Source organism: Gordionus sp. m RMFG-2023, chromosome 1 (genome assembly GCF_954871325.1).
Source record: "Gordionus sp. m RMFG-2023 chromosome 1, tfGorSpeb1-WG-v2, whole genome shotgun sequence".
NCBI classification, from domain to species: Eukaryota; Metazoa; Nematomorpha; class Gordioida; order Chordodea; family Parachordodidae; genus Gordionus; species Gordionus sp. m RMFG-2023.
In genome coordinates, this window is record NC_088775.1 from 93,362,513 (window position 1) to 93,434,601 (window position 72,089).

At 27.8% G+C, this 72,089-nt stretch overlaps 1 protein-coding gene across 1 annotated transcript; it reads left to right on the forward strand.

Moving 5' to 3' along the window:
* Positions 1 to 7,519: 7,519 nt before the first annotated feature.
* Positions 7,520 to 44,498, forward strand: LOC135931148 (Golgi phosphoprotein 3-like). Its single transcript, XM_065468052.1, has 4 exons — positions 7,520 to 7,769; positions 34,096 to 34,342; positions 35,936 to 36,181; positions 43,090 to 44,498. Exons 1-4 carry the CDS (start codon positions 7,584 to 7,586, stop codon positions 43,419 to 43,421), a joined length of 1,011 nt encoding a protein of 336 aa, XP_065324124.1. The 5' UTR covers positions 7,520 to 7,583; the 3' UTR covers positions 43,422 to 44,498.
* Positions 44,499 to 72,089: the final 27,591 nt, after the last annotated feature.

Below are 72,089 nucleotides of genomic sequence, written 5' to 3' on the forward strand. Positions count from 1 at the left end.
ACTAATTGCCAATTTATATTACATTATGTACAATTATCCAAACAAGATGGGGAACATCAATAATATGTAAGGAGCAGATATCTATCTGTAAGAAATCTCTGAAGCCATCTGTTGAAGAAGTTGAATATTTGTCCGAAAGAAATTACCAAATATATTAAATGAAGAAATATTTTGGAAATCTTCCAATTAATGAAGGGGAGAATATATTGTAATATATTATTTATACATTATGAATTTTTCTAATTGTCAATTAGATATGGTTATATTGATTATATATATTTATGATTAACATAATATTGGGTGAAGGTTAACAATACCTAACACACATAGCATCGATTACATAAAATAATTATGGTTTTACTCTCATGGTTGAATAAATAAATTACATGTGTTTGCATATATATTCTAATTATTATATATACAAGTAATAATTGTAAAAATTCATATTAAGTGTAAATCTAATATATGCAATATATATTTATATTCTTTGTTCCTAATAATATATACCTTTATTTTAGGAAAATTCGCGCCATCACTGGTGACCCACAGGAAGGCTTCTATCTCAGACAGCGCATATCTATTGATATATGCAGATCTAACTGCATTGCCATCCACGGCTCCCTTTCTTGACCTCCTCCCATCCAACATACAATTTATTATACTAATTTTTTTTTATTATACAGTTTTTTATATAGTTTTTAATTTACAAATAGTTTACATGATATTTTTGATATATATTTTTAAATTACGTATATATGTTTTACTTTTAACGTTCAATGTATTATTTTAAAATTGTGATTTAGTTTTATATAAATCTATGATGAAAAAAAAAATTTTATATGAAAAAAAATTCTTAAAATATCACACCAAAAATGAATACCAATTAAATAATAAATAAAATTAAAGATAATGATATTTGGTTCAAATTTAATATCATTATTGACGAAAACAAGAAAAATATTGATGTGCAATGTGGTGCAATGCATAAATTGTTCAAATATATTATCTTATAATTGTAATCATCGTTGAAATCATAAATGTGATGGTAAATCCTTGAAAATTGATAAAAAAATTTTACACCTGAGAAACAGACATTTAAATGTAAAAATTTTAAAGAAAAATTTATAGATCATTTCCATAACTCTTTGCACATAAGATATTAGGCCCTTTGAAATGATAGTTGACAATGTACTTCTTGAATTCAGCCAGACTCTAGTCGATGTTGGAGCAAAATATGCTACAATTAGTATTGTTAAAAATCCCGATTTGGGTCCATTTAAAAAAACGGCCCTAATAAGATTATAACCAAAATAACTTTATGTAAGCCCTGGTGATTTAGCTGGATAATAGAAATGCTTGGACATTCATTTGCTAAATCTTGATGCTTACATAATATTATTTTAGCTAAAGTCTATATCGGGCCGTTTTAATCGACTCAAATTGGGCTTTTTAGCAACTCTAGGTAAAATAGATGCCAAATCATTGATTTCACATCTTACCATATCACGCCACCATAAGGAAAATGTAAAATGTAATAAAATAAGAAATATTTTGGTTGACACTATTGCCCCAGTAATCAAGAATCAACTTATGGATACTTCCACTGATATATGGTGTGATGACCATAAAAAGAACTTTTTAAAACAATTAACATGCACTATATATCAGATGATAGGAAGCTAGTGAAGAGTAATCTATTTACTGCTAAATTTAAAAAGGTGTCAAAGACTAGTAAAGTAGTCAGGATGAATTACTAAAGAATTTCCACAATTTTAATTTTGACACATTTATAAATATGATATTTATTACAGACCAAGGTAAAAATAAAAGCATTGGAATTAAATGAAAGATTAAATTGTTGTCATTTATTAAACACAGTTATAAGAAATTCATTTAACGATAAATATTTTGATAGTAATGCCCAATTAAAATCAACAATAGATATTACTAAAGTATTAGTGGGGCATTTAAAATAGAGCCCTTTATCAAGATGTGGAAGTTGATAAAATTCTAAATACAATATGCTCAATAGTGTTTCACAAAATGAAGAAATTATAAAGTTCCTCAAAAACATGGTGGATCGGAAAAATATTATATTATAGAGTTTCCAATTCTTGAGGTTCTTATCAATATTCTTGGAAATTTTCACAGACTCTTATTGAGTTTATTATTGAGTTATAGTCGGACTCTTGCACTCTTTTTAAAGTGGAAATTTGGTATTATGAACTTCTTGAAGTTTGTAATACCTATCAAAACGATAAAAGAGAGATAAAATTGATTCTACGTAATATACAGCATTTTTAAATTGAAAAATTTGTTTTACATACGGGGAGTGGAAGGGGTCAAATTAGTAAACCAATATAGCTTTTTTTTCGTAATTATACTCTTGACTTAGAAATATATAAGAAAGGTATAACTTACACTATATTAAATGGAATAATATAATTATATTATATTTTAATTTAATTATTATATTACCACAGGCTAGTCATATATTACTTTTACTAATCATTGTTATTTAATATAAATGTTAAACAAAAATAAATAAAATTAAGAACCTTTTAAAACTGTTTTGATTATCAAAAAAAAATGTGTTAGAAATTTCTCAATTTCCATATATCAAGTCTGACATCAATATTTCTTAAAGAGTCTCTTCATTGAGTACCATACCAGGTGCGCGAAGGTCGTATCCAGTCTATCTCTCCACCAGCCTCCTATCTTTCACCATATTGACAAGCGGGGAAGGTCCTGCCCTGAGAATTGTTATGGTCTCTCTATTAGTCGATATTGGGGGGAATTAGCCTGTAGAATGGGGATTAGTCTGTATAGAAAATTCACTCGCCTCAAGAAGATCACAATAATATTGATATGCAATGAATATATTATAAAACTAAAAATAATATGATTTTTCCCTATTAAGATTAAAACTTGAAAAACTATCATCTCTTTACAAGATATTTATATATACATATATCGGTATTAATTTACCGCCTCAAGTAAACATTTTGTAAAAAGTAACATAAATTGATTCGGTAAATACAAGTAATAATAAAAAGAAGAGGTAATATAATACGTAAATTGATTAAGTAAGCACAATTTGTTACTAATATATAACCAATGACATATATATATGTCATTGTATATAACACATTTTATCTCTCTTTTTCTCTGTCCCAAATAGGCAATTACGTATGTTGTATGCATAGGCGTAGCCAGGATTTTCACAAGGGGGGGGAATCAAAAAAGTACTGGAAGCTTCGCCCCCAGACCCCCTTTTGGGTGGGCCTTCGGCCCGCTTTTCTCCGGCCTTCGGCCGGGTTACTTTAACCTATATATAGTCATAAAATATTTTTACAAATTTTAATAAAAAAAATAAGCCTGGAACAAATATGAAATAATTTTTATTAGTTTATATAAAATAAAAATATAATAAATTACTTGTATTGTATATACCTTAATATAAAAGCATGGTAATAATTTATTCCAAACAATTATAAGAAATTTATTTATAATAAGTAAGTAGACATATAGTTGATTTTACCCTATTATATAGAATTAGTTATAAAATACTAGGTAAAATTCCAATTTTACAGACATATTTGACAGTTAGAGAATATATTACAGTTAATAATCTGACAAAATTTACTAATCAATGCTCTTAATATTAAATATAGCAACAATATGCATACAATTATTTAACGCCATCTATTTTATTTAAGTATATATAAATTTAATCTTCATATTATTTATCCCACAATGTCTTTAAAAGATATTTTCTGATGTCCTTATCAATATTTTATAGTTTTCTGTAAAATATATAATTCGCTATATTGGTAAAAATACTTGATTGTCATTTGATAATTAGATATATTGTAAATCGACGACATATAATATTCCACTGTTTATATTGTGCTTTAATATTTTTTTAATTTATGATTTAATTTTATCAATAGTTTTATAATTATATTTTACTTTTATTGAGATAAATAAATAAAAATTACTCACTTTATAAAAAATTATATTTGATATATTATATTATTTAGTAATTTTATAGATCTATTATTAATAATTATAATACATTTCACTTCTGTCTTAAGACTTATCCTTGGCCTATATTCCATTTATTAAAAAACATTTTTGGTTCATTTTATATATTTATAAATTTATTTTCTCAAAAATCTATAAATTATGATGAATAGTTTTATAAAAAAATATCAACTTTTACATTCTTTCTTTTAAATTATTATTTAAGATATATGCATACATATATGAGGGTCAGGGAGTGGGGAGAGGACTAAGGGGGATATTTTTTATTAGCTATAAATGATATTTACAAAAAGTGATAAATTTCTGAAGGGAGGGGAAATTTCCCCTGTTTGGTTTCACCTTTTTTTATATATAAACCTCTTTTTAAAAAATATGAATTATAGTTAACAGTTTTAGTATAAAACATTATTATAACTTTCACATTCTATCTTTCAAATTATTGTTTAAGATATGTGCATACATTTTTGGGGGACAATGGTGAAGAGAGAACTAAGGAAGAAATTATTTAATAGTTTAAAATGATATTTACAAAAAGTGACATATTTCTGAAGGGGGGGGGGAATTTACCCTTGCCCTCCCCCCCCTGGCTACGCCTATGGTTGTATGGGACAGATTGCAAGATGAAGGAAACCTATATAAAAGACTATATTATTACAGGAAGCTCAGGAATTTATTAAATTATTTTCCACCAGTCGAATTACAACTGTTGTTAAACAAACTCAATCTTATTATGACAAATGGGACAATGGTAATTCGTTAATAAATCAATATCCTATGATAAATTTACCCAAATGTAAAAATATGAAACATTTAAGGTGGATAATTTGTTAGAGTGGTGGGCGGCTCATCAAAGCCAATTACCAATTTTGGAAAAACGGGTGTTGGCAATTACTACTTAAACCCAAGCTGTGTCCACTACTGGAATAATTCTTAAAGAAAGAAGAAGTAATCTTCAACCAAGGTAGATATGCTTCTTTCTTCATGATAATTTATAAATTTTTTATATCTTTCTTGAGAATACGGCTTCTTCATTCTGACAAATATTTATTGCATTTGTTAAATTTTACTTTCAGTCCTGAAGGTTACATTTTTAATATTTTTTTTTACATATTATAAAATAAATTATATCATATTGTGCAAATAGATGATATTCTCAAAACAAATTACTATTTACATGCATGGTTTTTTTAAGCGATTTATTTTTATTTTATAAATATGCAATTTATTATACTTCTCATAAATTATTTACTTCCATTTTAATAAATTTCAGCTTTATTTTTTTTATAAATGCAATATAATATGGTATATTATTAAAATATTAGCTCTACCATGCATTTTTTAAATATTTATTAAAATATTAGCTCTACCATGCATTTTTTAAATATTTATCATAAACACACAATATATTATATTCTCAAAATATACTTTATACAAATTTTTTATAGTATCAATTTGTAATATATTAAATATCTGTTTAGAATAAAAAAGATAAAATGGTAATATGCTTATTAAATGTTAATAATCGCTGAAAAATAGGGTAAAATACAGAATAGGTGTATTTTGTATAAGCGAGGATTTTCACTGGATGCAAACCCCCTTCAAAAACCTTTGCCTACCCCCCTAAAAAATTCCCACCTACTTCGGCGGCGGTCTCTTTATTATTATTTTCACCTTTATAATTATATTAATACTCTTTTCAGAGCATTTATAAGGATAACTTAAATTAATCTATCTATCTCTACTACCAACTATTGATATTTTGTGAATATAAAGAATTTATTTTTTAGATAATAAATTCAATTAAAACCTCCATTATTTAAAATGAAGTAATTATTATGGCATTATGAGCTTGCTGATATATCTAAACCTTTTAAATTAAAAAGGATAGCAGAAAGTTTTATTTGGAAAACAATGTGTATGATTGTTTGCAATATATAGATTTGGTCGATAATTGTATTATTATATTTCTATAATAAAACTATTAATTTTTATAGCAATAAATTTTGTCCTATTTTATCTCAAAATTTAATAGATAACCCCCCAAAAAATTTATCCTACCCCAAATAAATTAGCCTACCCCCTCAAAAAAAATAGGATGCAAACTGTTCCTAACCCCTCCTGCTCATGTAGACGCTGTACATCAAGCTATAATTACATGTTTTTCACTTAGTAAATCCTTAATTTAATATCTCCACGATATGCCTTACTTATGAGTGCAATATATTATTTTATATAATTATATATTCTAGTTATTTTTGATTAATGTAATAGGCTTGGTAAGGATTTAAGTAGGAGGAGGGAGAATTGAAACCCTTCTAGGTTATTTTTTTCCTTTAAAATTTATTGCAGGCCTTTAGGTTCACTTATTGTAGGTTTTTGGATTAGATTTTTGTGAGAATAATTTTTGGGCTTCATTTTATTTTTATATAAAAATGTTTTTTTCCTGAATATTTAGAATTATAGTCATTATTTTAAAAAATTACTAAATTTTTTTTAATCTTTCTTTATAATGATATATTGTAAAACAATTTAAGAAGGGGAAGGAGGTAGAAGGTGTGTAGGGGGGCATTTTTTAATAGCTTAAAATAATATTCACACGTCACATTTCAGAAAGGAGGGAAAACCCCTTGTCTCCTTCTTTAGCTTTACCTATGCTTTATTTAATATATAAATAAAACTACATTTTTTAATTGACAATTTAATTTGGTTTTTATAAATTTGAGATACACCATGTAAGTATTTACCAATATTATAAGGTGATGATTAAATAAACCCAGGAAATTATCCTTAAAAAATCTAACATCTTGTTCCTCGTTTAAAGAATTTAAATAGATCCGCCAATACTTAGCGTTTCTAATATATACACACCTTATAATTGCTAAACAACTGGTTTAAAGTAAACTTTTTTTGGATGTTAATTTCATAATATATATTTTATTCTCATGGTGGGTCGTGTTGATATAATGAGTTAGGACTGATTCATAGCCCTAAGTTCCTAATATTATGTTTATATATTTAGAAGTCAAGTTTTAAGTGGAAATGATAAAAATATAAAAGTTTCGTCTCTATACATATATATAGAATTCATAATAATATAACAAATTTAAAAAAAGTTGAAGGTCAAATAGTTTGGAAAATAAAATTTTTTTAAAAAATAATTTTAAATAAATAAGCAAAACAGAATTAGGCAGTAAAATTAGTAGAGTTCTGGAATCTAACCAGTGAGTCTAATTTATATTATATATTGATAAATAATCTGAAGATGAAATTTTGGAGCATTAGACAATTACCAATATGTGCAAGACACTATATTTAATTTAATGCAAAAGAAATAAATGTTTAGACTAAAAGATAAGCATTATATATCAATATAATTTATATTATATGCATACTTCTTCATATTGATGTTAAATAAAATATAATTTATTATGTTAAATATATTTAGCCGAGTTTTTTTAAAAACATATGTGTATTTTTTTCGAATATTTAATGCTAATCCTAATAAAAAATTGTATTATAATAAACATTATTGAAAAATGACAGCACTGCAAGAAAGGAATTCTGGCCTCATTCAAAGAAAAAATATACCAACCCAGAATGGAAACGATAGTATTTATAAAACAGAGAAAATATATAACGATTACATTCATGATGATGATTCCAAAGAAACAAGATTCACTATTATGGAAGAAATATTATTACTAGGACTCAAAGATAAAGAAGTATTAAATAATAATTGATTTTTGTTTTAACGTTTTATAAATGCCTTCTATTTTTTAATGATGACATTTAAAACTTTTTAAAAAAATTAATAACTTGGATCTTCTTTTTTTTTATAGAAATAGATATACTTAATATTTATATATTTTTTATTAGAAAACCTACAATTACTAATCTATATTTTTTAAACAAATTTATTGATAAATGTTTGATTAAGGGTTTATTTAAAAATTTACATATCATCTTTAGCTTCATGCCAACCCTCATGAACATCTCATATATAATTTAAATAATAGTATCATATTTTAAATGAATTATTTAATCTATAAAAATTATAACAAAAATTGAAAGTGGAATATAAAATATAAGCTTATAATTATAATATGCTCACTAGGATGTGAGCTCTTATAAAAACCCTATTAATAAATATTGAGCTATATATTAAATTTTTTTATTCTACAATTGAGAATGACAATAAATTTTATAATATTCTATATACATATATATATATCATAAATTTAAATAACTTTTATCATCCTTTGCTATAATGAAAGTAAATAATATTTTAAAATGACGAGTTTAAATATACGATTTGTCTTTGTCTTTGTTATTGTTTTTACCTTCTTTCAAAATATATCAGCTTCTAATTTAAGATTATTTCAGATGCTTGAAACCACTGAATTCTTATCCCTCTCCTAAGCCATAACATAATTTAAAAAATATTTAAAATTGTTGTTCACTTCTACAAGCAATTATGTCCCTTAATTTTTTTTCTTTTTTTAATTTTTTTATAACTATATTATAATCATATATTTATTATTTTAATTATTAGAATTGATTTTTAAATTTTTTAATCACATTGTTCCTTTCAATCTAGTTAACCTCATTAAGAGGCCATTATATATTTAATTCACTATCTGTTGGAAAGAGACTTTTTAACTAAAAAATACTATATATAAAAATACAATATGTAAAATAAAAAGTCATTTTTAAACTTACATTTTACTTATGTTCATTCATTATTGTATTAATAAATAAATAATTAAGTTTAAATAACTTGAACAAATTATTCATCATTTTGGGAATTATCTGTGTTTAATATGTTTTGCTTAATACTCTTTTAGAGCTAAAAATTTAACACATTTTAAAATTTATTTATAAGTTATAAACGTTTTATTTAGGGAAAAAATCTTTTTTTTCTCCATTTTTTTATTACTACTATAATCTTATGGAAAATATGATATCTAAATGCTGTTAAAAAATTTTATTATCACGATTATTATAAATTGAAAAAAAATACCTTGCTATTATTTTTATAAGAAAATTAATATAATAAAATAAATTATGATGTGTGTGTCCTAGTTATAATTATCACTGAACAGCTGACTGGCTCTTGGACTAAACACCTAACCAAAGTAAGAGAACACCACCAAACACCTAAAACAAACCAAAATATGGTGATCTCCTAATTCACAAGCTGTTTAGTCTAGATTAGAATTAAAAATAAATGGGATCAGGACACACACACCCTAAGACTTTAATTTAAAATTTTGCGAAAATATTTTTAAGCGTTTTTTTTAAGTCTCATTTTTCCCGTTTTTTATATTTGAAAAATACAATTTTTTTAAAAAAAATGTTTTTTTGCGTGTTTTTTTAAATCCACGAACATCTATTTGTATTATATATGCAATACATCCTCTTATCAAAAAATCTTTGAGGTTCAATGCTAGCTCTCACTTCCATTCGCTATTATCTAAGCCAGTCAAATAACCACTGAAAGCAGGATTCGAAATATAATTATGCTCCCGTATTCGATGAAAATGATAGGGAACTAGGAGTTTTCAGTTTTTTCTAAAGTTTAGAATTAAATTATATATAGTTTTTCACATGTTCAAGATTTTTAACACCCTCATTTTCTATGCCTCGTAATATATCTAAATTGAAGTCGTATTTATTTTCGATGGCCAGATTGGCTCAGAGATTCTAACCTGTTTCATCGTTTTTCTATCTGCTCACATCGCACTAACATCTTCTAGGTTAATAAACGATATATCATTTTTTAAAGTTAAACTTTAAACAAAAATGAATCCTTCACTCTATGTATAATTATTGTGATGATCTGATGCAATCTTAACTGTTATTAACAAACCTATCTACCATCTATTATGAGAAAAATTTCCAGGATTGGCTAAAATCCTCATTTCGCCAAAATTATCTAAATCATGTCGTTTAACAACACTCCATTTTGATTTTTAATAACAATATTTTAGCCAGAAAAATATGACTGAGCCTTGGAGATCGCGCTAACAGATGTCCAATCCAAACCTTTGTTCCAACAATGAGCATAATCTTCAGGTCAGGCTTGCTTAATATTATTTCTAGACAAAACATTGAGTTTACCGTTTTAAGCGCAAATTGAGTCCCTTAACAATACTATAAATGCGAATTATAAAAATATTAAACGTATAAAACCCAGCGGCTTATGAAAAACTATAAAATAAGTTAATTATAAAATATATGGATATAACCAGCATATGATGAGTAACTATAAAATAAATGACCCAAAATAGAAATTTGAATTTTTTTTCAGTATTTAAAATTTTTATATAAAAAATGTTTAAAAAAATTTAAATGTTGAAAATGTAAATTAATGCACAAAATTTTTCTTAAGAATAATTGTATTTTGTGCGTATAATAATATGATTAATATAGTCCCAAAAAATGCTATGGATGCTTTGCATCATTTCAAACATCTTTTAGACTATTTTTCCAATATATTAAAATTATTATATATATTAATAACTCTTCCCATTAGTACTAAAATTAATGAGAGAACATTCTCAAGAATAAAAACATACCTAATACAATTTCTGAAAGTTAATTGAATGGGTCGGCCATTTTGAATATGCATAGGCATTTGATGCCAATAACGGATGATACAATTGAAAAATTAGCTCAATCCCAGCGAAGATTGGATTTTACATGATAAATTTATTAAATGTTTCTTGATTATAATTTCGATGCAATTTTATTTTTTAATGCATTATACATGATGTCTCAATCGACGCGGAGGTATTTTTAATTTTTTTTATTAGCGTTCGGCACCTCGCCGATTTCGCCTCCGCCTACTAAATTGGCCGCGGCGCGATATTTATTTAAAAATTTTTTTTTTAAAAATGTATTAATATTCCAAATCAGTTTCTCGATATCTGAGGGCTGAAATAATTTCTCTAATTTTTTAAAAGAGAATATCAATTCTGGCAACTTTATGCCATCAACTGTAACCAAATTTGCTCTAAGCATAAATGATGCTCATAATCCCCCCAAATCTGACGCTTCTTTTGGCAGGCCCCAGCATCAGTTACCATTTGTAATTATTTTGACCTTTAAATGCAGAACTCTTCTTCATTACTATCAATCTCAGATAATATAGTTTCCCCAGTATGCTTTCATGTCACATTTCTAGTTGCAAATATTTTTAAATCAAAATTTTCATCTAAATGATGCACACTAAATGTGATAGAATTTCGACGCTTGAAATGATTGGTCCATAAATCAACAGTGATGGGAACAGAATTTTGGTGCAGAATCAATCAGATTTAAAACACGCGCCTTTATAGATAAATAAACATCATCTAGTGCACCCCGACTAATGGTTGTCCTAATTAGGCAATTCTGACCATGATTCAATTGTCTTGCATTTTTATTTTTCAAGCTATTTTTATTTTATTAATTTTAAACCTGTAGAAAATCTGTCTTTCCTTTATTGTTGATAGAATCAAATGGTATTAAATCCAAACAGCTCATCAAAACATAATTTCTTCCTATTAGATTTCACATTTATTTTATATATTTAAAAAAAATTTTAAAAAACATCAAAATAACTAGAGTCGGAATGAAACAAATAAAAAAATTTGGTTTAGTTTTAAACTTTCAAAAATAAAGTTTTACATAATTAATTTAATAAATTATATATATTAAGTTTATACATTAAAAAAAAATCTCAAAATAAAGCTGGCAATAAACAAGCTAAAAATTGAAGTTGTTTTGAACTTTCAAAATAATGTTTAACAAAATTAATTTAACAAACCAAAGTTAAAAATTTAAAATGAATAATGATAAAACTGTTGTAATAATTAGAATGTTACTATTTGTATTCGTATTTAATTAAATAGTGGTTTATATAAATTTGAATAGTTACGGAAAATAATTTTTTTATATATAAAGTTAAATTATAAAATTTGAATATGAATATGACGAGATTATATGATGTAAATTTTAGTAGTCTAAATATAGCGATAAAAAAAATGTAATATGAATAAGAAATTTTTATAAATTTTAGTAGACTTTAATTTTTATTTATGTTAATTTATAATTTATTTAATTACGATTAATATTATTTAATAAAGTAATTAGTATTTAATTTATTTTTCTATGTTATTTTGTATTCTTGATTCTCATATTTAATAAAAACAATAATACCAATCTAAAAGCCATTTGTTTGCTTTAAATACATTTTTAGACTTTGAATGGATTTATATATTATTAATTTTTTTCTGATATTTTACGAACATTAACTAAGTGCCGAGAAAGGTTACTTTTACTTGTACTTCAATTTTTTACTAAAACATTTCATTTCTTAACTAAAATATAAAAAGTCTAAAATTATAGTAAATTTCTGTGAAAATGGATTATGTTTATCCGAATCTTCCTCATCTTTTCCTCCCAATTTTAAGCAAGGTTCACAATAAATGTAATCGGGCCACATTATTATGCTTTTCTTATTCTCTGTAGAAGTAATCTCTGCAGATTGGTAAGTTCTGCTAGATGAATTAAAACCCTTTCATATCATTCGGGGTATAAATGTATCGGTTCCATGCCAATTCAGCGAAACTTTTACCGCAAATGGATTTTATAGCGAAACTGGCAAATCAATAATCGCGCACGAAAATTTTATAGAGAAGTCATTACAGCGAAACCCAAATCGCGAAGGCAATATTGCGAAAACTCTCTCGCGGAACAAATATCGCGAATATATTATTACAGCGAATTTAATATCACGAGGTTAATATTGCGATAATTGCCAATAGCGACGATTTTATTTTGAATTATTTATTTTTATGATCATAATGTTTGATTCAATGGAGTTTTTTATTTTCTTTTACCCTTAAAAAATTTATGTAATATGATAGATGAGCTATTTGGTTTATAAAATTTATCATAGAAATAAAAATAATTATTGCTATCCTGCCCTATGTGCTCTTCCTCGAAGTCTTATCTTATTAGAATCGCGCACGAGTAAACTAGGATTTATTAATATATTAAATCATTGAGTTCATTGGTTAAAATCCTTATTGGCTAAATCGATATATTGGTTACGCCAATATTTATTGTTTAAAGTACTTAATATTTATAAATTCATTCAATCAGTTTTGCCAGTCACTAATCAAAAACGCAGTTATAATCTATTAGATTGTCTTTGTGATTCAAAAATAAATTACATCTAAGAATAAGGGATTTCTCTAATTTAAAATAATTTCAATCTTATGATTTATGATTTTTTTTATCTCTTAATATTAGTTCAAAAATTTGATAGGAATTTGAAATATTAAGGTGTAGCCTTTAAGCATGAAGTTCTATAATGTAATTTTTGCTGGTTTTAATACTGAAATGATCCTAAGCTTTAATTACCTCTTTGATGTGACAGTTTCTTCGGCTTCTGTAGTATATTTCAGCTCGATACCAAAAATGACGATTGTATAATCAAAGCTAAAGAGATGAAATTAAGAAAAGAGTAAGTCAGGACCCAAGACATAGCAGTCTATAAATAATTTGAAATTCTATTGACACAAACCCATGCTATACTGCCGTTATATAATATAGTTAACTCGCCTCAAAAATACAGCTGTAATTTAAAGTAGAGGTTATTTAATTAACTTGGCTAAATTGCCTATAAAAACCATTCCAAGAAGGATTGGATTCTTAGCTATCTCTAAGAATGTTTTTTAATCGAGGTAAAACTTCTCATTGGAATATGTGACATGTGACTGTAATGTTACAGTCCTTGTTCCCGAAGATTGGCAAATGTTTTGATGACCGTGTGGTGAAATTCTTGGCATTAAAACATTGAGGCTTTGTCCGTTGTTAAAAAAACTATCATCATCCCCTTATTTTGTTCAATAAATTTTTAAAAATTATAAATTGGTTAAATATCCATTATCACAAGCCTTTAAATTATAATATATTGATTAAATTCAGTTGTTATTATTACTCAATATTATTGCAAGCAAGGGATTCAATTATTTTGAGCGTTGTAGATTTAGCTATTTTTTAAAAAATTTCTTAAGAAGAATAAGAAAACCCAAAGGACACTAATTTCTAATTAAAGGGCTAGTTTAGAGCAGATTTTTAAAAACGACTAACACAATATTTCATCTAGAATAATATTACGCAAGCCTGAAGATTTTGTTTGTAGGAGGGACAAAGGATTGGACAACTGTAGGCGAAATCTTGAGACTTTGGCAATATTTTCTGGCTAAAATACTGAGTTAGCCGTTTTTAAAGATCGGCTCAATTCTTTTTTATTTTAATCCTTTTTTATTTATTTTTATTTTGTAATCTTCAATTCTTATATTTCTTTTTCTCTTTTCTTTTTTATCCTTATACCGAAGCAAATCGATGTATATTTTTCTAAAATTAGATTTTTAAAAGACAAAAATGGCCGTATAATTTTTGATTACATTTTTTTTTTTAAAAGCAAAAGGTGAAAGATCCAAGTTTTTTTTAATGATTATTTTTGTTATTATGTAAAAATAAAAAACGTAAAATATGCTATGTATAAGTGAAAATATCTTGATTACTTTTGTCTCCTTTATTTTTAATAAACTATGAAAAATATTTATTTTGTTTTTGAATTTAAAGATAAAATTTTGGTCTGACTGAAGTTTTATTTTTTATTAAAGTTACAATCTTTGATAACTTATCACACTTGCTATATCCTTTCCGTAAGAAGTTGGAATAATCTAGAAACTTGATGTAAATTGAAATGCTATGCTATAGTGGTAACTAACATGGTGGTTGGAAATAAATAGTTAAATTAACATTTTATGCAAAATAATTTTAGGTATTTCGCTAATATATGTCCAAACTTTCTGCTTATCTACGAATTAAATATCCAGGCTTGCGTAACATTATTTTGGTTAAAATCTTGCGTTCCCCGTGAAATAAAAATAAATGATAATTATTAAGATGATTTATTATTACTTAATTTATTTTAAACCCACCTATTGAGTAATTATGTAAAATGAAGCGAAATTTTTTTTATAGGACCGAGCTGGGTCATGACTGGGTTTTTTTTAAAAAAAATCACGTGACTACGGTCTACCAATCAAAAGAAAATATGGTTAATTTTTCAGTTTTTTTAACTATATTTAATTAGTAATAATTAAAACTAAGTACAATTTAGTTAAATATGGCTGATTAGGGTTACCAATGATTTGCATGTCAGCCATCTGCGCTGATAATTCCTCTGTAAATTTTGGCAAAAACCAAAGTTACCGAATTGGGGCAGCACAATAATGAATTAATACCAATTGGCGGTATATGCCATATACTACATAATCCTTGCAAGAAGGCAATGAATATACTATCCGAGGATGTCGAAATAATTGTGATGAAATGTTTTAACGAATTTAATTTATCAACTAGAGTTTATGATTTAAAAACTTGGAATGGTGTGAGTTGCGATATATACCTACCAGGTGGTTGTCATTAATACCTGCCATGTTTTCATTTAGAAAATTTTAATTTTGGAATAATCTAAGCTTTTCTCCTTTTTACTGTATAAGCGTTTTGATTAAATTTAGTAAATAAAATGATATTAAAAAAAAAATTGGGCGATTTAAATCGTGATTAAAATCAAATAGATTTTTTTTAGGCTTCCCGGGATGATTTTTAAATTTTTTTTGAGCTCGAACTCCGCCAGGGTTCACATTTGGATTGCCTTTTATATAATTAATTTTTTGGGCTAAAATAAATTATTACCTGTCAAAGATGAACTGATACAACATTTAACTGTTTTTTTCGCCAATATAACCCGATACTTCCAGCCATCGGACCGATACATCTGGCGCAGATACATGTATTTTAAAGAAATAACGAAAACTTAGACAATAACAGACAACTTTTAGACAGAGCGTTTTTTTAAAATGTTCTAACAAAAGACAAGACAGCTTTATAGATATTTTGCTTAAATACGCGATTGTTTATTTCATGTTTTTTTAATAGCATTATTTTTTGATTTTTTTTAACATTTAAAAAATGGCCACTATCGATGTTGAATCGATAATATTATTTTTTTTTATAGCTTTAATTTTATTTATTGCTATTATCAACTAGAAGATGATGAAGATTGATATTTTATTTGTAAATATTATTATCTTTCAACCTTATGAATAAGTATCTATCCAATTCATTATTTTAAGTTGTATGTATACCTTAGATAATTTTTAATAATAATATTATAATCTAAAATAGTGTTGTTTAATATAACTAGATATGTTTTAGCGAATAAAAATAACTCTTCTCGTCTATTCCTGTGAAAGTTACCTCACAAAAAAATAAACGCGTTTAAAATAATATATTATAAGATAAATAAGCTTTTTTTGTAATAAATTTATTTATTTATTTTTAAAACAACAATTTATTTTCAAAATTTGATCAGATAAACAAAAACAAGCGTTTAGTGTTTAAACACAGCTTTCGGCTGTGCCAAACACATGTTCAATTGGCGCGGGAAATGGGAGAGATTTAGCGTTTGACTAAATTTAATCGATTAAATTAAGATTTTACCCAAAATAGTGTTATGCAAGTTTCGAGATTTCGTTAATAGATGTCTAAACCTTTCTGCCATTATGAGCAAAATCTCCAGGATTGTGTTGGGATCTTGGGAATCACAAAAATCTTCAAACAGATTCTCGTTGAATTTATTTATCTGGTATATATTATCTTATTTGTCAAGATCTTTTCTTAAACTGATCTGAAAACAAGAGCATACCCATCCATGCTTCAATACCTATTTTAAAAATGGGGCTTTTTTATTGATTGTATTTCGAATAAATCGTTGTGCCATTAAACCGAATTTCTGGTTTTTGTTATGAATTGAAAACTCGGCTAAATTATTTATATTAAATTAAATAAATATTATAGGGAGGGGATCAGAAAGTTTTTCTTAGGTAAATATTCAAAATTGCCTTTTTTTTAGCTAATATTTTCAAAATTATCTTTTTTTGAATATAAAAAAAATTTGAAAATAAAAAATATTAAAGCATTATCTTTACTCAAAAAGGATTCTTAACTTTAGTAACGGATGGCGTTACTTTTCTTCAAAAAATAATAATAAAGTTACTTTATAGAAACGATTATACATGATCATTATCTCTAATAACCCATGATTTCCCACAAAGTCATCTTTTATTAAATTAATGACGCATTTACATAAGGCACTCTTGTAGAACGTTTCTTTATTCTATAGCAGAATTTATTATGCTCAAATTTTTATGTATAATTTTCTATCCACTTTTTTTTCGATAAATCAATCCTTCAATACTGCATTCTTTCTTATCACCTCACCAATAAAAATATTAAAATATAATTTATAATAATCCTTTGTTTGCCTTGTTATTGTGGGATATCATCCCATCTGAAATACGGAAAATATTTGTATAGAAATGCTCATTTAAAAAAAATTTGAAAAATTTATAGAACAATATAATACTCAGCCGACGATATAAAAGGCGTAAAGGTGACTCAAATAGAGATTAAGTTAATAATAAGGATATAATTGGATGACCTGTATTACTAGCCTTTGACGAAAGGATAACCATTATTTCAGGGCATTAACCTATTTATTAGGTCCTAGACCTGAGGTACAAATGTTTCTTGTGGTCATAATAATAGAAATTATGTTAAAGTGTTTTACACATTTCGATCTTTCTATAACTATTAGTTTAAATTGATGGAACAGTGGGAGCCGATGTGAGACAAGTAAGAACTTGTCATCTTCCCCAGGATGATCGAATGACTCCTTTAGGTCTTATGCTTATGTACATCTTAATTGGAGAAGATGGTTAACTATTTAAATTCTATTTTATTTATATTAGATTTAAATAAATATTTACCACTCTCGTCCCGAAAAAAATTCACTAAGCGCTGAGGTTGGTTTTTCTTCATAATTCAGCTATATTTATAGAGCTAAAAGTTTTAGCTAAAAATAGAGCTAATACCCAACTATAATTTCAATGTTACATTTATCACTTATCTTTTATAAAGATTAAGGAAAAATTATATGCAAGTTGACAGTTTACGATACATTTACTACATATACTTTAAAAGTAACGGAAGACCTTCAAATATCGAAATAATTAGTTGGACAATATGAGAAATACTGCCTAAAAAATGATTTTATATAAAACCTCCATAATCTGATTTCCTCGGAGGTAGTCCTAATTATTGTCTAGATAGAGTGATGACAGTAACCTGCTCTAAGAATTTTTAAATGAGTTTTGATAGGTATGGACTTAGAGGTGGTTACATTTACATTTCAAATAGACATCGAAATATCAAATTTTTGAAATTATGGAACATTTCATATTTCAAAATAATTGTTATATAAAAATTATCAAATCAAATGGAAAATAAATAGCAAGCTAAATAATAAAATAATCAAAAAAAGTAATTTTAATCTCTTTTTTTTTCCATTTGCCTTGGGGATATATTGTCCTTTATATAATATGCTTGTGTCATCGTATCATAAAATCTTTTATTGTAACACGATAATGTGCGTTTTAAAAAAATATAAGTGAATCTTGACAACTTACTTAATATTTTTGATATCTCATAAGAAAATATCTCCATTAACCCCGGATCATATAACTCTCTTATCTTGCACAATCCCTCAAATTTTTTTACGACCCTAGCCCGGATAAAAGATATTATATGGTCTAAGCTCGACCCGTGGTTCGAACCGACTTCCGGGGATCTAGTGTGAATCGAGGGTCAAAAAGACCGTAATTTTAGAATAATTTTATTTAAAAATATAAAATTTGCCTAGTGATTCTTAATTTTTTTTGTATCTCATTAAGTCAAATTTTATTCAAAGCATAATCTTCCTCTAAAAAAATATAAATTTCAATTCATTTTCTAATTTGTTTTTACATAAATATAAAATATTAATTTTTATTTAATAATAATTAAAAATGCTTAGTAAATTATGTTAACATTGTATTCAAGAAAAGTTAAAAAATGGCGCGCTAAATTTTCGCCCATTCTTAGGGACACAGCGTGATTTAAAATTTTATCGCGATCCAAGTCCCCCCCCCCCTATGAATTATAAAATCAAGGTTCAAACTCGATACAGTTCGATAAAATTTCTGAATCCGACCCGACCCATGTTTGGTTAGACTCTGATGGGCCCGAGCATGGCTCTAAAATAGAGCGATTGTTAGTCTAAAGGAGCTTTAGCTACATATAAGATTAAAATAATTGAGATTCGAACAGTAATCCTTTGCCAGACTTATCAGATGAGTTAGTTCAAGCATTCCTCCCCTAATTGATCTTTACCAAAAAATGGAAACAAATTTGATTCATTTTTAAAAAATACCTGTTTTTTAAATCAGGGTCGGGAATGATCAGAATAATAAAAAATTATTAATTTTTTTTGTTTGTTTTTGTTTGTATTTTTCGTAGTAATTTATTGTCCTCCTTCTTCTCTTGCTCACTACCTAGCATCTTTATTTATATTTATTTAAAATTACCTAACAAACCCGGTAAATAAATCGTGATGTGATGACCTAATACAGTCAGTCTTATAAAATAAAATAAAACAAAACTAGATGCTTGCTTGCTTCCTTCCTTGTACAAATTATTTAATTTAATTTATTTTAAATTTAAATTTAGTTTACAATTGTAGGATCATTCATTAAACAAATATTGAATTGAAATAAGGCGCTAGTAAAAAATAAATAAATAAAATATTATATTTTTTTTATTTTAAATGCGTGAATGATTTTTTTTATTCCGGTTATTGCTACCTCTCGATAAGACAGACCTTAACAAAAATATTAATCGAACCCGTTACAGTTACTTGTTATATTATTGGTATTTCTTCATACGTATTCGATACTTAAAAAAAAACTTTTTCAATTATCTGCAAATCTATTTGGAATATGAAGAGTATAATATTTAAGTATATTATTTAAATTTTTCTTTTTATATGATGGTACCTTTTATTGTACATAATAATGATCGATTTCCTTTTATAATTACTATTTATAAAAATATTAAATAATTATATATACAAGCATCGAGGGCTCTAAAAAGAGCTTAATACAGTAGTGAGTGCGTTCCTAAGAAACAGGTATAATTAGGTTTTAAGAGTTTCGAGTTGAAGTTTGAGAAATAATAGATTCGCGGTATTCGTTTGTTATTTTAAATATTTTCCGCGGTAAAATTTTTTTAAAAAAGGTATGTTGACTGGGAAAAATTGTCGTTAATTGATATGACTAATGGCTGAGAGTTTTGAATATTTATTAATTTTTTGTTTACCCCGCTGGTTAGAGGGTTAGAATTATTTGAGGACTGAAAGGAAGAGACGCAAGTTGCGTCCCAAATAAGGGGTCTGCCATTGGACTAGGGGCTTCAGGTTAAACCGTAGGGTCTTTGGCCATCCTATAATGAGAGGTTGGTTGGTTCGATGATGTTGTGGATGCCTTATTACATTGGTAGCATGTGTGGTTGTGTAAGTGAGCACCCAAGTCTAAATCCTATATTAACTCTCAATTGTTCGTTGTTTAAGAGATTATCATTGGCTTGGAATAGACATTCGTGCCCTCCGTATTTACCGTTGGATTGTAATAATTGATGTCGTTAATATCAGTTGGATTAAGGCTATTTTGTAGGTTCTAATAGATTTGTTGGATATATCGCGAAATGTAAAACCGGAGTAGGTTGATTCCAACGTTCGATTGCTGCTGTTAAAAGTTCATCACTGGGAGGTATGAATGATGAGTTCGCTGAATTGGGGGATAGGCGATTTGAGCTAAATAAAGATAGGGATAATAGTTTTAAAGAAATCATGTCGATATCACCTAGTTTAGCAGGTAAATGGGCAAGGTGCCAATTAAAGTCCGATAATGAAAGGTTGAGGATTCTTTCTATAAAGGTTTTTAAGCGAATATTGTGTTGATTGAATAATTTTGAGGCGGTGAATGAGGAGTATGAGTGGAAAAGATGCCAGATTTTAGGTAGATTAAACATTTTTTAATAAATAAAAAGGTTGGTGCTATGGAATGTGGTTCATAACTTTTCCAAGTATTGCATCTTAGAAAAAGTTTTATCTATAATTTTTTAAGATATATTTTTATTAATTAATTTATTCTTTTTCGATAATAGTGTAATTTTTGCATTCTCTTTCTAGGTGGTTAAAGGCTTTTCTAATTTGATGTGGATTACCGCAAAGGGTATCAAGGTACCATAGGTTAAGGTCTAGGTCAAAATCAAATTTAAGATCTTTCATCATATTGTGAATAGCGAAGCAGAAAAGAATAGGGCCGAGGGGGGTCGCCCTGTTGTACTCCCTCTTCGGAATATATAACGCTACCATGAAAAATGGGGGGAGTGGTATTGTCGATGTCTACGAAGCGCGAATATTGGGGAAAATTATTAAAAAGATTCGAGTGCAGAGGAACGCCAAAATGTATTGGCATTCTCGAAATGGATCATGATGAAAGATCTTAAATTAGATTTCGACCTCGACCTTAGCCTATGGTAGCTAGATGATGGCACACCCATCGATTCACTCTAGATGGCAAAGCCCTTAGCAACCTCGAAGCTGAATGCTTTAAAATCGGTTCAAAATTGAACAAAGCCTAAAAAGAAATATTTCCTCAACCCGGAGATACCCTCTCATTTTTTAAATTAAATATTTAATTAAAATGATTATCTCACATCTAGGATATAATAATACCATACCAACTATTAGTGCTCGTTTTGAGCCCATTTTTATAATGGCTAACTCAATACTTCATCCAGCAAAATAGATTTTGTTTATAGAAGGAACAAAGCCAGCCTGAAGATTTTGTTTATAGAAGGAACAAGCCAGCCTGAAGATTTTGTTTATAGAAGGAATAAAGCTAGCCTGAAGATGTTGTTTATAGAAGGAACAAAGCCAGCCTGAAGATTTTGTACATAGAAGGAACAAAGGACACTATACATATTATCTAAATCTCAAGGCTTAGGCAATATTTTTCTGGCTAACATATTGAGTTAGCCGTTTAACAACACTACCAACTATAAAGGAACACTCAATTTTCTCCACGCCACGATAATGAGGCACTGAATAAAGAAGCGTAAAGATTACGCGGCCATATTGGATAGGTTAAATAAAGCGACCTTTCGTGTTTGTCATAACAAAAGGGTTACCATTTCGTTTTTTTTAAAAATTAAGATGCATTTTGTTTTTCTAAAAGTTTTGCATATTTTCGTCGAGTCAACAATTTAATTTAACCGCCCAAAACATCCAAAAATTTTAAAAAGCTTTTTACAAAAAACATGTGATAACTGATTGACAGGCTTTTAAACCTCTTCTTTAAGTTCTTTTCATATGTTTTGTACATTTTTTTGGAGAGAAGGAGGGGGGGGGGGTTATAAATATAAAAATATTTTATAAACAAAACTAATTAAAAAATTAAAAATTTAGAACCCTTTATTGTTTTAGAAAAATAAAAATTTGTTAGATAATTAAATTTTTTTTCCCCCGTTTTATGAATTAAAATGATTAAAGTTTATAAAAGAGTTCCATTATGTAAATTCAACTTGCAAAATAGGGGAATGGGATGCAGAATCCTGGTCTCTATATTCCATTTTTTTAATTTTTTTTTTTAAAAGTCGATTTAATTTTTTAATCGCAAAATTTAAAGGCATAAATATAGCTTTATTTAAATTTAAGATTTAAATCAGCTGTGTTTCGTAACAAATGGTGTTTGAGATATGCAAATAAGCTAGGCAAGATCTGAATGCAATTTTTTTTATTCACGTTTAATAAGAGACAGCTGGCTGGACTAGTGGAAGGAAGCAAGGTGATAGCTTAGAGATTAAGATTTGTAAGTGGGTATTAAGAAATGTTATGGTGGTCGCAATCCAGCTGATTAGACTAAGATGGTAAATGGGCGGACGGCCATTTTAATCCTCTAGCTCAAATATATCCCTAGTTATGAGCCTTCAAAGTTCGATGAGTGACTTTTCCTCTTTTAACCAATCTCAAAATATTCTAAATATTTTTTGGTCTAAACATATTTTACATTTTTTAGCCCTTAAAATTCTCCAAAATGCAAAAATCATTTAAAAAGTGACCATTTTAAGACGAAGAAACTCGTGAAATATGTTTATTACCATTAAATATTTAAGTAAGAATATTAATGTAGAAAATTGGATAAATTTTAATTAGTTTGTTTTTAAAATTTTAGGAATAAATAAGTCAATTATAGATGAGGCTATTTTTAACGATAATTATTGTAATGTATTCTTTAAAATAAAAATGGACATTTTATATTATAAATTAAATAACCATTAGTATTTGTATAAAATTACATAACAGTGAAACGATAAGATTTTAAAATTAAATATGGGCAAGCAATTAATTAAGATTAATCGTCATGTTTAAATAATACAAAATTATTTTGTAAATGTAGAAACTAATTTGTGGTAAAAATTTTTTTTTGATCTTTATATTTCATCTAAAATTCTAAATCATTTTTTGCAAAAAGTCTTTTTTAATATTTTAAAATATTTTATAATTTCTTTAATGTAATCTATTTCGTAATTTTGTATCAATTTATTTCGTTAAACTTTTATAATACCTTCGATAAAATACTTAATACATCAAAAATATAATTAAATTTTATCAAATCATTCCATTGTTACACTAATTTGATGATGGTAACATTTTTAGAAATAAAAAGTGTTGATATTATAATTATTAATAAAAATCAATTATAAGTATAACCTAATATATCAGTTGTCCGCGATAAGGCAACTCCAAATATGATTTGCATGTGATTGTAGAAGTTTATAAAATCACAAGAAATAAATCCAAATTTCATCTCTTGAATTAGGGCGGGGATTGATTGCTCGATATTTATTTTTAAAAACTCCAAAAAATTTTAATATGGTGGTAGGTATTCGATCCTACCTTTATAAGCATCGATAAGATGGCTTCTATGGATAGATGCATTATCCATTACAATAATTGCATCTGGTGGTAAGACACTAATAAGATCTGTCATAAAATCACGGAATAATAAACACCGATTATTTTATAATGGACTGCCCCTCTAAAATTGTACAAAGTACATATTTACCCTTAAAGGATGGGATTTATTGGACATTGTATGGCGTCCAGGCGTAGATTGGTACAACTACAAGTTTATTCCAGTTTCGTATCTAATAAATATAATTTTGAGATATTTGAGATCTCTACACAATAGATTTGAGGCTCCTTGTCAGCTATTTTTTTTGACCTCGTCTTTAGACTATCAAATTTTCTGTTATCTCCAGATAGTAAGAGGTAATATTGTGTTAAATTTAATAAATATTTCTATTTTCCATTAATAAGCTTTTTTGAATATTGTATTCTTTTATAGGATTTCCATTTATTTCCGGGGAATGCTTCGCGTCTAAATTTATGAACCGATGCCGTAGACATTTCGACCTATTTTGCGATGTCCTTGATTTTCATTTGTCGTTTTTCGGACTTTGATAATTTTAAGTAACTTTATCTATTTTTTTCTTTATTCTAATATTTGTGTTATCTTTTTGGTCTTTGAATTCTCGACGAAGATTGGTTGATTTAAATTGAAAAATTAGTATTACTATTGGATAATAAACTTTCTATATTAAACATTTTTTTTTATTATTTAAGAAAAAATTGAACACATTTTTTTTATTTTATATTAAATTTCCAATACACTTCTTTTTATACTTAAACATGACGATTAATCTTATTTAATTGTATGTCCATATTTAATTTCCATATCTATTAATTTACAGTAATTCCCATTCAAAAAAGATAAGATTCAATCAAAAAAGGAAAAGTGTCAATCAAAAAACGATCCCAGAAGGAAAGGAAAAGTGTCAATCAAAAGGAAATGTCACATTCAAAAAAATAAAATCGTTATTTATTCAAAATAATTTTTAAAAAATGATAGTTTTTCTCATTTTTATAACCCCGGTGATATATGATTTTTCTCAAATTTTTTGGTTATTTAATTTTTACTCTTTATTTTTCTATAATCCTTTCTCAATTTTCATTATTCTTTCTTCTCATTTTTGAGCATACTTTGTTTTTGTGTGTTGTTAACTTGAAAATAATTACAATAAAAATTACTTACTAGCTCAAAGGTATGAATGCTTCATACCAATGACATATAATAATACCTAGACTGACGATGCATTTATCAAAAGTGGACATCAATGAAAAACTGCTGCAAAAGTGGACAGCAATGAAAAACAGCTGTATTAAATTTTTTTTTAACGAGGCCAATTTATTCCTATGCTCTACTCAAACTTTATTAAAGAATTGCCTGATCATCGTGGTTAACATGAGTAATATGGGTTACCAAAATGGCGAGTCCAGCTGATATGCATTTAACGACGCTTTCAAATGCATTATAATGAACGCGTCGCCAGTTTAGGTATTATTATACGTTATTGCGTCTTACATAAATATTAAAATTTTAAAATTAAGAAATCGAATATGAGTATATTTTATTTATTTACATATCGTTTGGTATTAAGGTTCAAACTTGTTTAATTTTAAAAAGTTACTTTGTAACCAAACGATTAATTTAATTGAACATTTGTAATTAAAAAAATTATAACACCTAAAATATTCAAATATTTTGACGATAAACTGATATTGATGATAATTTTCATCGTTTTAGACACCCATTTATGATCGATTTTTTATTCCTAAATTATAAAAAACTCTTGCGGAATTATATTTATCGTCAAAATTAAAATCAATTGATGCTCCACGGTGATTGGTCGAATAAAAAAAAAATTCAATTCCTATTTTTTCAATTAATACCTTTTTTTTAAACAAATCCCTTTACAATTTGTCTAAATTAAACATATTATTTAATTACCTCCCTTCCCCGCTCATCCATCCTTTTTTTAATCAAAAGCTACTTTAAGATACCCTAAATCTTCTACACTCTGACATCCTCACCTATCTTCAAATCCGGCGATTTGCTAGTTTCTCATGAAATCCAAATCAAGGGTTTCCAAAATATATCAACAAAATTTTCCTATTCATCCTGGCTCCAGGCCACCCTTCCTAGCAAGTCAGGTGGTATTGGTATCCGATCCCCGCTTCAACTTTCTTTTTCAGCCTTCATCTTATCTCGTCTGCAGCTCAAATAATCATCAATAATGTATCCACTCCTATAGATCCTGACCTATCCCAAACCCTTACCTTTTGGGACATCAATAGCTTGTCAACTCTGCCGTTCTGCCTCCAGTATTCAAAAGGACGGATGCTCCTCTGAACGCCCGTTCCGTTGAATACCTAATCTCGAACAGGCACTTTCAGGACAATCCCAATAGCAGTATTAAATGCAAACTCAGACTATAAATGGTTGGAAGCCATATTCAGTTCCAATCTACAGCTATCCATAACCTCTCGCCTTGGCTGTAATACTGTAATACCCTCTATATGCATTGATTGTGGCTAGCCCATCGAATTGAAAGCTCACCATCTCTTGCACTGAAAGTTCTCCCGCGGACAACAACAAATTTAATATCCTATCCACTCTCGAACCTGTTGGCTTTTCAAATGGAAACGCTATACGCATTCTCTGGTCTAACGGTCTCCCGCTTACTTGGGACTATACTGTAAGTGAGGCTCTCAATTTCATTAAAAACCATAGGGAAAAAAAATGAGACAGTTATCAGTGGACCCCAATGAAGGATTTTACCTTCGTTAGCAGAGATTTCTCTCCAAATCTACCGGTCCAATTTTTTAAGCATTCACTGCGATCGTCTGGATATTGGTGGAAATTTTTTGATGTAATATTATTCAAAGTTGATCACACAAACCTTAAAATTTAATAATTTTTCAAGTTATAACAATCTTCAAAAACTTTATAGACCCAAATGAATATATCGATCTATTACTCAACGTTTTGAGCGTTTATGGAGGGATCTTAAGGCAATCATACCCAGAAATGGAAGAAAATCTTCCTCTCATTTACATATATATATGTGAATATTCCTATTTTCGTATTTAAAAATATGTCAAATTTAAATAAATTAATTAAAATTTTTAAATGATATAAATTTATAAAAAAAACTATTTTTGTTTTTCCTTAAAATTATATATATATATATAACTAATATTATCAATTTATATATTATGTTTAATTGCTTTAATTATCCAGTATTTGGTTTAATAGTCCTAACTCAGTAGCATCCAACATAGCAAACTTATTTTTAAAACTTTTAAATTTCATACCCTATAAATTAAAGAATTGTGAAAATTTTCACTAGAATAAAATATGAAATTCTTGAAACACTTTGAGTGATGAAACTTTGAATTATTATTACATCAAAAAATTTCCACCCATATCTACGCACAGGATCGCATATTTATTATTTTTAATTAAAGAAAATTATAAAAATAAAATATAAATCCGCAAGTTCGCATTATTTTAAAAAATAATACGCCACCTTGCGGATTTAATTTTCTTGAAATTTAAAATATATTCTCAGTTTTTCTTTACTTTGCATTCTACATTTCCGTGAATCCGTGCTAATTGTGATGGCAGGGTTAAGTAGAAATGGTATATTTTTCTTAGGATACTGAGTAATTCCTAGCAGTAATATTTTATTTTCTACGTATTATATATTTTTTCTCGAAGTCCAAACTATAAACTTCCAATGGTGAACGTCCAATTTATTCATAAAAAAAAATCAAATCAGTATCATAAACGATAATATAAAAATATGTAAACAAATGCAAATAAAATTTTTATAAAATTTTATAATTTAAAAAATAATAATATTCAGTACCATAATTTAAAAATAAACTTTGTTAAGGGTTAATGATATTTGTTATATTATATGTCTAGATGTATATTGTACATCCAATTTTGACAATAGTTATGATCTTATTATTTGGTAGGTCTTAAGACTCATTTAATAATGTTATAGGTACTCCGTCATAGATTCCACTGGAATAATGATGCCATCTTTAACCCACTGATCTAATTCTTCATCGATTTCCTTTTTCCACTTAAAAGGAACTCTTCGGCAAGCCAAAAAGATGGGTGAAAAGCCCTCTTTAAGTTTAACGTCTACTTGATAATCATTTATAACATCCTAATTTTTCTTCAAAAATTATACCATTTTTTCTAACCAAAATAGGTATAGCCTGATCGATCTTTTCTAATCCATCGATTCACATTTTCATCAATTGATCCTTATCAATTTCACTATTTATTTCAGCATTATCAGACTTTGTCACTACCTTTTCGGGAGATCCAATAAAATTATAATTAATGACAATCCTGTTTTCATCGTTCAATAATTTAGACATCCCTTTTTTCTGAAGTTCACTTCGGATGCTATCCGCAATTAATTTTCTTTCAACATTATCACTAACCAAATCGTTATCAATATTAAACAAATCCCAATAATTATTATAGGGTCCAATTGTGGTAATTTCTACGGCTTTTCCTACTATTTATAAATCCAAACTTATGGTAGTATCATTAAAAACCACATCCCATTGAGTTTTACCCAAAACTTTAATTTCAGAACCATCGAATTGTTTTAAACATATATTTTCATTTATAATTATGCCATTAGGCCAATATTTATAAAAATTTTCACAAGACATTATAGAAATGCTCGCACCAGTGTCGAATAGCATATCAATATACCTGCAGTCAATTCTCAATTTAACCTAAGGACATTGACTCGGTCTATTTATTCTATCACTCCTTAAAATTTCACAAGTTTTAAGGGGCTGATCGCTATCGATTCCCTCTGAAATATCAATCTCATTAGAATTTAAATTTCCGCCTAAATTCAACTCGGAATTTCGAGGCTCTTTACTAATATCACTATATTTTTTAATAATATCCCGAGGATATTTTTCCCATTTAAAATTATCAACATTTTTTTATTTGTATATTTCACAATGCTCTTAGGATATTTTTCCCATTTAAAAGCAGTATTTTTTATTATTATTCAGATTATAACTATAATCAACCGTTTTAACTTTATCTTCATGATAACAAACATTTTCATTATAACCATTAAAATTATGAGAATCACATTTCATTTTACTATTATAATATACTATCTTAAAATTTTTATCTTTCTATATTTTAACTACTATATGATTACATTTGCTATCAGAAGTGTAAAGCACAATTTATAGCTATATGTCCCGTCTTTTTACATTTAAAACATAAACGAGACCCATCCAGATTCGATTGCAACGAATCAACGTTATTTACATGTAGGCCTGAAATCTTCCTTACGTTGGAATTTTCTCCACTAGATTTTTGTAAGGGAAAACCCATTATAAAATTCTGTTCTTTTACAATACAGGTTTTAGAATAATGACCCTTGTAACCGCACCGATTACAAATCATGTCACCAACAATCTTTGGAAAACTCTTTCCATTTGAACTAATTCTATTCACCAAATTGTTTCTCCCTTGTTTACAAATAATAAACAGATAAAATCGCAAGATATTTTACTATTATTCATATTTAAACAAACAAACAAACAAATTTTTTTTAATGCATATGTCGTATTATGGGGTTTCGGAATCTCAATTTTAAACCATTAACTAAGGCAGATTCTTTGCATTTTAAAAATCTGATTTTACAGGAATTCTATTCCAGCATGTGTAGAGTATTTAGCCTATAAATTTCAGCCAATTTCAGCGATAGACATTTTAGTATTTTTATATAAAAAAATCCATATAAAAATTAATATAAATTAGAAGTAGTTCTAAAGTTCATGGCTGAATTGTTTGAAATTTACAGTTTGGGTACTCTACCCATGATACAATACATTTCCGGTTAAACTGAACTTTAAAATTTTTTAAATCACTCTCGGTAAAGGGTATAAAATCAAGAGATTCCGAAACCCCATACGACACATATATAAGATCTAACATTATTAAAGGTCAAAAATTATGGTTATCGAATTTATTTGATTACAAAAGGCAAACAAATATGAATTACCAAAATAGTATAAGGAAAAATATATGAAAATTTTAAAATATAAAATTTTTTAAATTAAATTTTTTCAAAAAAAAAAAACTATTACAGAGTAGCTTTTTTAAAATTAATATTAGATTATATATAATTGGTATTCTTTTTTCGTAAATTTAAGGTATGGTTTACTGGTTATTATTCAATTAAGTCATTGTCATCATATCATAGTTTTAGTTATTCCAAAATTTTCACTTGGAAAGAAATACCAGATTAAGAACAAAAAAAATGAATTAGCATTACATGGTTAAAAAAACTTACAAGTTGCAATCATAATATTCTAGGGTTAGGGTTAGAAAGTAATTCAGATAGGTGACAGATCATATCATAATCACTTTTAAAGTTTTTTATAAGGTTTTTTCTTCTAAGTTTTGAATGAGGTTTTATTTATTTTAAACTTTTATGTTCCTGATAAAAAGTTAAAAAAAAAGAATCATTATCGATTTCTTCAAATAAAAAGTTTGCATCTTCTGTTGTGATTTAATCAAGTGGATGCCACCTATTTCAAGCATTGCATATAAAATTCAATAATTGAATTTTTTTTTGCTTTTTGGAAAACGGGTAAAATGATATTTTTATTTACGTCGATGTTATATTTTTCCATGCAAATCAAATCTAACAAGTTTTTTTAATCTCATTATCTTTTCCCAACGATAACATCCACAACAGTTATCGTTACTTTGGTATTAAAATTTTTTATAAAGCACATGTTTTTTAATGTTTACCTATATAAATTTTAAATAACAAATAAAAGTTAAAGAATTTTAACCGGTCTGCTCGCACTCCTAAATATTATTTAGCTAGTCCGCCCAATTAGATGGATGGGCATAGGCTAAAAGCCAGCTCGTTTCAGCGAAATATTCGAAAAAGCTTTAAAAAAAACGATTATGACAATTGTCACTTTTCTATGGTACATCCTCATTTAAATTTTAATTTAACATGCTTACAAATATATATTTTTAATTATTTGATTTACAAAAAAAATTTTAGATCAAAAATAACGATCATATGACAATTGTCACTTTTTTATGGTACACCTTCACTGAAATTTTAACCTAACATGTTTACAATAAATATTATTACCTATTTGCTTTGAAAAAATTCAAAAAAGTTCTAAAATAACGATTATGACAATTGTCACTTTCCTTTGGTACATCTTAACTGAAATTTTAATTGTTTACAATATATATTTTTACCAGTTTGCTTTGAAAATATTCAAAAAAGTTGAAAAATTAATATTATGACAATTGTCGCTTTTTTATGGTACATCCTCATTTAAATTTTAGTTTAATGTTTACAATTTATTATTTTACCCGTTGCTTCAAAAAATTTAAAAAAACTTTAAAAATAACTATTATGACAATTGTCACTTATCCAGGGTACATCTTCACTGAAGTTATGTATATTTTTGCCAATTTGACCCAAAAAATTATTAAAAATAACGAATATAAGATTTGTAACTTTTCCATGGTTTATCTTCTCCGATATCTCAAGTAGTCGGAAGAACTAAACTAATTAACAACACTAACCCCAACTATTTAGTAACCAGGTCGGATCGGCTCAAAAATTTGATTTAGTCGATTAAGCAAGTTGACTAAATGGGTTAGGTATGCCGACTCAATGGATCAACTTAGTCGCCTGAAATAGTCGTTTTAGTCGACTAATAGACTAATTTAGTCGATAATTTAAGACTAAATAACAACACTAATTATGAGATGAAAGAAAATACAACTATTAATGTACATTCATTTATTATTGAAAATATATCTAATTTAATTTTTATAAGTAATTCAAATCATAAGAAAATGAATCTCACATCAATTAAGCAAAATTTTTTTACCTCAGCATTTAGAGTCAAACTCCAAAAAATTTTTAAAAATTTCTCCGAGTTTTTTCAAATATAAATAAAGTCTAAATTAAAATGGGACAGGGAATATGTAACGAAAAATTTAAAAAATAACAACGAAGACCGGGAATGGTATAAAAAGTAAAGTAGAAAGGGTCTGGTCTAGGATAGTTCTTTGGCTAGTAGACTACCATTCAAGCTGATGTTATTGGCTTTAAGGATTGCTATGGCAAGCCTGAAGAAAAAAACCCCTCTCGAGGTTTGTTTGCTGATTTGAGATCCTAAATTTATGAAAAAAGCTAAGGCAAGTTTGCCGAACGTGGTAAGTGTGGTTGAGTGGAATGAAACAATGGTCATTACTAATTTCTGTATATTTCAAGGTTTTAAGCTGTTATTTGTGGTCAATGATATTGAGGGCTAGGTTAGATGGGGCAAGGGGGTCAATACATGAAAAGTCCCATACCAATAATTGGCCTCTCCTCGGAATTTGAGTGACGTCAGGTCTTTTGCCATCAGATCTGAAAAGACCATGGGGTTCTAGTATGGATGGGATTTGTGCTGATTTCAAGGCATGTTGGATGATTGAATTACATGGCCTGTGTCGGATGAATCGACCATTGCAGGAGCCACAATGTAAACTATGTCTTCCATTCTTGTTAACGGGCGAGCTACAACCTGAACAGATGTGAGGGTGGGTGATTGACATTAATTCAATATTGTTCATATTTGTATTTAATTTTTTTAAAAAGTTTTTTATGATGAAAACAAAATATATATTTCCAAGATAATAAAATTGGTAAGAAACATATTTGGTTAATTTTCATTGTTTCAAAATAAATTGTTCCCGTTTAACAGAAAATACAACGACATTAAAAGATATTTTTGAAACAATTTTTGCATTTTCTTATGGAGAATTTTGAGGCCGACAAAATGATATATCATTTCTTTAGACCAAAAATTGTTTGAAAGGGAAAGGCTCCCATCAAATTTTAAAGGTTCATAACTCGGCATACATTTAACCTAGAAGCCTGAAAATTTTTATTAATATAAAATGTATTTAACTTTCATGTCAAGTTTCATCCATTTAACCGAAAATCACGTTATTTCAGTCCATTTGTCATCCCAAATAGGAGAAGTAATTTATTCTATAAATGATATTTAAAAAAAAGGTCCAAAAAACTAAAATAGGATATTATAGATTGCATTGAATCAACAGATTCAATTGTTACGAAAACCTTAAAATAAGATAGCCCTACCCGCTGGTACAGCATATTAATTCTGCTAGAAACTATTCTTAGTGTTAACAAGATTCCTATAAATAATGTGCTAAATAGAATAGGAAAACAATCTTCGAAACTTTTCTATAACGATTGGGATCTAGTTGACCAACTTTACACATTATTAAATCCACTCAGAGAGTCGATAGAATTACTCAAAAGGAATCAGCGATAAATTTAGGGTTATAATTTCGCTGTAAAAGTTGACAAAAATCGTAATTTTTTAAAAAATTAAAAAAATCGTTTTTTTTTATTTATATCTCGAAATAAATCAAATTTTAACAAAAGAATTATGGGCTAAGATTGTAAAATATCGTCTTTTAAAATTCCAGTTTAATATTATCTTGCAAATAAAGGACTAATCTAATGATCAAGGGAACAGGTCAGTATTGTTGAAAAATTAAATAATGATATGTTGTAATTTGATATTTTTTTCAAGCAAAGAGTTGATGATATATATTATACTTATTTTTTTAAAAAAAATTTAACTATCAATTGTTTGCTAAAATAAATTTATCGTATAGTTTTTTGATACTAACAGAAATGACAAATTTTTGATTTTTTTCAAACTTAAATAAGCTATTGCAATTTCTCAACCGGTTAAGAATTAGCCCAATTTAAAAACTCCTAATGGATGGAAGAATTTGCAAAAGTTTTTTTTTACCACCTTACATGCTAATAAAAAAAAAAGAAAGTAATATTCAACTTTCATCGATGCAATCAAGCTTTAACTCCTACACATCTCTTACGAAATATCATTCAAATTTAACTTTAATAATAAAATTATTGATTTAAAATTGATTTCATGGTGAACAAAATAGCATATTTTTACTTATAAATTTAATCAAAATAAATTAGGGTTACACGTCGTTCTGGAATGACTGCATAAGTTCATCGCTGCGCGGATGCATCTTGATAGAATTAACCCTTCGAGGACGAATCAAGCTGGCTGAAGCCGGCATGAGACGGAAGAGCCTGTTGACCCGTAAGGTCAACGTCTTGTCCGACGTCCCCACTGGCGATGCCCTCCTTGACGAGGCCCTCAGACATATCCGCGATACGACTCCGCCCGAAGGCGTACAAAACTGGATCGAATTTTTGAGCGGTAAGTCATCTTATTTTATGCTTCTTAAGGTCGATGAATAAAAACCGATTTTATTTGAATCCACAGATTTTTTCAAAAATTTAAAGTAGAAAAAAAAGATACTTCTTATTGTAATCGAAAAAATAAATTAAGTATAATATTAAAATTTCAAACCCTTAAACGATAAGGTGGACAAAATAACCCAAGTGGTTGAGTGAGGCATTTATCGATCACCCCCTATTTTAAAACTGTTATATATATCTAACTTAGATTTATATATCATAACCATTGATATTTTAGATATAATCTTGAATTAATTATAATTTTAAAGATTTAAAATTAAATTAAAGATTTATTACAATTTTTGTAACGAGTTTTGAAAATAAAGCAAAAAATGTAGAATTTTGTAAGGAAAATTTTAACGAATTACCAATTAGTTTAATTTATCGAAATTTAACGACAAAAGTAACTTAGTAACTATCAATATATTTTAAGATATGTTAAATATATTATTCATTATATATTGATTTCCCAAATTTAAAATCACTGTTCAATAATATCTCATTTAATATCGTGATTATGTATTTTTTGCTTGCCTTCAAAATAACTTCTTTTGCATCATACATAATCACCTTGTGTCATGAATTCAAATACAGTTTATTGTATTATGTTTTGCATATTCAACAGCTCAATTGGTGATGTTATTTGTTTGATTAGCATGATGGCCTGTAAACTGCCTCTCGCCGTTAGCCTTTTCACTGTGCCTCTAATATCATCATGTGCATTTTTTTCCCCACGAGCATAGGCTGAATAATGACACTGGTGTCGCGTTGAATTTTTTAGAATAAATTTATAAGCTAAGTCTAAACAAAGGTGCACTGCAATAGTATGTAAGCAAGCTAGCGTAACAAATGACAGTCATCTTTATCCTATACAATAAAGGGATGAATTGTTGTCTATGCGTTGGTCCGGTAACTTTGTGTTGCATCCTTAACAAAGCTATAATTCTCTGAAAAATCACATGCAGTCATTTACTGCTTTCTTAACTAGATTAAATGAATATTGTATTAGCTGACTGCCGACCAGATAGAAAAGAAAATTTATAGAATAATCTACTGATATTGCCTTATTTAACGGCTGTAATATTTTGGTCAAAAATGGTTGTCTCAATAGATAACCAAGGTTTCCAAAATTCATAGGGTAGGTGATCTTCACATAACTGGAATAGATTTTTGTCAAAATCACATTATTTTTAAATGTAAAATTCCCTCCATAAATGATCGTATATACTATTTTCAACCAATTTATTCATTCAGCCCATTTACATTTTAAAAATCTCTCTTTTCCGGAAATATATTCCGCTATGTGCCAGAAGAATATTACATTATAAAATTTTGTAAAATATTGTACTTATTAAAAATAAAGGGAGTTAATGTCCATCGGTAGCAAATATTTTTAAAAAACGATATAAATTTTGATTTTTATTTTCGTTCTTAAAAATAAATCAAACTTTATTCATTACAAAAGAAAAACGGAGTAGAAGATGAGGAAAAAAAAATTAAGAAATTTTGAGACTGTAGATAGGTAATACAAAATAAGTTTTATGATTGACAGGAGAGACCTGGAATCCGCTTAAACTCCGCTACCAGCTCCGCAATGTCCGTGAGAGACTCGCGAAGAATCTAGCCGAAAAGGGAGTTTTATCTACCGAAAAGCAAAATTTTGTTGTGTTCGACATGACTACCCATCCGCTGGTGGACCCCCAAGCCAAGCTCAAGCTGGTCTCGAGGGTTAGGAATGCCCTTCTGGCCGACTGGACTCCTACAGGGTCTTCACCCATCTCCGCCCTCCTCAACGCAGGTTCTGATTTAAATAATTATTTATATATCAAGATAAATGCATCGTTTGGGATCCTTTTTCTTATTTTCAATTTATTTTCGCTTATTCACGCTACATTCTATTCTTGTTTTTATATTTCCGGTAATTCTTTCCGCATCTTCGTTACAGATCTTTATAACTTGTTAACTTTATCCATTCACTTTTACCTTTATTTAGACTATTATTCTTTATGTTAACATTTGTATATTTGGATAAATTGTTGACATGTGGTGTGCCAAACGTGGGGGCACGAACTCAACGAACGCTACTTAAATATCTCAGTCGAACGAGCTGTTTTGTTCAATTAACATCCATTTATTATAAATTTCAATGTAAATTATTACAATTCTTTTCATAAAAATCGAATTCCAGGCTTTTTTAGTTTAATTTTACGGCCAGGTTTTATGACAGTATTCTTTAAATTCTCAACTTTATTGGTAATCATCATTGCTTACTAAAGTTGACTAATGTGATTATACATGGATGGGAACGATATTACCTAGACCCATTGTAGTAAAGAAGTAATCAGTTTTCATTGACATTTTATTCAGTATAATTTAACCATAATGTGCAACTTAATTACAAATGGCGATATATAATTACACGCTAATGGATGAGTGTGTACATAATACATTAGGAAGTTAAACAACACCTATTATATTAATCGTAAATATATATATATATAATCATATCTAATTGGCAAATATGATAAAATATTACAATAGATTACTTATTTACTACATTTCCCCCTACGTTAATTGAGAGATGTCTATATCTCTTCAATCATTCGTTTCGGGGGCTTATGTGTCCGCCCTCGCCTTGGGGTCTCACACTCTCTCTGATCGCTGTCAGCGATAACGCGCTCCGTCGTATCTGATATTAAACGGTCCCTTAGCTGGTCAGCATGTTTTCGTATTACACGATCTGGGGTCTTGACTACATAGGAATATAATCCCTTTATATCTTCTCTCCAACCCTTACTGGTTTCATTCCTTACCCACACATGCTGACCAACGTCAAATTCCCTAAAATTGGAATGTGTATCACGTCCTTGATTTTGTTTATCATTGGCTTTATCAATCTCCCTACCCACCTCTGGTCTAGCCCAGTCTAGATTAGTTCTTATATGACGACCGAACATAATCTTCGGTGGCGACCTACCCGTCGAACTATGTTCCCCCAGCCTATACGCTGCTATCGTTTGAGTCATCGCCTCTTGCGGGTCATTAATTGATTCTCGACTGGCATAATACCCCTTTTAAGGTTCGAATGGTTCGTTCCGCCTGCCCATTTGTCTTCGGGTGGTACGGCGTTGAGCGAATGTGGCAAATATTGTTTTCTTCACAAAATCGCTTAAATTCTATTTAAATAAATTGAGGTCCATTACCCGTTACAATGTTTTTAGGTACCCCAAAGGTAGCAAACCACTTCTTTAATCTTGTTATCATCTCCTTCGCCGATGTGTCTTCTCAGGTCTACCTCAGCCCATTTTGAGTATGAATCTACTCCCACTAGCCAATATAAAGAGTCAACCGGTCCCGCAAAATCTATGGCTCTTTGGTACAATTCCATGAGTATGTGGTAACTCCAATATGTTCGGTCGATTATTCTGACATCCAACACACAGCTTTATATACCGTTCTATGTCCTCTTCGCATTTCGGCCACCAACAATACAACCGAAAAATAGATTTGTCCCCGATGTAGTGTTTCCATGGAGAGAAGGGGTGATTCAGGATAGAAAGGGAATATATTCCTATGTAGACAAGACCCCAGATCGTGGAATACGAAAACATGCTGACCATCTAAGGGACCGTTTGATATCAGATACGACGGAGCGCGTGATCGTTGACAGCGATCATAGAGAGTGTGAGACCCCAAGACGAGGGCGGACACATAAGCCCCCGACACGAAAGATGAAGAGATATAGACATCTCTCAATTAACGTAGGTGGAAATGTAGTAAAGAAGTAATCTATTGTAATATTTTATCATATTATATATTATATTTGCCAGTTAGATATGATTATATATATATATACGATTAATATAATAGGTGTTGTTTAACTTCCTAATGTATTATGTACACACTCATCCATTAACGTGTAATTATATATTGCTATTTGTAATTAAGTTGCACCTTGTGGTTAAATTATACTGAATAAAATGTCAATGAAAACTGATACTTATTGTGAATGAATTATAATGTAAATAATGGTTCTACCTTCGTTAAACCCATCGGCTACGATATTTGTATTTAGGAATGCCTACTAGATCATGTGTAACTTTTCTTTTGCTTTCGTTGATATGGGCCATAGTAAATGGAATATGAGGTTTATTTTCATTATACATCACGTTTGTGAATTTCTGAACACCACAATCTGTTTCCTACATTTTAACTAGCGCTAAATATCGCATATATTTAGAGTTCTTCATGAGATCTGTGGGGGAGATTTTTTGGACTTGAAACAATTTTGTATTCTCATCCATTTAGTTCGTGTCTTTGATGGCAGTATCACAATATCATCTTTTTAAATTTTTTTTGGGCCAATTTGTTTTATCTTTATAAGTGACGGGTCTTTTACTGAAAAGTTTTCGATATTTTTATTTAAAAACTTTGCTATTCGTTAGATCATATATTTCTGTATCTGTATTTTTATTATCTAAATTTTCCGTGATCGTTAGCGTTAACCTAGAGAGATCATCAGCGTTAGCGTTTTATCTCCCAGAGAGTGGGCGAGCTCAATCCAATATCGGCATTCAAATTTTACATCCCAACATTGCTAGTGGGTGAAAAGTGCAAAAATTGATCTTTTTTCGAAAAATACGATTTTTTAAAATTGGGATAAGTTAAATAAAAACAAAAATGTTGCTAAAACAAAAATTTTCTCATCTTTGTAACGAACGCTATGAAAGGCCTTTTAGTAAAAGAGGTACTATTTGCATTAGTGATCTGCATCGGCCCTAATTTTTCAAGCCCGTCCGACCCCAACCCGATTATTTCAAATGTTCGGGGCGGGTACGGGCTGGGTCTAACTTTGCAGATCTCTAATTTGCTTGTCCCAACCCGGACTTTTTTAAAAAAAATTTCAGGCCTGGTTTTACCGGAAATGTATTGCATAATGTTTGGAATACTATTTCATGAATTCCAGATAATTTTGTCATTAACTTTTGAATTTACTATAATTTATATTCCTTTTTCCATAGATTTTTTGTATAAATTATAAATGGCTCGAAAATTACCGGCAGGTATTCTAAGCATGCTGGAATACATTCCCAGTAAAATCAAGATTTTAAAATTTTAACGCGCTCGCAAATGAATTAAGGCATTGTTATATATATTGGAATGTCTACAGCGTTGGTTAATAAATATAGACGAGATACATTTCCAGAAATAAATGGAGAATACACTATTCAAAAGGAAAAAAAAAATCATCTGTCATCGTAAGAAATATCACGAACTTATTAATGACAAATAATACCTTTACGATACGAGATATTATCGAAAATTTAGCACCTGGTAATTCCCCAAAAAAGGCAACGATAAGAAACTATATAAAAAATTGGCCGCTCGAAAAACAGAAGCTGACAGAAGAAATAGGGCTGGTGCTATGAATATTCGTCAAATTTACTGCTTGGAAGTTTTAAATTGTCCCAAAAGAAAAGCTATTTTTCTTAGACGAAACGGGAATGGTACCAGTTTATGCCTGGACCCCATAAAATGTTCTCTCGACTATAAAGACCGAAGGGTAAAAATGTTCGTATTCTTTGCACAATTGGAATAGGACTAATTCATTGTAAAATTATAGACAATGGTATATTATTCCGAGATTACATTAGAAAACTTGTTGATATTTTGCCATCGGATGCGATTATTGTAATGGATGTTGCATCTATTCATAAATCCCATGATGCCTACAAAGATAGGATTGAGTTCCTACCGCCATATTCACCCCCAGCTTAATTTTATAGATTTTTTTTTGTATATTCAAATATAAATTTTGGGCAAGCACTCCTCGACCTAATTCGCGGGATGAAACTATTACCAATATTATTGAGCTTTTTCTTGGATTCCTTCCATATGATTTTACGAACTTTTACAAATATATGCCACAATATCTGGAGTTAGGTTATCGCAGGATGCCGATTAAATTAGGTAATTCCTAATAATTAATTTATGTTATAATCTTTAACCGTTTTATATTGTAAAAAGGTATCATTTTCAAGTCGAAGAACATGAGGAATCATTTTATAATACTTAAACATTATACACTATTTTTTTATTTACCTAATATTTTATCGAAATTATTATAAACTATATATATATATATATATATACATCATATTTTTTTCGATATCAAAAAATTTTTAGGCCCAGCCCTGGTATCTTTTTCAAAAAATTTCGAAAAAATCCCGGCTTAGGGCCGGGCCTGCAGGTTTCTGATATAAATAAGGGGCCCAGAACAAGGGCAAAAAAATTGTTCCCTTCCAGAACGTTCCTAGAAAAACATATAAATATATTTTTTAAAAACATGACTAGAGTATTACATCGAAACGATAATATATCTTCTAAAAGATTATCATTTTATACATGTTCTTTCATGGTATTTTAGTATAAATTTGAGTGCCGAAAAACAACGTTCAACACTTTCCTGGTTATGGTTGATTTTTTTTTATTATTATTATCAAAAGTCAATTTATCCTTTTTAAATTTTATTTAATAAGAGAAAAAAAAAATTAATTTTGTAGATAAAAATAAACAGTTAAAATGAATTTTTTTGAAATTTGTTAAAAATGTTTTACCCTCTTTTTGATTTTTTTAATCTAACTATACTTGTTCGCTAATTAATGTTCAATGTACAGTTATGAAAATAAAGCAAAGCAATGATGAAAATACTATTTAAAAGAGTGTTAAAATTATAATTAACGCTATATCTTTAAATCTGTATTATTAAAATAATAATGTTCAATGTACATTAATGTTCAATGTACAGTTATGAAAATAAAGCAAAGCAATGATGAAAATACTATTTAAAAGAGTGTTAAAATTATAATTAACGCTATATCTTTAAATCTGTATTATTAAAATAATAATGTTCAATGTACATTAATGTTCAATGTACAGTTATGAAAATAAAGCAAAGCAATGATGAAAATACTATTTAAAAGAGTGTTAAAATTATAATTAACGCTATATCTTTAAATCTGTATTATTAAAATAAGGGAAATTAAATTAGTAATTTGAAAAAAATAATAAAATTAGGTAAGGTCGCCGTTGTTATTACTTTGCTCGTAGTCGTGTAGTTTAATATGATTAATTTATTATTTTAAAAAAAATTATAAGGGAACTTCATACACTTAACTGTTAGATGGCTCAAAAATTTTTTTTAATTTTAATTATAGAAATAAATTAGAAATTTATATACATTTTTAGGAACATTTCGGCAAAGTTACGAACACGCGTTTTCCCCTCGCTATAAATTTATTAATTACGTATACCTATACCGAAACCGACGATGCATTCATAATAATGCATTTGAAGGCGTCGTTGAATGCGAATCAGCTGGGACCGCCATTTTGTTAACCCGTATAGTAATTATTCTCATGTTAAAAACTAATATTAAATTTGCCTCTCGTTTAAAATTTTTAATAATGATATGGGTAATAAAAATAGCGTCCGCAGCTGTTTTCACTGATGCATACTTTTAATGAATGCATCAGTCTTGGTATTATTATACGTCATTAAAATTTCCGTTCCATGTCCCTTGATAAAAATTAATTTAAATTTAAAGAAAAGAAAAGGAATCTAAGAAAAATATTAATATTTAAAGATTTTTTTATTCGTAAAATTCCGAAAGAGTTTTTTACAAAAAATATTTGGTAAAAAAAATTTAATTAAAAATCTTTCTAGAGAATTCTCAGAGAAATTTATGTGTTACAAAAGCAATTTTAATTTAATTTTTATTATCGTAAAATATATTTAAAAAACAATACAGGTTATTTGTATAAATAAATTATTTTACCCCCTTCTTTTTTTTCCATTATATCTATCTAATTGAATAATAAAAAATATGCTTTGTTTAAATTTTTTTGTTTTTTCACTGTAAATTTAAAATCAAAAAATTTTACGCCAACGCCAGACCCAAATTCATTAAATGAATTTTAAAAAACGCAGTATCGACCCGCTATAAAATATAATATTAAGCCCATCCCGGCTATTGAGAGTCTCTGATTAGCATAAACAAAGACAATACCCCTAAAATAACGATCATCTTGGACACAAAAGAAAATATATATCCAATAATAATAGATTTTCGATTAGCATCTTAACCAAATTCTATAAAAATATTCATATTACCCAATCTCTCCCACAAAAATCACCTTAAAATCTTTCTCTGGACACGAAAAACTTATTATTTAAATATAGGCATCTTTTAATAATAAAGTTATATATTTTATTTACCCCCCCCCCACACTACCTTAGTTTATTTTTAGGATAGGCCAGTGTCATAGTTTTTTCTTACTTTTCTTATTTTTTTGGCATTTTTCTAATTTTTGGTTTATTTTATATTTGAATTTTTTGAAATAAAATTCAAATTATTTGATTTTTTATTAATTTTTTTTATACCTTCGTTATTTTAAGAAGGGATTGTATTATTAGTAAAAGAATAGTCTTATATTATTCTTTAATTTAACCTCGTATAGATAAATAAATAAATAAATGACTCGTTCAACAAATAAGGATTCTTAGTAGTGTTTTACAGAAAGAAGGAAATTGAGAAAGAAAGAAAAGATAATAAAACTTTACTTATGAATTAATAAAACTAGAATGCATAGTTTCATTTCCTGTAATCATATAAATATTGACGAATTACTTAATGAACTAACGCAGACACTGCCAATTCCCCGCCCCCCGGCGGACGAGGGGAGGCTGCCCTGAAATACACGCGTAGTCTTGCCACCATAGTGCTCGCCCATTTTGCGGATGTGCTCGACAACGCACTTACTGGTGTAGCCGATGACGATGAGTACGAACTTGCTACACGCCGACTAAAGACCTTGCTCGACACCGATCCCGAAGCTGTCGTGGCATCTATCCGCTCACCATCCTATTCCGCAAACGCGCCTACCGATAAAGATACCACAGAAATTGTGAGCCTTGCGCAGGTTGCCCTCAACGGGTATGTCATGGTGTGGGCCTTAGTCGCGGCCTTCAATAAATAGATAGCATTTACCTCCGCTATAAATATACGCGTTTTATTATGACGTCATTAATATATAATTCGTAATATTAAGAGTTCTATTCCTATATTATATAAAGAAATTTCATGAAAACTTTTTTTTAATCCATCGGGTTATTTATTATGTAATGAAGAAATTATGTAACCATATGTTGACCCTCTCTCATATCTTGATATATGTTTTACCATTAATTCCTAATGACATTCAAATTCTGCGTACGAAGATATATTACGCATAACCCCCCTCCTAACTAAATATTGTTATTTATATAAACCTACTTCATTTTCATTTCTTTCTCGATAGATAATTTATTTATCTTATGAAAGTCCAACTTTAATGCTCCAAATTGACTTTTTTTTTATATATTTAGAATTTGTAATGGAGCAAGCAAGCTGATTTATAATGTTTTTTTTAGCGTTACCTAAAAACTTTTCAAATAAGATCAACTTGACAGAAACCAAATTAATGTTATATTGAGGCTATATAAAAACATTTCCATTCCACGTCATCTCAATTATCAAAAATGTCGGCTGATTTTTTTAAAAATGTTTATTTTTAAAGGCATGATTGTAATTGAAGGAATCACTTCTTGTAATGATTAACCTGTCACATTTTCATTCCAATTTGTCCAAACAAATTTGTTATACGACCACTTAAGGGTAAATTATAAAATGACATTTTTAAATTAATCGCGCAAATTTGACAATTGTCACACAGCGTCACAATAAGTAGATAATTACCACACCATGCTCGCTTTCTTATTACACATTATACCATTGGCGTTTATATTTTTTTCCATTTTTTATTTAAATAAATATCTCGAATATTTAGAAGGGGGTTGAGGCGGGCATTTGTCGATTTATTATTTATTTCGGGGTCTTGGTGTATTGCAAAATGTAACATATTATAAATTATTCCACGTGGGAAATTACTTTTTTTATACCATCATATTTTTTTAGTATTTTATTTGCCCACGATAATTCCCAAATTTATAATATTATGATTATAATATAAACTGTAATTTTTATGACTTACAAAATAAATATTATTGGTAATATATCTTCATGGATTATATTTTTACTCGAGGAGTATATAGTGGTTATAAGCCTAAAAATAATTTGGTATAGTAATTTCGATTTATTAATTTTTTTGTTTTTTAAATTTTTTTTTATATATCCTAAAGATATTTGTTCAAAAGGATCATTAATAAAAGATCATTGGAATCAGAGTTGTTAATAGATACTTTTTAAATGGATCTAGCTAGAACAGATATATCGTTTAAAAACACGTTCTCATTCAATTCGAACACCGTATAAAAAAATGTCAGTACCTCTATTTTTATCGTTCTTTCGAATAAATTCTCATTTAAAACGCGTATTTATTGAAAAAAAAAATTATTTTGCGTTGAACTCATAATTTTATTCATTAAAAGTCATCGGAAAATCTATTAAAATTATTTCAAAACATTCTAAATAAATTTATTTGCCTAAAATAAAATTTTATGCATCAATAGTATTGTTTTAATAATTAACGGGCATCATAGCCTAAACAAGGATTTATATATTCATTTACATGATAAAATTATCCTTCACAATCTTGAACTGATATTTATAGATTCAAATTAAAAAAAAATACCTAATGAACATACACATATATTTTTTTTTATATGTAAGTTTTAATATTATTTATATTTTCTTTTATTATATTAGTTTTATTTTTAATACATTATATTAAATTATATACATATAAAAGTAAAATTAATTTTGCATCCAAATATTTTTATAATTAATATAAAAAAACGTTAAATAAAAGGTATGTCAAAACTTATCTTAAAAAAATATCTGAAAATAATAGTATATAGATACAAATACATTTTATAAAAGTCATATCGATTCAGATGTAGATACCACATTTAAGTATTAAGATACTTTTAATATTATTAAGGGGGTATATATATAATCATTTTTTTTTATTCGAAAAAACAAAACAAATCTCATACAAAAAAAGATAATAATTAATAACTTAAAAAATAACGGTTTTATCTATACACACTTTTTCTTTTGATAAATTTATTAATAATCTTCTCCAATCATAAAAATAAAAAATATATTTATTATGATAATTATGACTTGATAAATTAACAAAAATTTAACAATGAATGCACAAAATTATTTTTCCCTTAAAATAGATACATAAGACACGCCCCCACTAATCGAAATTATTGCCCTTTCATCGTGTTTTCAACAATTATTATCTATCGCACAGGTGTTGAGTCAAACCATATCCATATCCGATCCTTGGTTTAGTTATCCCATTAGATTTTCATCGGATATATTGAGCACTATATTAAGATAAATATTTTTCCACCAGCTTTACCTTCCACGTATTGGTTGATAGATCCACTGCTATTATAAAACGCCTAATAAAGCTCTCATTTTTCCTTTTCCTCACATATGTCCCTTTCGAGTAGCTGAGATCTACACCTGATATATTTTTCATCATATCATTATTTTTTTTATATTTGACAGTGTTAACTACCCTTTCTTCATTTAATCCCGATTCCAAATCATCTCCCTTCTATCGTTAAATTTTACTCGACATAGTTTTTTCCCCAATTTTCAAAAACCACTCCTGAGTCCTTACTTCCATATATTCTTGCCCAGACTGTTTGTCCTACTTCGAATTCCGACCTATCGTTTATCTTCTCATTCATGGCTTCAATGCGTTTCTGCTTTAGACCGTCCAGTAAAATTCGGGTTCCCCCTTAGTTTTTCTCAGCTGAGAAGTGCTCTTCCCTCTTCCTACTGTTATTATAATATTCCACCACTGTCCAAATTTTACGACCCACATATTTTGATTTTCTTAACTAGTTTTAACAACAACCATTTGAGCTCGGATTATGATACGGTGGTGCTAAAATATGTTTTACCGGTTTCCACGCAAAACCTATTAACAAGTGTCGTTAACCCCTTTACCGCTTCGTATTCCCCTCATTTTGAGTTACACCACCACTAGTATATATATCTGATTCTCAAAGTCAAAAAAGTCTATATGGACATGCTCCCACTGCTATGTAGCATTCGGTTACACTCTTATTGTCTTTATGGGGCATCTTGGCCCACATGTTGCACATTCGCACAACTTCTGCTTATGTTCTCAATCTCTTTATTCATTCTCGGCCCTTGGCACATCTTCTCGGCCCCATTGTTTCATTTTTTCAACCGTCTGACATGAATCATCGCCAACACCGCTTCCCTTAACACGGTACCATACCTCGTACCACACATTCATTTGCCATAGCCAATTCTTTCTCTATATATTTGAAGGTTTTGTCTCTGTCTCGCCAAGGTTTCCACCCCTTTATGCATGCTTTGATTTGGGTCAATTCACGATAATTCTTTTAAGTTCTTCCCACGTTAAACCAGTCCTCCTTTGGCTACTCTGACCATCGTTCTGATCAATCCTTGCTGATTCCTTTCCTCTAGTATTTCTGCTCCTTTTCTTCGCAATCTTCTCCAGCCCCACATCTAGAAAAAATAGCTGGTAAATAATTTTCTCTTCCCTGTCGATACTACAACTGTACATCAAAACTTTCCACCAGTAACAGCCATCTTTGTAATCTTGTCGACAACATTATCTCCTTATTATCTTTTCTGGCTTGTGATCGGTATAAATAACAAATCTATCCAATCAGATATTCCCGACATTTCGTCAGTCCAAATATGACGGCCAACGCTTCTTGTTCGATCACTCTGCTCTAAATATTCTCGAGAAAAGTAAAACCGGTCTTTCTATTTCATCTATACAATGAAATAACATCCCACCTAGCTAACACTACTTCCAAATTGTTGTTAAAGCACATTAAAATTGGTTCTCTTCCGATAGAATTCAATTTTTCAAACGCATTCTCTTGTTCCTCTTTCCAATCAAATTATTTCTTTTTCTTTAACAAGGTATATAATGGCGCCATTATCTACGCTAATCCCTCTACAAACCAGTGATATTAATTTATTATTCCCAAAAAGGCCTGCACTTCCGCTTTATTATTAGGCCTCAACATATTAGTAATTCCTGTAATATTTTTGTCCAATGGTTTCATTTCTTTTCCCGTAATTCTATGCCCAAATACAGTACTTCCGTCACATTCCTAACACACTCTTTCCGGCACTTGCTCGCAACCCCTTTTCATTAATTCTTCTAAACACCTCTTTTAATCTTTGTTTAATCCGGAGTTGCGCCCTTCACCACTACATCATCTATATAATAGAATACCCCATCCATTCCATGAAAAACCGCCGCCATAGTTCGCTGAAAGACAGGAGCTGATACACTCAGTAATCTACAAAATGCAAACAACCCTTTTGTTGTAGTGATAGTTAATAATTTACCTCCGATTTCACATGCAACTGCAGATATGGTTTTCAAAATCAACTTTTGAAATATCTATACTTCCTTTATCAAAATCAATTTCCAAGAGCCAAAAGTTAGCCAATATCTTCAATTCTTGGTAACGGATACTTGGCTTTCACAACTCATGCAATTATCGTGACCTACCGCACATAGAAGGAGTCGGCCATTGGCTCTCTCCACGGGAACCAGCATAGTTGCCTATTCACTATATTCCAAGAACATACGATGCCATTTTTTACCCATTGATCCATTTCCACCTTCTTTCTCCACTCAAACGGTACTCGCTGCTAAGCAAAACTTTGGTACATACCCTCCTTTAATTTATTATCCAAAATCTCTTAGACAACCCAAATCTTCATCAAAGGTCTCTTGATAAACATCCATTAATTTCAATACTCCCTCTTGCACCTGGATCATTATATTCTACTCTATTATTCCGAAATTTCATTTCTTCACATTATTTCTCCTTTTCCATTTCTATTCCCACTATACCCATTAATAAGTTGTACCTCTCGATTTTACCGTTTTTTGTTTCACCATATCGATCGGTTGTATCTTGGATATCGACATTCTCCCATCTCTTACTAGATTTCCTTTGATAATCTTCATAGAACCATTTTCCCCGATTTCTCACCAAAACAAAAATTACTTGCCCATATTTCTTCCCTATGATTATCTTCCCCCCCCCATTCCTCATGCCCCTATTTCTCTCCTGTGCGATCAAACCTTATGGTCTATCTTGATTTCTCGCATGACAGTCCCCACATGCCAATCTTGATTTGTGCCAACTTTCACAAAAACAGAGTTACCTATAATTAATTCTCTACAATTAAATATTTTAAAATTAGCCCTAACATCGTCATTATTCTCTAACAAACACTATTTCCATATCAATTCACTATCCAATAATCAAGCTGCAGGTAAAAATTTTGTTATTGAATGCGTCGGATTGCGTTAATAATAAAACATCAGCTAACATAAGCTCATCCCATCCTTCATTTATAAATCATATTTTTTGCTGCTCTTTCCACCATTCCATTAGAGGACGGGTGATATGCAGAGGTAAAAATATGAATATTCCTTTATTTTGAAAAATTAAAATTCATTAGACCTAAATGCTGGTCTAACCGAATCTAGAAAAAACTTTATTTAATTCAATTATAGTGATAATGGTATTAATGTTTTTAACCTTGATAATTTCTAGCCATCGAGGTGTCGTAGTTTTATATATGAATTTATATTAAATTTTGCATAATGTCAATCAACCAAAATAAATAAGGTTGATTGGATTATCATTGAAGAACACGTGATTTTATATTTTCATTTCGTGTTCGAAGATAATTGTAAAAAACATTATTGGAAACTTTTTTCTTTCTTATAAAAAATTGATTATTAAAAAATCATATTAATAAAATATTATAATAAAAGTATCGTGTTGTTACGAAATAACTGTTCTGAAATTCTTAGAAGGGATTCTAGTTGAGTTAGTTGTCCTTAAATTGTAATTTAAGTGTAGGAAGGGATTTCGAGTAAGAGTATATATTTTTTTTCTTAGCTTTTTCAAACCCATAAAAATTTTGAATAGGTCCAAAATAATCAATCATGTCAGGGTTTATCTGGCTGCATTCAGTGATTTTGCCCAACTCTTGGTAATGTAAGTGAATTAATTATACACCGATTACACCTAAACACTATTTCTTTAATGTCTTTAATAACTCCTGGCCACCAAAAATATCTTTTCATACTATCAACAATCATCTTAAAAACCCCAATATGCCCTTCTCCATGTATGACCATATTTTTCCTTAGTTTTTCAGGAATAATAATCTGCCTTTCTTAAAACACACATTCATTTTTTATATTCAAAACATTTACAGGTGTCTTATATTCTTTTATTTGTGAATAATTGCAACCTTTATTCAAAAAATATTTTTTAGCTTTGACGAGTGATCTAAATCATTAAAAAATTTTTGATTATTAATATTATCCACATTATAAAAACAAATGACATCTTCATTAACTAATCAAGATAACCCATCAGGAATTATTTCCCTCCTATAATTAATATTAAGATCATATCTGGGTAAACACATAGTCCATTTTGTAATCCTGGTGACATATCATATAATTTCACCGGATGTGCCCTAAATAAATAAACAACAAACATCCTGCCAACTAAATATTCTCTCCATATTTTAACTGCCAAAATAATAGCGAATCATTCTTTCTCATTAATCGAATATTTTTTTTCAGCATCTGACCATATTTTGTACATGAGTTCCATAGGTCTCTCATGACCATCTTCTTCAACATGGTAAATAACTGCTCTTATACCCTTATTCGAAACATCAGTCGAATTAAACAACTTCCTACTTACAATTCGCTAAAATATCCGCATTACATAATCTTCTTCTAATCTCACAAAAGATTGCTCTTTCATTAATATCCCAATAATTATATAAATTATATGCTAATTTCAATAACTTCGATAAGCTTGGAATAATAATTCATGAGTCCCAACCAGGATTTGTAATTCATCCTTATCTTTAGGTTCAGTCATTATAGTAATCGGTTCAATTTTTTTTTAATTGGCTGCATGCTTGCTTTTACTACTTATTAAGTAACCTAAATACTTAATATTAGCTTTACCAAATTTTCTCTTTTTAATATTTCCTATCAAACCAAATTCAACCTTTCTTTCAAAAACCTTTTTTTAATTTTTTAAAATGATCCTCGGCATTCATCCCAAAAATTAATAAATCATCTAGGTAATATATGACCCCATTTATGTCAGAAAATATTGCAGCCATAGTTTTTTGGAAATATGCAGTTGAAACTGTCAGCCCAAAAGGTAACCTATTAAATTGAAACATACCTTTGTTAGTATATTAAATTTTCTGACACCTCTCTAAACATATACTTAAGAAAATTTCAAAGAAAACAGATCAAAATTTTATCCATCCAAAGATAGAAATGAAAAATGATATACAAACAAATCTATTACTGGAAAATGTTAAAATGACTAAAGAAATTATTAATAAAATTTAAGTTCAACCCGACTGCTCGAGAATATAATTCTCAAGGGTGATATATTTTTCTTCGAATGCCATTACCAGTTTGTGATCAATGAATAAAAAATTAGATTGGGACATTGATAGATACCAAACATGTCTCTAGAATCCATAAATATCTTTAATAAATAAGCATGTTGTTCCATATACTCCATTATGAAAGACGGAAAAATAGGCGCACTAGATAATTTAAAAAAAACGAATGTTATTAATTCTAGTTAATTTTACTCATATTGAAAACTAATATTTTTTGTTATTTCTATATATAATTTATGTTCAATAAAATATAAAATGTCCCTTATTTTAAAGGATTCCATAAACTGGGAACAAGTTATATATTAAAGGTTAAAACAGTTTCGTTATGATATGGAAATGAGTTTGAAATATTTCAAGAAATACTATATTTTCGGTAGTTAGAATACATAAAAATTTATATATAGGAAATTTCATTCTTTTCTAAAAATAAATTAAAGAAAATACGCACATAATCAATAAAACATTCTATATAACAAATAATGAATACAAATAAATACTAATATGAGAATATTTATTGTTTGCAACACCGTTAGGCCCCATTGTCTACTTCGACTTATTTATAATGATAGTCTATATAGCCGTCTATAGCTTTCCCTTAAACAGCCTAAAATAAGAAAGACTATTTACATTTACGTTAGTAAAGTGTCTAATTCTTTCTAAACCGGATATTTTTTAATTCACAATTTCCGTTGTCACAAATGCCACATTTTATTTAGGAGCCAGGTCTACACCGTTGACTCACGCTTAAATCATGACTTCATAACTTCTATTTTGCTAATAACTTTTTATATTAATAAGGCGGTTAACCAAATTAATAACAAAATATAAATATATTAAACAGCCCTAAATAATAAGGGGAAAAAATTATTTCCGTTGTTCTAGTTTTTGTTTTAGTTGTCGGCCATTTTAGTTTATTTCGTCGATAATTAATTTTGGCTACTAAACGCGCAACCTATACTATAGAAGCGCCAAAATATAAATAAGTTTTATCATTAATGTTTACATAACTTCTTGGGCCAAATATAACCTTGAATCATATTTTTAGCGTATATAAATTTTTAATTAGGCGGTTACCAAATTAATTATGTTATATATAAATATCTCATTAGCTTATAACTTATTTTTCTATAAAACTGTAAATCAAATTAATAATGTTTACTAAGCACTAAATAATGATGAAATTCCTATGTTATATACCTATAGAGTTTTTGTTTTGATAAGCTGCCATTTGTTGTTTTTTGTTTGGGGCTGCTAAACTGACAACGAAGCACTAAAAAATGATACAAGTTTCATCGTTAGTATACTTCCAATCGTTAGGCCAACTTCACGCCTAAATCATGACGTAATAATTTTTATACAGCTACAACGAGGTTAACTAAATTAATAAAGGAATTTAAATATATTAATAAAGCACTAAATATGGGTGAAAACTAAATTTTCATTGCTTTTATGGTTTTTGTTTAGTCATGTCGCCAATATTTGTTTATTTACATATAAATAAATTTTTATTCTTAATTTTGGCTACAAAAGTGATTGAAGCATTAACCTCACAAAGCACTAAAGAATGATATATGTTTCATCGTTAGTGCTTTCAATCGACTTTTAAGAGTGAAGTTGACCAAAGATTTTGTTTTGATTATAATTTTTTTCCCCTTAACTTCGGCTACACAACAGTGTGTAATTACTAACAAGCACTAACTCATTAAAAAATGGTATGATTCATCTTCACGGAGCATTTGCACATATTTTTAATAGGTAATTTTATGATATTTTTTGTACTTATATTGATTTTCTAATATTATTATTTAAATATCCATTCATTTTATATAAAAATATAAGATTAAATGAATCAATCCAATAATATCTATAGATTATTTCAAATATATTGGCCGTCATTTTAAATTTGGAAAATATTTATCCATATTTCATCACTTCAAATCTATTGGCGGCCATTTTAGATAAAAAAATTTATCTTCAAATTTATTTTGAATTATGTAAACGATTTTCTATTTTTACAATTTATTTTATATGTATTCACTTATTTTTACAATTCTTAGTATTCTATATAATTTTTATTTTTGAAATTCGTCATTTGCAACGATTCCTAATTTATCTTTTTTTGCGTTTCAATTTATTTTGTTTACATTTTCTTCTTAGGTTTAAAATGATAAGCCTATTAAAAACGATAAGTACTAATTAATCAGAAGCGTTAAAGGCATAATATAATACTATATTTATAAAAAATTGTACTTTATTTATTATTATTTTCTATCTTGGAACGGTTTTACTCTATTTATAGATGGTCAATAAACTTATTTAAAAACAGAAATTATATTTCTATTCATTTGTTCTCGTTTTATATACACTTTAATCCATAACCAGATTTTTGGAAGTACTTTACCCTTATTCTATTGAAATCGATCTCACTAGAATTCCAGATGATCTTGACAAACTTCTTATTATATTCCCAATTATAAAACCTTCATTTCTATGATTCATTCGGTTCTTTTCCTCAAATATCCTTATAGATCACTATATCCAAATAAATACTTTTTTCATAATAATAATAATATACTTCAGAAATACGGTCCAATAAAAATTTTCATATGATTTGTAATAAAGTCAAATTTTGTAATATAGTTTTTGATAATTATATAAAGATTTAGAAATTTTTTTTTGTTTAAATATTTGTTTTTCTGATTTTGCAGTTAACGGAATTCTAAAGTTATTTAATTTTAGATGACCCCAAACATATAATATTATAATTCGAATGTTATATTTACAAATGATACGGATGATGAAATATTTAATCATTTGCTATAGCGCCCTAGAGAGGAAATTTACTATGCTGTAAAACAAGCCTTGATGATAAAGAGGTTTTATTTAGATTTGATTAAATAATTAAATTATTTTTAACCAAGAATTTGCTGCGATAAATAAAACCTATTTTTATCTTTTTTAGATCTATTTTAGATCTATTTTTAAGCATAGAAAATCGATTCGAAATAGATGGGCTAATATTTACTTATGATTTTTATGATAAAAGGTCTAACTAAAAAATAGATATTTCATTTTAAAAAAAATTATTAGCAAATAAAATTAAGATGAAGATTTTGATTTGTATATTATTCCTATTCCCTGTGGCTTTGTTGGGAGAGGATCAATGCTGTGAGTTATATTGAATTCTGTTTTTAAATATTTTTTAGTAATCTAGCAGGGCCTGTGCCATTTTTTTATACAGTGTGGCTCGCTAACTTCTATTATTTTGTAAAGACTTAGCCAAATAAATAACTTATATCGCGCTTCTATTAATAGTAAACCTAAAGAGCGTGTTTTTGTTCCATATCGAAGCCGCTGAAAATAAAATTCTTTCTTGATTTGACAAACATATTTGATTGACCCTTTTGTCTTTAAAATTCTGCTTCTGGACGATGCAGTTTAATTTTGTGTAGTCAACAGAATCTATTTCTTTGGTATAATTTATAGTCTTAGTGTCTTTTTTTTCAATTTTCTTTTTCAGACAATTCTAATGGGTGGAAGGATACTGTTTTAAATTTTTTTAACTAAGTGTATATAAAAAAAGATATACCTGCTGAAAATTGTATTATTTTAGTATATTTGAAAAATGTTTTAAAATTATAAGCTTTACTTTTTAATTTATTTAATTTAGATTTTATCATTGTGAGATTTCGCAAATCTAAATTTTTCATTAAAATATAAAATATTAATAAAGATACCACCTTTTCATTTTATTATTATATATCATTATGAAATTAAATTATGATTTATTAAGTATTCTTTACCGATTCAAGAAATTTAAATTTTTATATACGATATAAACATATTTTAATAAATAAAATAAACTAATTTAATATTAGAAAATATAAAATTCCTTTTTTTTAAATATAAATTTGATTAAATAAAGATTCAGAAGAAATATTTCTCAGGGTTGAACATGATCAAGGATCTGTATATACAGTTATTTGGAACAAATTACCACAAGCAGAACAATACCATTTATATACGACATATAATTCAGGGGGAAGTCATATAAAATTCTACCAAAATACAGTAAATAAGTTCTTTTTTCTTTGAAAGTTATATACTTAAAAATCGGTTTCCAAAACATTAATTATTCAAACTTAATTAAATTTTTTTCAAATTTTTTAATAGTAAAATTTTATTATTGTGAGATTTTTTACTTAATTTTGTAAAATAATTTCATACCTTATTCTATTCGCGATCGCATAATGTAAGAAACTCAGGCCGGGTACGGGCCTGGCCTAACTTTATCTAAAATAATCGGGGGTCGGGTCGGACCTTGGAAATTATATTAAATATATCTAAATTTATCAATTGTATATTGAATTTTTTATGTAAAATAAAAAATTTTTGATTTAATTTATTGAAACTAAACGCTATATAACATATGTCTTTTATTTTAAGTAATTATAAAAATTAATTTCTATATTTAAATATATTCGGGCCTAGATGGGCCGTGAAATTTTTTAAAAATAAATTTCGGGTTCGGGCCGGGCCGGTTAAACTTTTTTAAAAAAATTTACGGGCCGGGCCGGGCTTGAAAAATTAGGCCCGATGCAGATCACTAGGTGTGTTTATACAGAGCTAATTCCTCATTAACATAGATTTTTTGTTGGTTAAACTAAGAAAATAACTTTGATTTAGCGAAACGTAAAATCGACAATTTGAAAAAGCCAATTTTTAAATTTTATTTGTTTATATTTAATTCTTCTAATTAATAAAACAGTTTTCTAGTGAAATAACGTCCCACAAAGCTAATTACTATAGGGTAACAAGTTATAATATAACTTTTAGTTACACAGATAACGGTCGATGTATAAGAAATTCTTATCCTTCATACCCAACAACAGTATCCAGGATCTTGAAGAGGGATCCAATACTTGTAAATCTTGGTTATTAATAAATATAATAGGTTTAATTCTAGCATTATATAATCATTATATTATATTACATTGTTTATTAGTTTTTAAATTTATTTATTGTAGTTTTTATTTTTATAATATGTTGTGATTTTAGATATTAATATTAAATATTTTATAAATCGCTTGATATTATATTATTATTGGTGATTTTAAACGAATATAAAAAGCATATGATATTTGGAGGGAATATAATTTTTAGTATACTAAAGTTTTAATTATGTAATTTATAACAATTATCTTAACCATACATAGAATAAGAAAGAGATTAGGTGGGGCTATGGGAACCCTGAATTGGAATTTAATATGTTATTTTTTAAAATCACATTAATTCAAAGCTTTAATATTTTTTAAAAATCAATATTAAATAAAATTTTGGAACCAGAGATGAAATTTCTAAAACTAAAATTAATATAAAAATACAGTAAAAAAAAATAAGAAGGTGGGGATGATTTATTAAGTGACATGTATGTTTGCAAGAGTTGTGTTAACAATAATATTACTGCTTTAATCATAATTTTTTTTGTTGCGGGCCATAATCAAATCTGGAATCAATTTTATTAGATGATTCTTATATTTGAATTGAGAACTAAAAGCAATCCAGATAATTAGTTTTTTAATATGCTATATAGTAAATAGTTAAACAGAAATATAATAATTATAATTAAGAAAAGGTAAAGAATAAAAAGGTTAATAATACCATAACTCAAATTATTATAATATAAGAACAAACTGGATATATACATTTGACAAACGGGGATTGGGTCTTAATAAAAATGTTTGAAATATAAAGTAAGAGGCTTAAAGGAATACTCGCAACAATTTGGGCAAAGGACAATCAACAACTTACTAGCTGACAGGCCTATGCTTTAAAATCCTATATAATATGAAAAAAAAAAGCATTTAAGCATAATAATATAATAAAAAAATGTATTGAAATTTATTGACTTTAAAAGATGTTGCTAATATATTGTTAATTGTGTTGTTTATTCAAATTTGTGAAATAATTTATTTTGACGTTAATTGAGTATTAATTTAAATATCTATTGAAATGTTTAGTATATATACCAGTAGATTATTATACATATCATTATTATTATTTGATTTTTAAAAGTAGAAATAAAATTTAATCCAAAACACAAAATATAACTTATAACTTTCTTGTTTTCTTCATGGCGCCCCGGTACGTTTTTGTAAAAAAAAAAGAAGAAAATCTATAAAATTTGCCTAAAATTAAAAAAAAAAGTAAAAATTAAATTAAATTCGAAGGACATGACTTGTTTTTTAAAAAAAAATATATATAGTCAAATATTATTCTGATATATACATATACAAAAGTGAGCTGAGATGACTACCTTATCTATTGATATGACTACCTATTATGATGACTACCTATTATGACTACCTATTGTGATGACTGCTTAACTATTGAGATGACTGCTTAACCTATTGAGATGACTACCTATTGAGATGACTACCTTATATATTGATATGACTACCTATTGTGATGACTACCTATTGTGATGACTGCTTAACCTATTGAGATGACTACCTATTGAGATGACTACCTTATCTATTGATATGACTACCTATTGTGATGACCACCTATTGTGATGACTACCTATTGTGATGACTACTTATTGTGATGACTGCTTAACCTATTGAGATGACTACCTATTGAGATGACTACCTATTGAGATGACTACCTATTGTGATGACTACCTACACTATTGAGATGACTACCTTTTCTATTGATATGACCAAGAATCATACCTTAGCACGTTCTTTCATGCAAAAAGCTTCTTTCTTCATGGTGTCCTGGCTCTGGATGTTGGACTGGAATATGATAACCAGCACCTAATCTAATGTGACAACCTAGAAAGAACCAATATGGAAGTTAGACGTTAGGTTATGAATTCTATATTGTGAGACCAATGATGATTATTTATTATTCTAATCCACGTAAGAAGAAAAGTTATTATAAATTAAAATTTTATGCCGAGATAAAGGCATGTTGTAAATTTACTAATAAAATAACTTAAATGTAAATTAATAATGGATATATTTGAACACATAAAAAGCCTTAAAAAAATTATTTACTTAATTTCTTAGTGAAATATTGATATTTTTTTGATTTCTTGTATGATGACCAATTGTTGTAAATTAACTAAACCTAAAGATGAATTTATAGATATAATTAAAAATAAACCATTAAAAATCCCAAACAAGAAGATAAAACTTTAATTTTAAATATATTAAAATGTAATTAAAACTTGAATTAAAAGGTTTGAATCACATGATTGATTTAAATAACCCTTATAAGTAATACTTAATATGATAAAAATGTTTTTGAAATAAAGCTTTTGAAGACAAGTTATGTAACATCTTTATTTTAGATAAGTATTTAAATGATGTGATGAGATCATTTTCTAAAAATTATCTTATGAAGAATTTTTATTAAAAATAACACTTTTTGAATTAAAACTAGGGTGTGAAATTTAAATTTTTTATTTAAAGAGAGGGAAATGTGAATAATATTTTATTTGCATATTTAAACCTCGGAGATTGAAAATAAATAAAAATAAATTAAATATTAAAACGCAACTTAAATTATTAAAATAAAATATTAAACGCTACTTAATTTATTAAAATAAAATATATAAAACGCAAAATTTAAAAAAAACGCGAAATTTTATATAATCTTTTTTGATTTATCATTCTTACGGAATTCTACATATTTATCATTCCATACTCCAAAATTTTTATTCCAAATTCTTTTTTCCAAATTTAAAATTTTATTCCGTATTCCATATATTCAAATTTGATCAATTATTCCTTATGATAATGATAACGTACAACAATTTTAACAAACCTACGAAAACGTATGAACTCACGCGACTCAGACAGACTTATGCGCCCACCGAGCAGAAACTTGATGCTTTGTCGAGGAGGGGAATGTTAATAGTGTTGTTTATTCAAATTTGTGAAATAATTTATTTTGATGTTAATTGAGTATTAATTTAAATATCTATTGAAATGTTTTAGTATATATACTAGTTTATTATTATACATATGATTATTATTATTTGATTTTTAAAAGTAGAAATAAAATTTAATCCAAAACACAAAATATAACTTATAACTTTCTTGTTTTCTTCATATATGTAAAGAAATTCTATAAATTTAGAAAAAAAATATGATAATACATTATAATAAATTATTCATTGCAATTAAAATTATATAAAATATATTCTAATCATCATGTGAGATGAGGCTGCATATGAAGCTGATGTAATTGGCCCTGTGAATTGCTATGGCGAGTCTTTGTCTTAAGAAGAAGCCTTCACGAGGTTCATCTGTTAGTTTGCGGATTAGCGATCCAAGTTACTTGAAGTAAGAAAGAGCACGATTCCCAAAGGTAGTCAAGGTAGTGGAAATGATGAGAATGAATAAGTGATCTTGGGATATCTCTGAATATTTTGCAATTTTTAGAAGCTCCTTGTTCTCCAGAATGTTAAGGGATTGATTGGAAGGAGCCAATGGATCAATTCAAGACCAAGAATTGACCTCGCTTCCAGGGAATTTGAGAGATCCCGTCAGGGCGTTTCCCATCAGATCTGAAAAGACCAGAGGGTTCGAGAATAGAAGGAATTTGAGCGGATCTCAGAGCTCTAAGAATTATAGAATTGCAAATGTTATGTCTAACGATGCGGCCTTTAGATGAACGACAATGTAGACTATGCCTTCCATTACTCAAAACAGCAGAACTGCAGCCGGCACAGATGTGGGGTTGGGTTACTAAGCAATTTAAACGGATGCCTATAGCAAGAGTTAGCTCATTTTGGGTCAATTGTAATTGTAAGTTCGCGGATGGAATGGCTTCGAGAAACTCATGTCCCGAACCATTAAGCAGAGAGGAGAATAAGGGACGGTCCAATGATTGCATACTGGAAAGGAGAGATTCGACGCAGCTTGCAATAATGGGCTTATCCCAGTCCTTCTGCTTGTTCGTTTCTGGAATTGGGTGGTCGGCAATGAATCGAGATTTTCATTCAATGATGGCACTATCAAAGGAAGGGTCAGAATTTAAGGAATTAGGAATTTTTTGGTTAAAAGACAGCTCGATATAAAGGCAGTTAAGGCAAGATCGGAAGGGGATCTGATGCCTAGTCCTCCCATCTTGAAGGGTGGCTTGTGTCCACGCTAATTCATGGAATTTTAGATGAAGGATACTTTCAATTAGGACTTTAATCCCATTTTCATAAATGCTTAAGGAAGTGGGAAATTTAAAAATAGGGGTAGAGCGGAGCGCGTAAAGAATTTTTGGGATATTGAAGAAATTTTTCAGGAGAAAAAAGGCTTTATGAGAGGGGAGAAGGGAAAATAGGTCAGCCAACTCATTAAGGGTTTCGAGTGTAGATTGTAGGAAGGATGATATGGCTGTGTGTCCACCAACGGGAGCACCTAAGTGAGATAATTCCTCCAGAGTAATCTTTTTGAAATTATGAAAATTGTTTTCAGATGAATTAATTGGAATGAATTCTGATTTTTTATGGTTGTTTGATAGACCAATGGATAGCCCTGCATCCTTGATTATCATTACAGCTATATTGATTTCGCCGTTTGGACCACAAAGTATTCCATCATCGATGTACCATGCATGCAATGATAATGAACATGCCTCGTTAATAGACAATTTCATTGATCCCTAAATAGAAAAATAAAGAACCTAGAGGATCTCCCTGTTGTATGCCCTCAATCGAAGGAATTTTATAGGTATTAAATTGGAGAGTGGAAGGCAGTTGATAGCATGAATAAAAGAATTTAGTGTAACCAGGAAAGAGAATACTCGATGAGCTCAGAAAGGAATTCCGAGAAAGAGTGTTATAAGCATTGTTGAAGTCGATTTTGACTAAAGATTCTTTGGTTGGCTGGGTTTCTAAGTGTATTCTCGTTAGATGAACAACAGCTTCACAGCCGTCAGGTATACCAACACCAAGTTGGAAAGGACTTAGTATATTTGTAGCTTCATGATTTATTTTGAGAGGAAATTATTTTAGCTACTAAACGACGAAAGGTCGAGCCAATTGCAATCGGTCTTAAATCATTATTGGGTTTTTGAAGGGCTATTAGCCTGGCACCGAAAAGAATAGGGGAAACAAAGGTTGGCACATCACCTTTTAAGATTTTGTTGCAAAAGTTTGTAATTTTGGAAAGAATGGAAGTTTGAGAACATATTGAGGGGGAAGTAATGTCCTGGAGAAATATAGGACGGATTCCATCAAGGCCATGTGCTGAATCTCGATGAAAGGAAAGGATAGCTTTCCTCAATTCATCAGTGGTAAATTGTGATGCGCATGTAGAGTGAGGCTGTAGAGATATAGGGGTTATAGTTGTAGAAGGGTATTTTTTGCAGAGCTTCAAGTATGTGTCGTTTGAAGGTTCGGCGAGGGAGTCTTGAGTAGAAACCAATCTAAGTGCACCTTTGATGTTAAGATTGTCAATTTTTTTAGTGATTAAATTGGCCTTCAGCTCGATAGCAGAGGGTTTCATTTTATTTATGACAACAGATGTCTTCCCGTGTTCATATAGATGAGGGACAACTATTGAAGCAGAATCCTTGATTTGCTGGGTTAGGGATTTATGTGAAGTTTTGTCTGGCACCTTGAAAGTATTATAGCCATAGAAAAGAAATTTAAGCCATTCGTTTTCATTACTAAAGTTTAGCAATAGGGATGATAGACAGTCTGAAAAGGATTTGGCAACCGTCAATCTTGCACCTTTGGGGATCCTTGAAATAATGTTAGGTTTTGGATGATCAAGGAAAAAATCTGAAAAGCTTGAATTCAAATTTTGAGGAGGTGGAACGATATTTGCGGAAATAAAAGTCGAATTGTTGATAATGGAATGTGGAGGAAGGCCGGAGTATTGACATCTAGCAGAAGGAGAACCATGAATTTGTAAGCATCCGTCCTTTCTAAGATGTATCAGTTTTTTGACATGAAGGACAGGTATGCTAAGAAGACATATGGGATTTAATATTAATTAAATATTTGATGGGGTATACAATAACTCTTTTTAAACAACCCTTAAAAATTATATTTTATGTTTAATTCTAGAATCATATGTAATTAAAATGTTATACATTTTATTATTAATTTATAATTATTCTATTATCATTATTGCCATTTCCGTCAAGAATATTTAAACCAACATAAGTTACAATATGTTATTAAAAAGATATAAATTAAATTGAGAAGATCCATAATATAACTTCTACAATAATAAAAATAAAGTTTTTATATTGTTTGTTTTAAATAAGTAGATAATTTTTGTGTTCTTCTTCAATCTCCATCAGAAGGTAATCTAAAAGATCTTATATGATTCACCTGCCAAGTTTCTGTAGATGGTTTTTAAATTATTTTTACTTAATTGTTAGTTTTATTTTTCTGTCAACTCGTTTGCGCATTTATTGGTAATGCCATTCCTCTCCTTGTCTCATGCATTATAATGATTTGGAGTCACTTTATCATGCGACACTTTATCACGACGACACTTTATCACGACGACACTTTATCATGACGACACTTTATCACGACAACACTTTATCATGACGACAATTTATCCGACACTTTATCACCACGACCCTTTATCACTCAGTCATTTGATAACGCGACACTTTATCACTCAGTCATTTGATAACGCGACACTTTATCACGCGACATTTTATCATGATATACTTAAAACTTAATTTAATATAATTGAAAAGTTAAATTTTGATAATATCTCATTTTTTGACTTTCATCATGATATACTTAAAACTTAATTTTATATATTTGAAAAACTTAAATTTTGATAATATCTCATTTTTTGACTTTTCCGTCTAAGTCTAAATATTTAAAAAATTTAAATTAATTTTTTATGTTAACGCGACACTTTATCATGATATACTTAAAACTTAATTTAATATATTTGAAAAAATAAAATTTTGATAATATCTCATTTTTTGACTTTTCCGTCTAAATTTCAATATTTAAAAAATTTAAATTAATTTTTTTTTGTTAACGCCACACTTTATCATGATATACTTAAAACTTAATTTAATATATTTGAAAAAATTAAATTTTGATAATATCTCATTTTTTGACTTTTCCGTCTAAATACCAATATTTAAAAAATTTAAATTAATTTTTTTTATTGAGAAAAACTCATATTTTAATTTACATATATATAATTTTTTTTAACTTAATTATCATCTTATATAGGGAAACAGGAGACAAGCAATAATTTTCTATTTATACTTTTTATTAATAAGTAACTATAAATCAATATATCACGAGTAAAAAATATAAATTATTTATAATATATTTAAGTTCACGAAATATGGGCAATAGCTTTTAAAAATATTAAAGAATCCGACAATCCGTAATTTGAAACACAAATCTGAATTCATCTTTTTATATCTTCATATTTCTTTGATAAGTACGGATAAAATGTCGCTAGGCGATTATAAGCTAGACATGTTTTATAGTGTCTAAATGTTTTCATAATTATTAATATATTTTTGGTCTTTTTTAAATTTTTATGAATTTTCTTTTCTATCATTATTATAATAATTGTTTCTATAATTATTATTGTATCTATTTTTATAATGATTTAATAAATACTTTTTATTCTGTAGTGTTTATTTCTTTATGAGCTCTGAGGAAAACTACTACTACCCATAAACTGACGAATAATAAAGGATAAACGTATACTTATAATAGTAGTGGCCACGGCATTTAGGTGTGGGTTAGAACATTTAACTTTTTTTATAAAGATCAGTTAAGCCGTGTTCCTATTTTATTAAAAGAAGTTATATCGCGTGTGTTCGAAATTTTATAAAAGAGAGTTGAGCCATGTGTTCGTAACTTTTATAAATAACAAGCCACGTGTTCAGACGTTTAATAAAAACAGCTGAGCCGTGTGTTCGGTATTAAAAGCAGTTAAACTGTGTTTAGAATTTTATAAAAAAAAACATTTAAGCCGTGGACTTTTTATAAAAATCAATTAAACCGAGTTTGCGGAAATTAAATTTAAAAAAAGATAAATCGGTGGGATTAATTATTATAGGCGAGAAACTAGGGCTAGATTTATACTCGTCAAAAATCAAAAAGAAATTTTAGATATAAATATGGTTCCTTTTAGGGAACTAAGAAATGGTATTATTTTTATAGTCTTTTAATATTAAAATTTTATAAATTGAAATTGAAATTAAAAGAAATAATAAATTAGAGTTTAATAAGGTATTTAGTGGGTAGCTAAGAATCCTGCAAATTTGGTTAGGTGAGGAGCTGAGAACAACGACTTTCACGTGAAGATGAAATATGAAATAAAAAAATTAATTTAAAACCGTGAAAAAAGGCTAAAATAAAAATATTTGCCGGGATGAAATAAATTAAATTTATAAAATATAGCAAAAAATAAATATGTTTCTACTTATCGAGACTAAAACCCCAAACTATAAGTACTTTACTCAACCTTTGGGGTTTATTTATTTTAACTTCACTCATTCGACATAGCGACTGACATAACGTGATTTTCGGACATTTCAAAATCTTAAAGCTCAAGCTCAAATAAACAAGATTGGACATTCAAAGATGAGACCCTTTTCTAATTCTAACGAATCTCAAATTACTAAAAATATTTTTAGTCTAAAGTCACAAATTATATATCATTCTGAAGCTCTCACTCCTTACGAAAATACCAAGATTTGTCGTTCTATTTCCGGTAAAACAAATAAAAATCATTTTGAGAAACACCAAATTTGGAAAGATGAAATCAAATATGCTTATTAACAATATAGTTATTAAAAGTAAAAATACTAGAGGAGAAAATAGGAAACTAAATTTTATTTAGTTTTAATTTTATGAACAAAAAAATAAATATTTTCTTTTGTTATAAAAATTTATTTTATTTTAAAAAGTAAATATAATTTAAATTTATAATTTAATGTATTATGTTAGTAAAAAAGATATTTGGTGAGTTTCATCGCTTCATTGGGCCCCTCAAGATAATTTTATTTTGTTTTACTGGAAATACATCAAAACAGAAAATATTTATCACAAAATAATTTTAAAGTCTTAATTGGATTAATATTTATATAATAATATGAGATGATTATAATCAAAATAAGGCTGTTATTCTTTAAAGACTTATAACTCCGGTTTAATTAGAGCTAGAGCTTTAAAATTGATATTTTTATGGTTAGAAACATTGATTTGTCATGAAATTACACTCATACAAAAATGGTTCACTTTAATCTTCTCAATTTTTTATTAAAAATTATGTCAACATTGGTGGAAATTTTAAGTACGCTATAATAAATATAAAATTAAAAATTATGTCAACATTGGTGGAAATTTTAAGTAATTCGCTATAATAAATATAAAATTAAAAATTTGTAGTTAATAAATAAATGCGGCACCTCTATTTCGAATGTATATAAGAAAAATTTTGATATTTATGGTTCTTATTTAAAGATTTATCATATTATAATGATATATAAAAAAAGTAGACTATTATGAATTTTTTAGGTAAATTTATTATTTTCACCGATTTTAGAAAATGTAATATCAGGCTTTATTAATTATTTTATCTAAATGCCTAATATGATTTTGGTAGTAATTATCTACTTACTAACTCGTAAAACTAAATAAAATAATTTTGTGAAAATCAAATAATAATTGTGCAAAATCTTCTATGATTTTTCAAAAAATTATAAAGAAAACAGATAAAATTTTAAGCTTTTTTTAAAATTTATTTTGATTGAAGAAATTTCAAGCAATTAGGGTTAGGGTTAAGGTTAGGGTTAGGGTTAGGGTTAAGGTTAGGGTTAGGGTTAGGGTTATGGTTAGGGTTAGGGTTAGGGTTAGGGTTAGTGTTAGGGTTAGGGTTAAGATTAAGGTTAGGGTTATCGTTAACTTACAATAGATATCTGTTAGTGCTATTTCATATATTATATCTATCCTTAATTATTCTAATTAACATAATTCAAGTAATTTTTATTATATTCCCAACATATGAATTTTTTAAGTAATATTTATTATTTTCACCGATTTTAGAAAATATAATATGCTAACATATTTATGAATTATTTTATCTAAGTGCATAATATGATTTTGGTAGTAATTATCTATGTCTTACTAACTCGTAAAATTAAATAAAATAATTTTGTGAAAATATATAATAATTGTGCAAATTCTTCAATGATTTTTCAAAAAAATATAAGGAAAACAGATAAAATTTTTAGCTTTTTTTAAAATTTATTTTGATTGAAGAAATTTCAAGCATTTAGGGTTAGGGTTAGGGTTAGCGTTAAGGTTAGGGTTAGGGTTAGTGTTAGGGTTAGGGTTAGGGTTAGGGTTAGGGTTAGGATTAAGGTTAGGGTTAGCGTTAACTTACAATAGATATCTGTTAGTGCTATTTCATATATTATATCTATCCTTAATTACTCTAATTAACAGTACTTCAAGTAATTTTTATTATATTCCCAACATATGAATATTTTAAGTAATATTTATTATTTTCACCGATTTTAGAAAATATAATATGCTCAGACATATTTATTAATTATTTTATCTAAGTGCATAATATGATTTTGGTAGTAATTATCTATGTCTTACTAACTCGTAAAATTAAATAAAATAATTTTGTGAAAATCAATTAATAATTGTGCAAAATCTTCTATGATTTTTCAAAAAAATATAAAGAAAACAGATAAAATTTTTAGCTTTTTTTAAAATTTATTTTGATTGAAGAAATTTCAAGCAATTAGGGTTAGGGTTAGGGTTAGGGTTAAGGTTAGGGTTAGAGTTAGGGTTAGGGTTAAGGTTAGGGCTAGGGTTATGGTTAGGGTTAGGGTTAGGGTTAGCGTTAACTTACAATAGATATCTGTTAGTGCTATTTCATATATTATATCTATCCTTAATTACTCTAATTAACAGTACTTCAAGTAATTTTTATTATATTCCCAACATATGAATTTTTTAAGTAATATTTATTATTTTCACCGATTTTAGAAAATATAATATGCTCACATATATGAATTATTTTATCTAAGTGCATAATATGATTTTGGTAGTAATTATCTATGTCTTACTAACTCGTAAAATTAAATAAAATAATTTTGTGAAAATATATAATAATTGTGCAAATTCTTCAATGATTTTTCAAAAAAATATAAGGAAAACAGATAAAATTTTTAGCTTTTTTTAAAATTTATTTTGATTGAAGAAATTTCAAGCATTTAGGGTTAGGGTTAGGGTTAGCGTTAAGGTTAGGGTTAGGGTTAGTGTTAGGGTTAGGGTTAGGGTTAGGGTTAGGGTTAGGATTAAGGTTAGGGTTAGCGTTAACTTACAATAGATATCTGTTAGTGCTATTTCATATATTATATCTATCCTTAATTACTCTAATTAACAGTACTTCAAGTAATTTTTATTATATTCCCAACATATGAATATTTTAAGTAATATTTATTATTTTCACCGATTTTAGAAAATATAATATGCTCACATATTTATGAATTATTTTATCTAAGTGCATAATATGATTTTGGTAGTAATTATCTATGTCTTACTAACTCGTAAAATTAAATAAAATAATTTTGTGAAAATATATAATATTTGTGCAAATTCTTCAATGATTTTTCAAAAAAATATAAGGAAAACAGATTAAATTTTTAGCTTTTTTAAAATTTATTTTGATTGAAGAAATTTCAAGCATTTAGGGTTAGGGTTAGGGTTAGGGTTAACTTATAATAGATATCTGTTAGTTTTATTTCATATATTATATCTATCCTTAATTACTCAAATTAACAGTACTTCAAGTAATTTTTATTATATTCCCAACATATGAATTTTTTAAGTAATATTTATTATTTTCACCGATTTTAGAAAATATAATATGCTCAGACATATTTATTAATTATTTTATTTAAGTGCATAATATGATTTAGGTAGTAATTATCTATGACTTACTAACTCGTAAAATTAAATAAAATAATTTTGTGAAAATCAAATAATAATTGTTCAAAATCTTCTATGATTTTTCAAAATAATATAAGGAAAACAGATAAAATTTTAAGCTTTTTTTTAAATTTATATTGATTGAAGAAATTCCAAGCATTTGATGTTAGGGTTAGGGTTAGGGTATAGGTTAGGGTAGGGTTAAGGTTAGGGTATAGGTTAGGGTTAGGATTAGTGTTAGGGTTAGGGTTAGGGTTAGGGTTTGGGTTAGGATTAGGGCTAGGGTTAGTGTTAACTTACAATAGATATCTGTTAGTGCTATTTCAAATATTATATCTATCCTTAATTACTCTAATAACAGTATTTCAAGTAATTTTTACTATATTCCTAACATATGAATTTTTTAAGTAATATTTATTATTTTCACCTATTTTAGAATATAATATGCTCAGACATATTTATTAATTATTTTATCTAAGTGCATAATATGATTTTGTTAGTAATTATCTATGTCTTACTAACTCGTAAAATTAAATAAAATAATTTTGTGAAAATCAAATAATAATTGTGCAAAATCTTTTATGATTTTTCAAAAAAATATAAGGAAAACAGATAAAATTTTTAGCTTTTTTTAAAATTTATTTTGATTGAAGAAATTTCAAGCATTTAGGGTTAGGGTTAGGGTTATGGTTAGGGTTAGGGTTAGGGTTAGTGTTAGTGTTAGGGTTAGGGTTAGGGTTAGGGTTAGGCTTAGGGTATATGGTTAGGGTTAGGGTTAGGGTTAGCGTTAGGATTAAGGTTAGGGTTAGCGTTAACTTATAATAGATATCTGTTAGTGCTATTTCATATATTATATCTATCCTTAATTACTCTAATTAACAGTACTTCAAGTAATTTTTATTATATTCCCAACATATTAATTTCTTAAGTAATATTAGTTATATTTATTATTTTCACCGATTTTAGATATACTATGCTCAGACATATTTATTAAGTATTTTATCTAAGTGCATAATATGATTTTGGTAGTAATTATCTATGTCTTACTAACTCGTAAAATTAAATAAAATAATTTTGTGAAAATCAAATAATAATTGTGCAATATCTTTTATGATTTTTCAAAAAAATATAAAGAAAACAGATAAAATTTTTAGCTTTTTTTTAAATTTATTTTGATTGAAGAAATTTCAAGCATTTAGGGTTAGGGTTAAGGTTAGGGTTAGGGTTAGGGTTAGTGTTAGTGTTAGGGTTAGGGTTAGGGTTAGGGTTAGGGTTAGTGTTAGGGTTAGGGTTAGGGTTAGGATTAGGGTTAGGGTTAGCGTTAACTTACAATAGATATCTGTTAGTGCTATTTCATATATTATATCTATCCTTAATTACTCTAATTAACAGTACTTCAAGTAATTTTTATTATATTCCCAACATATGAATTTTTTAAATAATATTTATTATTTTCACCGATTTAGAAAATATACTATGCTCATATTAATTATTTTATCTAGGTGCATAATATGATTTTGGTAGTAATTATCTATGTCTTACTAACTCGTAAAATTAAATAAAATAATTTTGTGAAAATCAAATAATAATTGTGCAAAATCTTCTATGATTTTTCAAAAAAATATAAGGAAAACAGATAAAATTTTTAGCTTTTTTTTAAATTTATTTTGATTGAAGAAATTTCAAGCATTTAGGGTTAGGTTAGGGTTAGGGTTAGTGTTAGGGTTAGGGTTAGGGTTAGGGTTAGGATTAAGATTAGGGTTAGCGTTAACTTATAATAGATATCTGTTAGTGCTATTTCATATATTATATCTATCCTTAATTACTCTAATTAACAGTACTTCAAGTAATTTTTATTATATTCCCAACATATGAATTTTTTAAGTAATATTTATTATTTTCACCGATTTTAGATATACTATGCTTAGACATATTTATTAATTATTTTATCTAAGTGCATAATATGATTTTTTTAGTAATTATCTATGTCTTACTAACTCGTAAAATTAAATAAAATAATTTTGTGAAAATCAAATAATAATTGTGCAAAATCTTTTATGATTTTTCAAAAAAATATAAAGAAAACAGAAAATTTTTAGCTTTTTTTAAAATTTATTTTGATTGAAGAAATTTCAAGCATTTAGGGTTAGGGTTAGGGTTAGCGTTAAGGTTAGGGTTAGGGTTAGTGTTAGGGTTAGGGTTAGGGTTAGGGTTAGGATTAAGGTTAGGGTTAGGGTTAGCGTTAACTTACAATAGATATCTGTTAGTGCTATTTCATATATTATATCTATCCTTAATTACTCTAATTAACAGTACTTCAAGTAATTTTTATTATATTCCCAACATATGAATTTTTTAAGTAATATTTATTATTTTCACCGATTTTAGAAAATATAATATGCTCACATATATGAATTATTTTATCTAAGTGCATAATATGATTTTGGTAGTAATTATCTATGTCTTACTAACTCGTAAAATTAAATAAAATAATTTTGTGAAAATATATAATAATTGTGCAAATTCTTCAATGATTTTTCAAAAAAATATAAGGAAAACAGATAAAATTTTTAGCTTTTTTTAAAATTTATTTTGATTGAAGAAATTTCAAGCATTTAGGGTTAGGGTTAGGGTTAGCGTTAAGGTTAGGGTTAGGGTTAGTGTTAGGGTTAGGGTTAGGGTTAGGGTTAGGGTTAGGATTAAGGTTAGGGTTAGCGTTAACTTACAATAGATATCTGTTAGTGCTATTTCATATATTATATCTATCCTTAATTACTCTAATTAACAGTACTTCAAGTAATTTTTATTATATTCCCAACATATGAATATTTTAAGTAATATTTATTATTTTCACCGATTTTAGAAAATATAATATGCTCACATATTTATGAATTATTTTATCTAAGTGCATAATATGATTTTGGTAGTAATTATCTATGTCTTACTAACTCGTAAAATTAAATAAAATAATTTTGTGAAAATATATAATAATTGTGCAAATTCTTCAATGATTTTTCAAAAAAATATAAGGAAAACAGATTAAATTTTTAGCTTTTTTAAAATTTATTTTGATTGAAGAAATTTCAAGCATTTAGGGTTAGGGTTAGGGTTAGGGTTAACTTATAATAGATATCTGTTAGTTTTATTTCATATATTATATCTATCCTTAATTACTCAAATTAACAGTACTTCAAGTAATTTTTATTATATTCCCAACATATGAATTTTTTAAGTAATATTTATTATTTTCACCGATTTTAGAAAATATAATATGCTCAGACATATTTATTAATTATTTTATTTAAGTGCATAATATGATTTAGGTAGTAATTATCTATGACTTACTAACTCGTAAAATTAAATAAAATAATTTTGTGAAAATCAAATAATAATTGTTCAAAATCTTCTATGATTTTTCAAAATAATATAAGGAAAACAGATAAAATTTTAAGCTTTTTTTTAAATTTATATTGATTGAAGAAATTCCAAGCATTTGATGTTAGGGTTAGGGTTAGGGTATAGGTTAGGGTAGGGTTAAGGTTAGGGTATAGGTTAGGGTTAGGATTAGTGTTAGGGTTAGGGTTAGGGTTAGGGTTTGGGTTAGGATTAGGGCTAGGGTTAGTGTTAACTTACAATAGATATCTGTTAGTGCTATTTCAAATATTATATCTATCCTTAATTACTCTAATAACAGTATTTCAAGTAATTTTTACTATATTCCTAACATATGAATTTTTTAAGTAATATTTATTATTTTCACCTATTTTAGAATATAATATGCTCAGACATATTTATTAATTATTTTATCTAAGTGCATAATATGATTTTGGTAGTAATTATCTGTCTTACTAACTCGTAAAATTAAATAATAATTTTGTGAAAATCAAATAATAATTGTGCAAAATCTTCTATGATTTTTCAAAAAAATATAAGGAAAACAGATAAAATTTTTAGCTTTTTTTTAAATTTATTTTGATTGAAGAAATTTCAAGCATTTAGGGTTAGGGTTAGGATTAGGGTTAGGGTTAGCGTTAACTTATAATAGATATCTGTTAGTGCTATTTCATATATTATATCTATCCTTAATTACTCTAATTAACAGTACTTCAAGTAATTTTTATTATATTCCCAACATATCAATTTTTTAAGTAATATTTATTATTTTCA

Excerpts from the sequence above, each read along its gene's own strand:
- LOC135931148 (XM_065468052.1), top strand. The coding sequence starts at position 7,584 with ATGACAGCACTGCAAGAAAGGAATTCTGGCCTCATTCAAAGAAAAAAT. Across the intron at positions 7,770-34,095 it reads TAGGACTCAAAGATAAAGAA|GGTTACACGTCGTTCTGGAA; the intron begins GTATTAAATAAT and ends AAAATAAATTAG. Across the intron at positions 36,182-43,089 it reads CTCCGCCCTCCTCAACGCAG|ACACTGCCAATTCCCCGCCC; the intron begins GTTCTGATTTAA and ends GAACTAACGCAG.